The sequence below is a fragment of the Dasypus novemcinctus genome, chromosome 2, assembly GCF_030445035.2.
Source record: "Dasypus novemcinctus isolate mDasNov1 chromosome 2, mDasNov1.1.hap2, whole genome shotgun sequence".
NCBI lineage: Eukaryota > Metazoa > Chordata > Mammalia > Cingulata > Dasypodidae > Dasypus > Dasypus novemcinctus.
In genome coordinates this window covers 7,307,948-7,380,036 of record NC_080674.1, presented here as the reverse complement: position 1 = coordinate 7,380,036, position 72,089 = coordinate 7,307,948, and the positions used below count along the sequence as shown (strand labels likewise).

The 72,089-nt window shown below is 40.7% G+C and overlaps 2 pseudogenes; both read right to left on the bottom strand.

Annotated features, from left to right (window-relative positions):
• Nucleotides 1-2,218, bottom strand: part of LOC139439879 (ferritin heavy chain pseudogene) — a 22,557-nt pseudogene extending 20,339 nt beyond the window's left edge.
• A 40,266-nt stretch (nucleotides 2,219-42,484) lies between these two features.
• On the bottom strand, nucleotides 42,485-49,488 carry LOC101444125 (hydroxymethylglutaryl-CoA synthase, cytoplasmic pseudogene; annotated as a pseudogene).
• Between the last annotated feature and the right edge of the window lie 22,601 nt (nucleotides 49,489-72,089).

The following is a 72,089-nucleotide window of genomic DNA, read 5'->3' as shown; positions in this document are numbered from 1 at the left end:
CCCAGCGCGGGACATGACACCCGGGGATGAGCCTCCCTGGCAACGAGGGACCACTATCAACTACCAACTGATGATGCAACTGGAAAATGACCTTATACGGAAGGTTCAATGCGGATCAGCAGAATATCCATGTCTACATAAAATACCATGACTTTAAAATGCTGTTTGACCTAAAGTAAGGGGGAAATGGAAAGGAGAAATGAGTTTATATGGCTACGAGTTTCTAAAAAGAGTCTGGAGGCTGGCAGAAGGTTTGCCCTCATGCACAACTGAGCAGAGTCAGAGAGACAGATAAAGCAGATACAACCCCCAGATATTGGTTCCTTTGAGGGCTAAAGAGACCCATGGGAGTTATGGTCATGGCCGATGGGTTAACTACCAGGGCAGATGGCCCCTCTTTGGAAATGTGTTTATGTGTGATGAATCTGGACTCAGATGGGATCTCCCTTCATAAGACTTTCATGCTAATAGTGCTGGAGTTGCAGTTAATGTTGGGGTTTAAGATATATTTAGGGGATTTGAATCTCTGGACTGACAATGTGATAGCCAGATCCTGAGCCTCAACAGACTCCAGCACCTACAATCTGATTTATTGGACTTACCACACTCAGCTAAGATGAGTTGAAGAAGGACAACCACCACACCATGGAGCCTAGAGTGATTACAACTGAAAATGGGAGGATTGCATCCAGCATCCAGGTGGAATCTGACCCTCCTCTTGACATAGAGGTGCAATGGACACAACCAATCCAATGTCCACATAGAAGAGGTGGCATTGGATTGGGAAAAGTGGACATAATGGACAAAGGGTATGGGGAAAGGCAGGAAGAGATGAGAGGTGGAGGCGTCTTCGGGACATGGAGCTGCCCTGGATGGTGCTTCAGAGGTAATCACCGGACATTGTAAATCCTCACAGGGCCCACTTGATGGAATAGAGGAGAGTATGGGCCATGATGTGACACCAAATGTATATGAGGTGCAGAGGTGCTCCAAAGATGTACTTACCAAATCCAATGGATGTGTCATGATGATGGGAACGAGTGTTGTTGGGGGGGGGGGAGAGGGGGGGTGGGGGGGTGGGGTTGAATGGGACCTCACATATATATTTTTAATGTAATATTATTACAAAGTCAATAAAAAAATAAAAAAAATAAAAAAATAAATAAATAAATAAAAATTTGCTAATACCGGTTAGTTTCCTTTCATAGTGTAGGTCAGAGGAAATAGAATTCCACAGCCTCTGTGGCCCCTCCTGCCCTGGAAATGTGTGCTATACCCCTTCTAGACTTCCTTACCTGCTATGAGCATCTTCTGTGGGGCCCTTTATCAACCGCTCTCTGGAAGATGAAGATTTCCCAAGCTTGGATGACAGTGCGACATTATGGTTAATGCGACTAGCTGATTATATGAGCTATCAGGTTTACTAAGGCAATTCTGAGCTTTGTTGCTTTCCTCCCAGCTTCACTTCCTTCTATTGCATTTGGGATTGTTGCTCTCCCTGTGTGGGGTGAAATTGGAATGATAAATGATTCTTACTAACCATGTTGATTTGCTTGAGCTTCCATTTCATCCAGGGGATTATAAAGAAAAAACAGAGGTTAACTAAAGCCGGCTGACATGCCAATGATCCTTTGTGTGTGCTGATAAAAACCCCTGCCACAGTCCAGTCTGGGAGGAAGAACTTAACAAAGAGCTCAAGCTGGCACCAGCAATGTCTGCTGATCTTCACCAAGTGGCCACAATCTTTACATCAGCATCCTGGTGCTAATTAATAAACTGGGACACCCTGCCAGGACACCACAACCCCCACCTGTAGTTCACATAGCTCACGTGTCCATCCTTTCTCACCTCTCCCCAGTTCCCCCCACACCTTCCCTTTGTTTCAAGCAACCCTATGAGCTGCTCCCCCAGCTCGACCTCTTGGGCAGAAACCTCTCTTGGCACTCCTCCTACATTATTGCAAACTTTAACTCAATGAACTAGCTCTGCATCCCCACCCCCCTTTTTTTTTTTAAGTCTGTTTATTTTATTTTCAGCACAAGAGTGGTATCCTAGGTAAGCCACATATGAGAGATGGAAGGGCCATCCCAGCCAAGAGTCCCCATCCCCTCTGTGCCAGGGTCTTCCCTGAGCAGATACCTGCCTCTTTGGAGGGGCCTCCGGGATGCTGGAATTCCTGATCATCTCCCTGTAGGCTGCCAGCCCCTGTTTTCATCATCTTTCCACAAATGTAGCTAACTAACAGGGCTGCTGTGGGAAGAAAGGACTAGAAACAACAGGAAACTCAGCTAAATAAATATTTTGAGTTCTTTCTACAGTTTCCAAGTTTCCCAGCACGCAGGTGGGAGGGAGCACACACGGGCAGCATGACACCCTCCCCCTCCCCACACCGAGCTGGTACCCCTGGGCCCCTGTGGGTTGCAGACCCTCCCCCTGGCCTGGGTGCCTCTGACACCCCACACTGTGGGGTGGCGGGCGCTAGAGACTGTCACTTCATTATTAACGAAACGGCATACTCAGGGTGACAATCTTGACCTTCTCCAGGGAGAGCTGACAAACCAAGTGGGCACTGCTGTGCCCTGCGGGCCTCATGCGTCCTTTCTCTTCCTCCAGGAAACTGTGTTCTCTCATGACATCCAGCTTCCTGATCCCTACCAGAGCATCTGGCAGAATGATAAGTAGGTTAAAAAAGAAGGGGAAAAAAAGAATTCAGAGGTTGCAGGCATATAGAAATTGCTATGCTAACCCATCACTTTATAGGAACCCTCTGTCCAATTCCCTTTTAGGGAGAACAGTTCTCTTTCAGCAGCTGGGATTTAGCACAGACATTTAAGGAGAGCTCCGCATAGGCTTTGGAGAAGAGGTGAGGGATAAAGCTAACCAGGGAACTCTGGGCTGGCTGCCAAAAGATTGGCCCACTCATCCCTTCAGACGTTCAGTTCTTCTACCAGCATCTTTTCCACCAGCAGGATGGGCTCCATAATTTGCAGGTCCAGTGCAAAATGGAAATGCACAGTGCTTTGCTTCAAAATTATTAAAAGCTCCAAGAAGTCATTAAACCAAGCATGGCCCTTCTGACTGTGGTCCTGTGTGACTGCACAGATGGCTCGTCCACGAAGCTGACATGCCAGTGATCCTTTGTGGGGCTGATAAAAACCCCTGCCCCAGTATGGGAGGAAAAACTTAACAAAGAGCTCAAGCTGGCACCAGCAAAGTCTACTGATCTTTGCTGGTGAGTCAGCATTGCCGGAGGAACTTGCAGGAACAGAGCAAAGCTCTCTTCTGACCCAATGATGGTTTACCAGCCCTTTTGTTGCAGGCATGCTTGCTATAAAACTCCAGTGTTCCCTTGTGTTTTCTCAGTTTTCAGCCCTTGATTGTTGTCTAATGCATCTCATCTCCAGTTTGGGCAAAGAGAACCTTGATGCTCACCTTGTGATACCAAAGTCCTTCCAAGGTGCCTCCGTGAAGGAGGATTCTCCTCAAATGCCTGTACCCTGCGGCAGGATGAGCGTTAGAGGTCACCAGCCTCCAGGAAACCTCTTGAACTGAACGCACTCTGGAGAGCAGCCCTTCTGTCTTTGAGGTTTGGATAAAACACCACCGCTGGCTCCTTTGAGTCTTCTCCCTGAGGACGCTGTTGACACTGTTAACAAGGACAGTCCAACCCCTTCCTCTGCGCTAAAAATATACAATTCCCTGCTTCTAGTGCCTCTGCAAGAGAGCAAATGCAAAACCTCCCCCCAACTATCCCTCAGGGCAGAGAAGAGAGAGATGGGACCACTCTCTGCGATATGGGGGTGGAGAGCAGCTTCAGGAAAACTGACATTCGTAGTTGAGCCTCCATGGTGTATCTGTAAGTGTCAGGTGAATTTTGTATTATATGACATGCTATTTCTCATAGAAATAATATTTAAGAAAACCAGGTAACTTCCTTATTTATCTGCAGGTAGAGTTGATGAAGTTTTCCCATTTCCCAGACTTTATGAACAACTGTGTCTACCTTTTGAAATTAGAGGATTAAGTGCCTTCCTTGCCTTCTATAAGTAATATGGCCTGTGCATACCTTTGAACTTATTCTATATCCAAGTATGCCTAGTTCCCGGAAAGCCAATTAAGTGATTTAGGCTCTATAGGCTTTGGATATTCAGGGAGGATGCAGACTATGTGTTAATTCAAGCTAATCTGGAATGTGGGGTATGTGTTCATTCAAGACCTATCTGATAAACAAAACTCAAAAAAACTAACAAAGAAAGTCCTTTTGCATAAAAGCACCATTTGACCTCCCCACTCCTACATCCTCTGTATAAAAGGGACCAAAAATCCTACTCAGGGCTCAGGTTTTTGGACCGAGCCTGGCTGGTTGTTAATAAATCTTCCTTCTCAGATTCTCCCATCCTGGCCTTCAATACCAGGAACAGCCAACTTCTCTCTGCTACAACATTACCAGGAAAAATACTTCCTGAGTGGCAGGCAGGGATTCACATATCAGTCAAGTACAGTTTAGTGTGAATAAGCTTATTGGGTCTTTTCCAAAGAGGTGTTTAAGGGTAGAAGGGAGTGGAGTTCAGTTATGGGAACGCCTGTGGACAGGGATACAGAGCAGGATGGGTGGGCACCTCCATATCAAACAGCCTCTCATCTTTCTAGTTCTGGCAAGAGCTTGCCAGGACCAGAGTAATCTTAACATTCACTTGGAAGGATTTTAACCAGGAAGAATCAATTATGGTCCATTCGCCTGCCCTCCATTCCACCGTCTACACAGCAGGGCTGTGGAGTCACTTACTGCTAAGCAAGATAACAGTGTCGCTTATTTATCCATGTCATCTGGCCATTTTTCCATTCTGAGATTTTGTTTTCTTCCACCAGGTATAGATAGGCTCTTGCATTTCTGCATATTCAATCAATACCATATGTGATTCTTCAACCTTAAGTTGATTTCAAAGGAGAATTTCATTTGGGATAAAGAGAGTTTACTTCTAAAAGGTTCTTAACCTTTTTCTTCCATGGACCCCTTTGCCAGTCAGGTGAAATGAATACTACTGAAATTTATTTATTGCATACATTCATAAGTGCAGGAAATGCTAGATTTCAGTTACAGGTCAGAGAAAATAAAGATAATAAGTTGATTGATTCTTTTTTTCAATTCAAGCTCACTGACCCCTGAAATCTTTCCCTGGACCCCAAGGGGTTAAGAAGTCCTGTTTTAGAAGTATACAAAATCTTACAGCTCTAGGCTAGATTCAGAGGGGAGAGGGAAATATATACAGTGATAGTATCAGAAGCTCTCTAGCAGGAAGGTAGCTCTCCCAACCAGAAAAATATTAATGATAACAGTGAGAGGTAGAAATGACACAAATAAGTTTTCTCAGCACCATGCTCGCTTTACTTGCCCACTGCTCTCAGGGAATTCAAGGCCAGTAGATCCTCCCTCCTGGTGGGAGGAAGGAGCTGAGTCCCTGCCCCTCCTGCCTACCGCAGCGCTGAGGCCAGTTCTGACTCCGTGAGGTGGCATTTGGTGCCCGTCCCTCCACAGCTGTGTTAAGGCTCCATTTCCCACCCCACCTCCAGTCCCTTTGTCTCCACGTTTAAAAGCAAAATGATGCCAACCCCTTAAACCATAGGGTGGTTATGAGGCTAAAAATTCAAACTGCAATATTTTATGTTTAAATATTATTTTAAACACCCACATTGGGGTGCTATGCAAAACCTAGCTATCCATCTCTTATCTCTTTCCCCCTGAATTTGCCTTACGATTCAGTTTTCCATTGCTGCTCCATCTTGCTTTTTTGAGACTGTCTAAATTCTCTAAGGAATTTATCCTGAATAAGGATGTGTGGATAACAAAAGTACTCACCTTTGTTTTCATATCATTAGCTGTGTTTTCATGCAAAATAAACTCTTACAAGAGAAAGGGGCTGAGTTAATCAGGTGATTATCAATGTTTGTTACCTTGTAAGTTTATTGGATTGGGTGAAATCCCTAGAGAAAAGAAATGAGCATAGCAAGAGTAATTCATTCATAGTTGGGGAGTGTAATCACAGGAAGCCTTTCACTTATGCAATATTTTTAAAATGCATACTTTTGGAGCTTCTGTTAGTGTAAAGTTTTCTATTTAAAAACAATGGCACATAAAATAAGAAGTAGGCATATTTGGGATAAGAATGAAAAATGCCCTGTCTATAAGGAGAAATTATGAAAAATAAATAAAGCTTAGTGTTTGGGAATGGACACTGCATAACAGTGTCATGGGGCTTTGCTTTCTTTCTTTCATTCTCTGCTTTCCCACAATTTCAGTGATTGCCTCTGAAAGTGCTATATGACCTCAGGTTTTTACGTGCCTTTGTCAAAATAATAGCCATTATTTGAAAGACATTCACAGGAAGATGTGAGGACTCATGAAAATATGTTCTCCATCTCCCTGCTTCTCAGAAAAAAAAAAGGTTGTATCAAAAGAAAGCCCCATTACCTTGTATTCTGAGAGGGAATATATCCTGAAATAGAACATTTTCTCCTTGAGTGAACTGAAGGTTTTAGGGTTAATTGAACAGAAGTTTCTAATTTTTAATGTCCTGTAACTCTGAGTTATTTTTGTGTTTGAGAGGAAGCAGTTCAGATTTTCATAGTTAAGTGCCTAAATGTTCTCCTCTGGTAACTAGAAGTAAACATTATTCGCATCCATGATCAATGCTATAAAATCTATAAATCATCCTGAGCATTAAACATACTTTTTTTAAGTAATAAATTGTTTTTAATGTTACATTAAAAAAATATAAGAGGCCCCATATACCCCCTACCCCTCTCACCCCCACTCCTCCCACATCAACAACCTCTTTCATCATCGTGGCACATTCATCACATTTGTTGAATACATTTTGGAGGACTGTTGCACCACATGGATAATGGTTTACATTGTAGTCTACACTCTCCCCCAGGCCACCCAGTGGGCCATGGCAGGACATACAATGTCCAGCATCTGTCCCTGCAGCACCACCCAGGACAACTCCAAGTCCTGAAAATGCCGCCACATCATATCTCTTCTTCCCTCTCCCTACCCTCAGCAGTTACCGTGGCCATTTTCTCCACATCAATGCTACAATTTCTTCCATTAGTAATCACAATAATTCCATAGTAGAATATCAGTAAGTCCACTCTAATCCACACTCTATTCCTCCAGCCTCTGGACTCTGGGATGGTTATGTCCACTCCACCTCTATATCAAGAGGGGGCTTAGATTCCATGTGGATGATGGATGTAATTCACTGCTTGCAATTGTAGGCACTCTTGGCTCCCTGGTGTGGTGGTTGACCTTCTTCACCTCACTATTAGCTGGCTGGGGTAAGTCCAATAAACCAGAGGGTAGGAGTTGCAAGTCTGCTGAGGCTCAGGGCCTGGCTGTCACATGGATAGTCCAGAGATTCAGGACTCCTGAGTATACACTAACCCCAGTGCCAACCACAGGTCCAGCAGATGCTACAAAATCTAGAAATCATCCTGAGCATTAAACATACTTATTTTACATCTCTGAAAATTACTATTTCTTATAATATAATTCTATTTTATATATGAAAACCCAATGTCAAGGTGAACCCTGAAGTCACACATTCCGTCTCTCTCTCCATTATGATTTGTTGTGTTGAAAATAAAATTAAGACTTTAAAAAGGGGTGTAGAGTAAGTTTATTGAGCTCAAGTTGCATTAATGTAGGAGCGGCACCAAAGGACGTTTCTGCTCAAAGGGGTGAGCTGGGGGAGCAGCTCACATGGCTGCTAGAGACAAAGGGAAGGTGTGGGGAATGGGGAGGGGTGAGGGGGACATGAATTAAGGTTAGTGTGTGAGCTCCATGAGCTATGTGGATGATGTGATCTCCTCGACTATGGGGGCTGTGGATTGTCCAGTTCCTTAATTAGCAAGCGTCACATTGGTGTAAGTTTGTGGCCATCTGGTGAAGATCAGCATATCTTGCTGTTGTCAGCCTGATTTCTTTGTTACAGAACTTCCTCCTGGGCAAGAGAGAGGTCTTTTGTTTTTTTTTTAAAGATTTATTTATTTATTTCTCTGCTCCCCCCCGCCCCCCCCCCGCCAGTCCCAGTTGTCTGTTCTCTGTGTCTATTTGCTGCGTCTTCTTCTTTGTCCGCTTCTGTTGTTTTCAGCGGCCAGGAAGTCTGTATTTCTTTTTGTTGCATCATCTTGGTGTGTCAGTTCTCCGTGTGTGTGGCGCCATTCTGGGCAGACTTCACTTCCTTTCGCACTGGGTGGCTCTCCTTATGGGGTGCACTCCTTGCACGTGGGGCTCCCCTATGTGGGGGACACCCCTGCATGGCACGGCACTCCTTGCGCGCATCAGCACTGCGCATGGGCCAGCTCCACACGGGTCAAGAGAGGCCCAGGGTTTGAACCACAGACTTCCCATGTGGTAGGTGGACACCCTAACCACTGGGCCAAGTCTGCCACCCAAGCAGAGGTCTTTATCAGCACCGCAAAGGGTCATTAGTATGTCAGTCTGCTTCAGTTCACCTCTGTTTCTTCTTTGTAATCCCCTGGATAAAATGGAAGCTCAAAAAAAATTAAGATTGTTAGTAAAATCATTTATCATTCAAATTCTACATGGTATAACATTTATTACATAACATTATATTATGTTATAGTATTCATTACATAACAATCTTCACTGACTCTTCTTGAAAGTATTTTTCCTTGCCTCTCTCATGTCTTGATTATTCTAGTTATTTAATTAGCACTTTTTCTGTATGTTTTGAACCCAATTATAATTCCTATCAGCTATGAAAGCATTTCACATATTTTTTTATTTGGTGGCTTTTCACAAATACAAAAGAATTTGGTATGATTAGGGCTTGTGGAATCTTGCCATCAGCATCTGACGTTAACAGACTGAGTCCATACTGAACTCACTCTTCACTGTTAAAATGTGTTTTCCTGTTCATTTACTTCCTGAATACAGCTCCATTAAAGTGATAAATTCAAATTAGTCATGCTGTCTTTCCCAAATTCACATCCCTGCTCCCCATCTACCAGAACTTATTAGCAAAGCGGTCTGGCCAATTATCAAGTGCCCAGTTAACAATAATCCATTTATTCAATTCCTTCCCATTTTTCCAGATATCCTGTGTAGGTGTTAAAAAGGTACCAGCACTTACAATAAGTTTTAGAAGGATACTCAAAACACAATAAAAATAGAAGTTAAGATAATGTTACCGGATTTTGTCTAGGTTCTTGACTATGCTGCAGAAATGAATTTCAAGAGCACGTCTGGTAAGTTAGGCCAGTGATTTATTCAGGTAGGGAGAGATGAGACATGGGAGAAAATAACAGACCATGGATCCCAGAAAGAGAGGAAGGGGCTGAAAAGTGATAAAGAGGGCTGATTTACAGACTACAATTCCCCATTAGAGGTTATAAATGCCCAGGTTTTACTTGCCTGGCAACCATGGCAAGGGAAAAATGGTGAGATCAGGGTGCAGAGGGCAGGAACAAGGGTCCAAAGGCAAGAGAGAAAATTTAGGCCTAGTGCCTTCTTTTTGAACTGTTAATTATTCCACCCCTTTGCTAATGGCATAGGAGGAGTTCCAGCTGTTTGCTGTTTTGATTGATTAACCCCTCCCATGAGGGCCCAATGATAAAGTCCGTTGGGGGAGTATCCAGGGCTTCTCCTGGCTTCTGTGAGGAAGTCTTGTTCTAGATGGCAGAATCTTGGGGAGAGTCTTCCAGCAAGTCATCTTGGGGGTTATTTGATGTCTACATGGATCACGTTCCAGATCCATCTTTTGATTCCCTATCTTACTTGCCTGCTTCATCAACACTATTAAAACTTGACTCACACACCTATTTTAGGGGAAACCATCCATAAATTGTGATGAAAGATATTTCAGAACTGCATCAAGGAAAAACTGTAGGATGAAATAGAAGATCCTCTTTACAGCAATATCAATGGATATTAGTTTAAGAAGTGGCCGGTAAAATCAGAGTGAAATTTAGAAGTCACTTTGCTTATGGACACAGCACATTCCAAGATTTCAAAAGAATAATGATTGGAAAGAACTTGGGTTTCCCAATAATTATAAGAGTTGATCAGGAAGAGGCAGGAGTTCTCAACACTGGCTGGATATTTGAATCAGCTGGTGACAGTTTTAAAAGAATATCCCTAAGGAAGATCATAGCCCCCGAGGCTTGGAGGAAGTCGTTCTAGGAAAGGCTGGCCTTCAGTATCTTCAAAGCGTTTCCTGGATGATTTGAATATGCAGAAAGAATTGAGATTTATATTTAGTTTACATTAGTTGAGGACTTGACTTTCCTTTTCTGTATTTTTTCTTGTTTTAATGTTGAGTGTCAAAAGGAATTGCCAATTGTGACTTGCATTCTTGGAGAGGGACCTCTGAGCCCCTCACCTTCTGTTCCTACCTGGCTTTTATCTAATAGTGTTTTGTTTTTATTTTAAGTGGGGAGTGTTCTTCCTTTCATGTATGTTGCAGGTAAATTACCTTGATTTTTTAATTAACTTTAAAATATTAATGACATAAATAATTTTAGTATTTGAAAACTAACTGAGCCAATTTTTCCGTCAATATTTGGTCATTAATGTGCTTTGAAAACTCCCCACCATCATATCAATACATAGAAACCTGAGTTTTCTTCTAGAACTTTTAGGACTTAATCTTTTACATTTAAATCTTTAATCAATATCCGGTGCTTATTTCCTCATCCCACACTAGCTCCAGATTTCACATTTGTTTTTTTCACATATTGTATTTGTTAACTTATTAATTTGAACTAATTTCAAAATTGCAGGACAGTTACAAAGTTAATATAAACCCCATACAGAGAATTCCAACATACTCTACCCTACCCCACCCCCACGTCCCAATACTCAGATCCACCAGTTTTAACATTTGGCCACATTTGCCTTATCATTCTGTCAAGTTCATCTATTTATCAATCCATTTTCTGAAAACTTGCATGAAGGATATATACACCATGCTCCTTGAACATTTAATACTGTCATGTACATTTCTTACAAAAAAGGATATTAACTAACCTTAAGAGTACAGTTACCTTGTTCAAGAAATTTAACATTAACATAAAGCTTACAATACATATTCTCATTTTTTCATATGCACCAGTAATGTCAATTTGAGCCTTTTCTTCTCTCTTGCTAGATTCCATCCAGGATCATGTTTTGCCCTTAACTGCAATTTCTCTTTAGTTGCTCCTACTCTTTTGTAACTGTGGGAAAATATATGCAATACAAAATTTTCCATCTCAATCACTTCCACACATACCATTTAATGGGATTAATCACATTCACAATATTGCAGTATTCTTACCACTGTCCTTTACTAAAACTTTCCCATCTCCTGAAACAGATTGCATTAAACCTCCATTCCTCAAAACCCCTAACCCTGGCGACCTATACTTTAATTTTTATCTCTATGGGCTTGCACATGCTCTGATCATTTCTTTGTATTTACCATGGAGCTTGAATTTAACATCTAAATCTATAATAATCTTGTTTACTTTGATACCAACTTAACTTCACTAGTGTACACAAACTATGCTCCCATACCTCTCCATTCTCCACCTTTATGCAGTTCTTATCATAAATTACATTTTATGCATCTGCCTTTTAGATAATGTAGGAAGTGAAAAGCAGAGTTATGAACCAAAAATATAATAGTACTGGCATTTGTATTTACACTTGTCAGTACCCTTATCAGAGACCTTTATTTCTTTTTGCAGCCTCCATCTATTGCCATTGTCTTTCCTGTGAACCTGCAGAACCCTTTAGCATTTCTTATAGGGATGGTCTAGTGGTGGTGAACTCCCTCAGTTTTCGATTATCTGAAAAGTCTTAATGTATCCCTCATTTTGGAAACAGTTTTGCCAGATATACAATACTTGATTAGCAATTCTTTGCTTTCAGCACTTTAAGTATGCCGTCCCTCTGCCTTTTTGCCTCTGTGGTTTCTGATGAGAAATCAGTATTTAATCTTTTTTTTTTTTAATCAGTATCCCAAATCTTTTTTTTTTTATTTTTTTATTCATTTTTTTAAAATATTACATTCAAAAAATATGAGGTCCCATTCAACTCCACCGCCCCCACCCCACCACTCCCCCCACAGCAACACTCTCTCCCATCATCATGACACATCCATTGCATTTGGTAAGTACATCTCTGGGCATCGCTGCACCTCATGGTCAATGGTCCACATCATAGCCCATACTCTCCCACGTTCCATCCAGTGGGCCCTGGGAGGATCTACAATGTCCGGTAATTGTCCCTGAAGCCCCACCCAGGACAACTCCAAGTCCCGAAAACGCCTCCACATCTCATCTCTTCCTCCCATTCCCCACACCCAGCAGCCACCATGGCCACTTTTCCCACACCAATGCCACATTTTCTCTGTGGACCTTGGATTGGTTGTGTCCATTGCACATCTATGTCAAGAGGAGGCTTAGATTCCACATGGATACTGGATGCAATCCTCCTGCTTTCAGTTGTAGACACTCTAGGCTCCATGGTGTGGTGGTTGACATTCTTCAACTCCGTGTTAGCTGAGTGGGGTAAGTCCAATAAATCAGAGTGTAGGAGTTGAAGTCTGTTGAGGCTCAGGGCCTGGCTATCATATTGTCGGTCCAGAGATTCAAATCCCCTAGATATATCTTAAACTCCAGCACCAACTACAATTCCAGTAGAGTAACATGAAAGTCTTGTGAAAAGAGATCCCATCTGTGTCCAGCTCCATCACGCAGAAACCCATCTGTGTCCAGCTCCAAAGAAGGGCCAACTGCAATGGCAGTGAACCCCATCTGCCATGACCATAGAACCTGTGGATCTCTTTAGCCCTCAAAAGAACCAATACCTGGGATTGTATCTACTTTATCTGAGTATTTAATCTTATTGAAGCTCTCTTGTATGTGACACATTGCTTCTTTCTTGTGGCTTTCAGAATTCTCTATCATTGGCATTTAACAGTTTGATTATAATATTCTGTGTCACGGGTTTACTCGGGTTTACCCTGTTTGGAATTCACTGAGTGTCTTGGATGTGAATATTCCTGTCTTTCATTAAATTTGGAGAACTTTCAACTATTATTTCTTGAATATTCTTTCTGGCTCTTTCTCTCTTTATTCTCCTTTGGGGCTCCCATGATTCATATATTGTATGATTGACGGTGCCCCACAGGTTCCTCCACTCTGTTCACTTCCCTTCATTCTTTCATACTTCTGCTCCTCAGCCTAAATGATTTCAGTCGTCTTATCTTCATCTTCTCTGATTTATTCTTCTGCCAGCTCCAGTCTGCTGTTGAACCCCTCTAGAGTATTTTTAATTTCTATTACTCTGGTCTTCAGTGCTGTTTGATTCCTTTTCTTAATTTCCATTTCTTGATATTCTCTTTGTGTCCATCTATCATTTTCCTGATTTCCTTTAGCTCTTCAAGAATATTCAGGACCAGGTTTTGAAGTGTTCGTCTGCTGTACAACAGCTGTGGTCCTTCTCACTGACAATTTCTAATGTGTCACTCTTCTCCTTTGCCAAGGCCATTGCTCCTGTTCCTTTCTATCTTTTGTTGGAAACTGGGCATTTTGATATTTTAATACGGTTTTCTGCTGGAAGTTAGACTCTGTTCCTTAAGCTTTGTATCCAGCTAATGTTATGACAGAGCTTTCCTTGAATGCTGAGAGCTAACAAAAAAAGGAAAAAGAGAAAATCTTCTCCTAGTCTCACAGATTGTAGGGCCTCCCTGATCCATTCTGTCATGTCTTCTCTTGAGCATGTGTTTGTGACCCTGGGAATTCCCTGATTGCACAGTTCTGGATGTCCCCTCTTCCCTAGAACACAGTTTCCTCATGACCCTAGGCGCTGCACTGCATACCCTACATCCAGCAGCTCCTTGCCCCAGTAAGCACTTGACTGTCCCTCCTCAGTGAGCTGCCTTCTACACACAAGGCAAGTTCTGGAACAGCGAGTCCCTCAGGCCATGACCACATATATCAGATCAGACATACATGCTCCCAGTATGTGCACAAGGGTTCCTCTGCTCGCTCCAGTACCAGGACCAGGGAACTGCACTGGGAGCGTGGTCCAGCTCCATGCCAAGCAGTGAAGGGTGGTGTGGGGGCTAGCCAGCGCACCATGGGATTCTACTGCTTCTTTCTTTCTTTTTAAATATGTATATAATTTTATGTTTAAAGAAGCTTTACATTACATACATATTACATCAAAATATAGGGGTATTACCAATGCCCCATCCCTCCCCCTCCCACACTTTCCCCCTTTAACAACATCCTTCATTAGTGAGGTAGACTAGTTACAATTGATAAATACCTATTGAAGCATTGTACTAGCCAAGGACTATAGTTTTCATTATAGTTTATACGTTGCCCTGCACAATTTTATAAGTTTTGACAGAATGTGTAATGGCCTGTGTCCATCATTGCAAGGTTGTACAGGGCAATTCCAATGTCCCAAAAATGCCCCCATGTTGCACTTCTTCTTCCCTCTCCCTCCCCTCAGAGCCTCTGGTGGCCACTGCCTTTTTATCAATGATACAAGTTCTTCGAGGGCCAGAATAATCATAATTCTCCTTATAGTTGCTTTCCTCTCTTATGTTTGTTCATTCCTCAATCTTGAGGGTTTGGGGATGGTGATACCCACCCTGTCTGTACTTGAGAGAGGGCTTAGATCCCATAGGGCAGATGGATGGAACTATATTGCCTGCAGTTGCAGACACTCTCTGCTTCCTGGGATGGGCATTGTCCATCATCATCTTTTTTGGACAATGGACAACACTGATCTACTGCTCCTAAGATGACTTTTCCTTGATTCAGCACTCACCCTGTTATTGATGTCCTTTAACTGTTTTCTGGAGTTTTGAGAAAGATGTTTCAGCCAGTTCTCACTGGTTGTTCAAAGATTCAGTGGGAGGGGTGGAGCCCTGAACCTTTTCACTCAGCCACCATGATTCTAATCGTACTGTTTTAACCTGCACTTCTAAAGCATTGAGACAGAGAAATGAGACAGGCTCCCTTCCTTAATGGAGAATTTCACTTCATCAGGGGTGATGTCTGTGGAAGCAACCTGCTGGAATACAAGATTGAATAAAGAGGTGCTACATAGACATAAAAGACCTACTCCAGGAGCATCTGGGGTTCTTCACTGCAGATCAGAGGAGTCTCCCAAACAGAGAAGACATTCTGGCAGAGATTAGGAAAGGGGCGGACTTGTACCATCTTCTTCATCAAGTACACTGTATTTGCAGAAGTATAAAACTTCAAAAGGCATTACTTAGGGGAGACAAAAGTAGTTCTGCTTTCAGTTGTGGAGTTTCTAGATTGCTGAGAGTGGCTGGGGAAGTAGGTACAAGGGTGAGATAAAGAGAGCCATGAGGGCAGGTTAGAAAGGATCTGAAATGCATAACTAATAATTCTCTCTTTATTATATTGTCAGTGGAAAACTGTTGAAAGATTGCATGCAGGAGACAATCCACTTCTTATTTTAGGAAGTGGAAGGAGGAGTATAAAAACCGGCTTTAATGTTACAAGACTACACATTAATAGCACCAGCATCATTAATTCTTTTAAATTTACATATAACATTCCTTAAATACAAATGGCATTCAAGAATACAACAAATTTCCTACCTAAAATGAGATGTGATCTCATGAAAGAAAGATATGCATGACAAGTGACAATACAGTGTTGCTGCAGTCAATGCCCCAGAGTGACACAGACAGATGGACACAGGAGTCGGGAGAATGAGGGATTATTGCATCAGGATGGTGAAGGAAGAGCTCAGGAAATTAGGGACACCTCACTCATGGGATACATTGTTTCAAAGAGAGTGAGAGATTAGATAGATTAGATGGATGATTGCTAGATAGATAGGTAGATGACAGATAGATAGAAATAGATATGTAGATACATAGATACAAAGATAGCTACAGTTAATACATATTAAAAAATCACATTTATGCCTGATAAAATATATTATATATTATATATATGATGAAGGATAGCATAGAAGATGGATAGACCAGGCAAAAATAACGTTGTAGAGGAAAGAAATCTCATGACACATTTGGGAAATACCAATTTCTAAGTCAGTGGGAGAGCAGGCTGTATGTCAGGGAATGATGTGGACTGAATAAATCAATGAAACAAGGTTGTATATGGCCTTTACAGCCCAACTAGGGAGACCACATCATTCAAGAGACATGTCCAGAGCCATCCTCCCCTCTTTTCAGACAGACTCCTCCAGGTCACAAATAGAGAGGTCAGAGTTTGGTCTTATGACTCTCCAAGTTGTCCCTCTGCACTTTCTAATCATATCCAAAAGCCTCTTCATCCCACTCCTCCCCCACTTTAACCCTCCTGTATTAGTCAGCCAAAGGGGTGCTGATGCAAAATACCAGAAATTGGTCAGTTTTTATAGAGTATTTATTTGGGGTAGGAACTTACAGATACCAGGCCATAAAGCATAAGTTTCTTCCCTCACCAAAGTCTCTTTGGAGCAAGACGGCTGCCAACATTCATTTGCGAGGGATCAGGCTTTCTGGGTTCCTATGTTCCCGGGGTTTCCTTTTCTCTGGGTTCAAGGTTCCTTCCTTCCTGGTGCTGGCTTCTCTTTCCTCTGTGTGCTGACTTCCCAGGGCTCCAGCTTAAGTCTTCAGCATCAAACTCCAACATCAGAAAAACCCTCAACTCTGTTCTTTGCCATGCCTTTTATCTGTGAGTCCTCACTCACCAACGGGTGGGAACTCAACACCCTAATCATAACTCAATCATGCCCAGGTACAGATCAGATCACAAGCATAACCCAATATTTCTTTTTGAAATTCATCCATAATATTAAACTGCTATGCCCCCATACTTGCACCTTGCTCCTTGCCCCCTTCCCAGCTTCTGCTCTCATGATGAAGGATGCTGCACAAGAAGCTGAACCACTGCTCAGGTAAAACTGGAAAGGCCTCACCTGTTTGACCTGTACTTTCTTTTTGCCCCCTAACACAACCCCATCCAAGGTTTTACATGTGGGTCAGGCTTCTGGAAACATGCATTCTCCTCTAGAGTTTTCTAAGTTATGTTGGAGAGTTGAAACAAAATATGTAACACTCTCTAATGGTTCTGATTATGTACATGAAATACTTAAGAAAATTATATTATGAATAGGGTCAGATAAACGGACATTAGAGGCAAAAACATTTCTGTGCTTCATTAACACTGGTAAAATATTGATACTAGTAAATGTGAAATTTATGTTTATATAATGTAATACCCAGAACAACCATGAAAAAAGATACAAACAGTTCCACTCTAAAGCAATATACATAAATGAAAATTATATTTTTAACTATGCTCAAATAACTCTCAACAAGGCAGGGGGAATAGAGAATGAAACAATGATCAAACAGAAAAAAAAAAGTGTCAGATCTAAACCTTAACCTATTAATAATTACATTAAATATAAATGGTCTAAGTATAATAATTAAAGACAGAGATAGACACTCTAGGCCCTCTACAAGAAACTTATTTCAAATATAATAAAACAGGTATATTGAAAGTAAAAGAATGGAAAAAGATTCTTGTAAACCTTAATTAAGAGAAAGCAGGGGTAGTTATACAGATGTTAGATAAAGCAGAGTTCAGAACAAAGAAAATTTCAAAGAACAGAGAGACATTATATAATGATAAAAAAGTCAATCCACCCAAGAAAACCTAGCAATCCTAAATGTGTATGCACCAAACAGAGAATTGAAAAATATGTGAAGCAAAAACTAATAGAACTAAAATGAAAAATAGATAAATTAATATTATACTTGGAGGATTCAACATACCTTTCTCAATAATTGATAGAAAAATTATACAGAAAACCAGCAAGCATATAGAAATATTCAATAGCACCATCAACCATCAGGATCTAATCAATATTTATAGACCATTCCCCCTAATAACACGTTCTTTTCAAGTACCTATGGAACATATGCCAAAATATGCCATATCCTAGACCATAAAATAAACTTCAACAAATGTAAAAGAATTTAAATCATACAGTTGGTATTTTCAACCAAAATGAAATCAAACTAGAAACAAACAACTGAAAGATAACAGGAAAATCTCCAAACAATTATCATCAGTTAAACTACAGCCCACAAGTCAGGAAGACTCAAGGGAAATCAAAAACATTGAACTGAATATAAATGAAAATGCAGCACATCAAAACTCCTGAATGCAGCTAAGACAGTACTGAAAAGAAGATTACAGCCCTAAAATGCTTCCATTGGAAAAGAAATCTCAAATCAATACCTAAGTTCCTGCTTCGAAAGGCTAGAAAAATAGTAAAATAAAGTCAATGTAAACTAAAGGAAGGAAATAATGAAAATAAAAGGAAAAATCAATGCAATTTAAAACAGAAACACCATAAATAAAATCAATGAACAAAAAGATAGTTCTTTGAAAAGGTCAATAAAAATGATAAATCTTTAGTAAGAGTGACAAAGAAAAACACAAATTAGTAATATTGGGAATGAAAATAACTTCGGACCTTACAAATACTAGAAAGCTAAAAAAGGGATTAATACAAAACATTCTACATCAATAATTAGAAAACTTAGATGAAATGGTACAATTCTTCAAAAAGGACAAACTACAACAACACACCCCAAATGAAATAGATAATTTGAATAGCCCTGTCACTATTAAAGAAATTGAATTGATCATTTAAAATCTGTAGTAAAAGAGAGCTCTGGGACTTGATGTTTTCAATGGAGAATTTGACCAAATGTTTAAAGAAGAATAAAGACCAATTCTACACAATCACTTCCAGATAATATAAGAGGAGGTAAAACTTCCTAACTCATTCTATGACATCAAAATTACCTTGAAACCAAAACCAAAGACAGTACAAAAAATTAAAGCTACAGATCAATGCCCCCCATAAATAGAGTAGCAAAACTTATTAACAAAATATTAGATGATAGAATTCAGCAATATATAAAAGAATATATATAAAAAGAACTATGCAGAATAAGCAAGTAAGGTTTATTCCAGGTACTCAAGTCTGGTTCAATACTCAAAAAATCTGTCAAGAAGCAGAAGTCCTCCAGAACCAGGAGGGGTTAATAAGTTCACCAGGAGCCCTGAGGCTAGCCCAGGTCAGACACAAAGGGCTGAGTCTAACCACCCCAGTTTTCCTACTTATAACTTTAAGGACCTAAACTGGGTTACCATTATGTTCTGTAGCAACCTGCATTCTCTACCAACAGTTACCCGTGTCAGTCAGTAGAGACATTCACAAATATACATTAAGTCAGTGATGTATATTTTTGTGGCACACAGAAAAAGGTTCAACTTCTTGTCCCCTTTTAAAGGTGGGTGTGATATGTGACTTTCTTAGGCCACTGAACTGTGAAGGGAAGTGAAATATATTACTACTACAGGACAGAAGATTTAAGAGCCAGTATGTGACTTGCCACATTCCCTTTTACCTGCTGTGGCAACTGTGGAAACAGGCACTGAGATGATGTTTGTGTCAGGTTGAACCTTGAGTAACTACAAAATGTAAAGCATCCCTGCCAACCCATGCTGGGCAAGTGGTATGAATGAGAAATAGAACTTAATTATGTTTAGCCACTGGGATTATGACATTTTTTGTTACTGCAGCAAAACATACACTATAACCCAACTTCTGAAAACTTAAAAATGTTTTGTGCTTGACTGAGTGATTTTGAGCAATGTGTGATGATGGATGGTTCTGAAATAGTAAATGTGTTTTATTTATGAAAACAAGTTAGATTTTTTGTGTGTGTTTTTTAAGTGTGACAGCTACAAAACATATTTATAACTTCACTTGGAAATTTCTGGTCTTTGGACAAAGTGACAAATTGATTTCAAAGTGTTCTCAAGTTTCCCAGTTCTGAGTCTGAGAACTGAAAATATTAGGTTCTTTAAGAAACAGGTCTCTAAAGTGACATTAGACAAAGGGACAGTGTAAATTATGTTTGCAATTCAGTGGTCAATGAGTTAGAATTCAAGGGCTGGAAAATTTATAGAGAAAGTCCATAAAAATATAGTCAATTTTCCCCTATAGGATTATATTTTATTAAGTTTAACATGAAGTGTTTGAGATTTGTTATTAGCCAATGCTTGTGGCAATGAACTAGGTAGATGGCATTCACTTGAGATCACAGGCAAAAAAGTACATGAAAAATTAAAGTAGCAGGTTTGTTTAGCATGACTGCTTTTTAATGAGGATGTATTACTAATGGAGATGATTGTTCTACAACAGGTACTTCCACCTGAGACTCATAAAGTCCAGAGATATATCAGAGCCATCAAATAGATAGGTAAATGAAGACAGAAAAATTAAGAATTATTCCCAAAGAAGTAGTTCTGAAAACCTTGGAAACCTAAATTGCTGAATCTTAGGAAGTTCAATGAAAGTTTCACTCTTTATGAATGGGAAACCAGAGGCTCTCCTTAAAGAGTCTTCTGGCCGCTGTCAACCTGAACTGATTTGAATTTGAAATTGCAAATGTTCTCTGTCTAGACAAGTCTTTTGAACAAAGCTCTACTCACCGCTCCTGTCATTTCTAATACCTTTACTTACATTTCTGCCTCTGGTTCATGTATTATAAAGCAGGACTGTGAAATACCAATCAGTCCTTAGCTGAACTTTAGAATACCAGCATTGACAGCAGTAAACACAGTCTACCTTTGTTCTCATTCTTAGGCTAAAGATGCTAAAATGCTGTTACATGGCAGAGTCGAAGCTGGATCTACAAGTTATCTGGTAACTGGAAATGCATATTTCATTTTTATTAGACTTAACAATGTATACTTGCTTTGGAGAAATATATGGTAAAGGATATAAATATTTTTTATATTCATGGGAAAGTATGCAGGAACATGCTATACAAAAATAAGAGTCATGGAAGCTGTGAAGTTTGAAGAAATAGAGGATAGGAAAGTCAGATGAGCACAATTGGGAGATAGAGGCAAGAGATTAATGGCTGAAGTAAAAACAGTGTTTCTTGTCCCAAGGAGAGCTGGTTGTGCCATCTCCACCTTTTTTGGGAATTGCTGAGATATACCCACTGTGATGGTGTTCAATCATTGATATCTAGGTGGAAACCCAAAAGGAAACTGCAGAATATTCTGAGGAAGGTGTGGCAGTTTGAAGTGTTTTGTGAATACCAGAAGAGATCCTGTTGTTAAAACCAGTCCGTTTCTGTGGGTGTGAACGCTGTTGATTGCATTGGATTCAGTTAAGGGAGCTTTGATTGGATCACTTTTGATTTGATTACTTTAGGGCCTTTGATTGGACTGCATCAGTGAGGTGTGACCCAGGCTAAGTCTCTGCCTCTTGCTGCGTATTATATAGACTGAAGCCTGGAAGCAGAAACATGGAGAAAGGATGCTGCCACTTTGACCCTACCACCTGAGAGAGAGGATCGCCTGTAGTCACAGAAAGACAAAGAGGCCACAAGAGGTTGAGAAAGGTCCTGGAAGATGAGGCTGGAATCAACGGAGTGCAGAGGCATGGAAAGAGGACTCCAAAGCCTGGGCCCACAGAGCAGCTCAGTGCTGACGAGACAAGCCCTGCCATGTGCTTGATCACCCACAGCTGAGCCCAGGGAGAAAACGGCCTGGAGGAGAAGGCAGACACCCAGATGGAGAGCCACCATCTTGCCTCGCCATGTGGCAGGAGCCCAGGATCTGCCAGCAGCCGACCTTTGGTGAGAAAGCAACTCTGATGATGCCTTGCTTTGGACATTTTCACAGCTTTGGAACTGTAAGCTTTTTCCCTACTAAATTCTCCACCAAAAAAAACACACCCATTTCTGGTATTTTTTCATTGAGGGGGCCTTAGCAGACTAAAGTAGAAGGTTATGTCACATGTTTCTTACAGACTTCCAAACCTTCCTGAGCTTTGGTGTTTAGTTCCGTCCATATCAGGCATGTGTCAATAGCATTTTGATTCTTGATGCCCAACCAGGCCATCAGTGTGTTAGGACTAAGGATGGAAAAATTAACAAGATAGAAAGAAATGAGCTATCAAGCCATGAAAAGGCATGGAAGAACCTTAAATCCATATTGCTCAGTGAAATAAGCCCGTTGGAAAAGGCTACATACTATATAATTCCAGCTATAGGACATTCTGGAAAAAGAGAAACTATATGAACCATAACGATACCAATGGTTTCCAGGGGTTCGGAGGTTCAGGGGAGGGATGAATAGGTGAAGCATTCTGAGGGCATTGAACTATTCCATGTGATACCATCATGGTGGATACATGACACTGTACATTTGCCAAAACCCATAGAACTGTATAACGCAAAGAGTGAACCCTAATGTAAACTATGGATTTTAAGGATCCCCAAATAGCCAAAACAATTTTGAAAAAATAAATAAAGTCAGAGGGCTCACATTCTCCAATTTAAAAACTTACTACAAAGCTACACTAATTAAACATTGAGGAACTGGCAATAAGGGTAGCCATATAGGCCAGAAGAATAGACTTGAGAGCCCAAAAATAGACCCAAACATCTATGGCAATTGATTTTGTACAAGGGTATCAAGTACCTATAACAGGGAAAGAAAAGTCTCTTCAACAAATGTTGCTGGTAAAACTGGAAATCCAAATGCAAAAGAATGAAGCTGACCCCTACCTCACTATATATACAAAAATTAACTGAAAATGGCCCACAGACCTAAATATAAGAACTAATACCACAAAACTGTACAAGATAACATAGGGACAAATCTTCATGGCCTTGAATTCAGCCATGGATTCTTATATATGACACCAAAAGCACAAACAAAAGAAACAGTAGACAAATTCAACTTCCTCAAAATTAAAAACTTTCATGCATCAAATATCATTATCATGAGTGTGAAAATGTAACTTACCAAATAGAAGAATATAGTTGTAAATCATATATCTGAAAAGGGCTTGATATCCAGAATATATAATGAATCTTTACAAATCAATGACAAAAATATAAACAGTCTGATTTTAAAATGGGTAAAGGACATGAAAGGATATTTTCCCAAAGAATATATATAAATGCCAATAAGAATATGAAAAGATGCTCAACATTATTCACCATTATAGAATACAAAGCAAAATCACAATGATATACTACTTCACAACCACAAGAATGCTATTAATAAAATTTAAAAAAACAGAAAGTAACAAGCATTCGTAAGGATTTAGAGAAATTAGAACCCTCAAGCATTCAAGCATTATGAGTGGGAATGTAAAATTAGTGCAGTCACAATGGAAGGCAATATGGCTACTTGTCCAAAAGTTATAGAATTTCCTTATAATCAACAATTCCACTCCTATATATATACCAAGGGAAGTAAAAATAGATACTTGTATATCATTGTTCAAAGAGGAATTATTCACAATAGCAAAAAAGTAGAAACAATAGAAGTAGCCAACTGATAAATGGATAGACAAAATGTGGTACATAAAATGGAGTATTTTTTGGCCACAGGAAGAATGAAGCTCTAAATCATGTTGCAATATGGATGAACCTTGAAAACACTATGCTGAATGAAATAAGCAAGTCACATAAGGACAAAGTGATGGCTAATTTCATATGTCTACTTGGTTATGGTGTCTAGTCAGTTGAGCAAACACTGGCCTTATTGTTACTGTGAGGGTATTTCATGGATTTAAATCATCGGTCAGTTGATTGTATCTATGGCTGATTGCATCTACAATCAACAAAGGAAATTGCCTTCAATAATGAAAGGAAATGCCTCATCCAATCAGCTGGAGCCTTGAAGAGAGAGCTGAGGAATCCAGCAGTCAGAAAGAAGAATTTCTGTCTCTACTTCAGCCAGTTCCTCCTAGAGAATTCAATGTCACCTTCATCAAATTTCCACCTTGCAGACTCCTTAAGAAATTTTGACTTGCCAATTCCCATGATTGTGTTAGCCAATTCCTGTAATAAATATCTTAATATTACATATATATAATATATATATATTACTTCCTGTCACTTCTGTTTCTCTGGAGAACCCTAATACAGGCAAATACTATATTATTTCATTTATATTAAATATCTGGAAATAGCAAATTCATAGAGACAAGGTAGATTAGAAGTTACCAAGTGACTGAGGGGAGGGTGAAATTAGATGTTTTGCTTGGTGGGTATAGAGTATCTTTAAATTTTGGAAGTGTTTTTAAAAATTAATTTTAAAAAAATCCACAAGACATGGACCTTCCTTTCAGCTTACTATTAAAAGACAAATCTGTTTGGCCCTAAAAGCCGCTCTTTCCACCCTTTCGTAGCTTGATACTAAGCTTGATGGCTTAGAATGTGGCCATTTGTTCAACGTAAGAACAAGCCACTGTGACCCCTTTCTGACAAGTCCACCCTTCTGACCAAGGAGCATTATTCATTGGTTATAGCCACACAGGCATTCCCTGATCCCAACCTTGCACAGGGGGCAAAGCACCTGCAAAATCTGGGTGCTGGTAGGTTGGCCATGGGGTTTAGAGACCAAGATCTGGGGTAAGAATTCAGGGGTGTGCTCCAATTTTCTTTGCTCAAAAGGCTTACCCCAGTAAACCCCAGATCATATCTGCACCATGAGTTGGTGGTATTTGACCGTAATCCCTTTGCACAATCCAGGAGAGGCACGGACAAGCGAACAACTGACACTGATGGTGTTAAATGGAAGTAAAAGCAACACTCTCTAGCACCTCATTGAAAAGGGCCTTAATTCCACTAGTCAGGTGGTGACAGCTGTAGGATCTGAGAAGAAAATGTATCAAGATTTGAGGGCAGGTCAAAAACACAAACTTTATAAGAGAACTGAACTTAAAATATTCCCATATCTGCAGATGGAACATGAATTGGTGAAAAGGGCAGGTAAAGCACATTAAATTAAAAATGGATGTAATGCTCCTTTCTTATATTAATATTCTGCTCGTGCTGAACTCCTAGAATCTAGGGTAACTCATCTTTCTGAACAAGACCCAGGGGAAGAAAGGGGACATAAGTGTTCACCACAAATTTCTGGAAAAGAGCAACTGTCAACCTAGAATTCTATATCCTGCTATCTTTTAAACATGAAGGTGAACTGATGACATCTTAGACTAACCAAAGCAAAGACAATCCATTGCCAGCAACCTGTACCAAAAAACAGCTAAAGAAATTTCTTCAGGTTGAGGGAAAATGACACTTTAAGGAAACACACAGCAACATAAAGGAAGTTAGACAAGTGGAAATGGTAGGTAAGTAAATATGACAGACTTTTAAATGTTTATTTTAAGTAGATATATATATTATTTTTAAAATAAATATTTTCCAAAGAAGTTTCATCTCAAGAGCTCATACAAATTATTGAGGGCACCAAAGATCTTTTGTTTATGTGAACTGTATCAACTAATATAAAAATTAAAGCTGAGAAATTTTATAAATATATATATATAGCTCATTTTAAAATAGCAAAAAGAATCCCACCATTATGGGTTAATGAAAATAACTTATTCTTAAAGAAACATCAATATATTTTCTAAAATGAAAAATTCATGAAAAGAATAGCACTATTTTATATTTTGCAAATTTCTTTAATGGTACACAGTGAGAGTCTCATATCTGATTTTGTTGTCATTCTGCTACAATAATACATGTTACGTAGCCTCTGAAAATGCAAATAATACTCATAAAAGAATAAAAGTGAAAAGGACAAATAAGGTGTTAGAATTATTGTGAAAATAGTTTCATTCTCATGGACAAGTTCAAGAGCCAGGGGCTTCAAGGGTCCCCGGACCACAATTTTAGAAAGACTGATTTGAAGGATAAATAATAACAATGCACTATGGAGTATATACCATGTTTAGAAGGACAAACTAGAACAAAATATGGGGATGTGTCTTAATTTTTCAGGGCTTATGCTGGCTCGAAGCTATATGGACTCCAGAAAAGTATGTTCTTAAAGTTCATCCATCCCTGTGGGTATGCACCCACTGTAGGGAGGATCTTTTGGCACGCAGGATCTTAACTTGAGTGTGACCCACCTACTGCTGGAGTCCTTCATACACAGGAATAGAAGGGAAAATTCTTCAAGAAACAGAAGGGAAGGTCCTGGAAACAATTCAAATTGTCTGCTGAGTACAATTCAAAAGAAAAATAGTAAGTCAGGGGAAAACAGCAGGGCATTAAAATGATCTAAGTACAAGAGACATAGATTAAATGTAAAAACAGAGAAAGTTTGAGGAAAAAGATATACCATTGCAAACATTAATTATAAAAGTGTGCAATAAAATACTTTTCAAGACCAGCTGTATTTCCAAATATAAAGAGGGACACAAGAAAAGAGTTGTCTTATCAAGAAGACAAAAATTCTATATGTATATACATGTTTAATACAAGTCATGTATTTGAAACAAGAACTAGCACTAGTAAGAGGAGAGAATAATCTACCATTATAGTTGAAAACTTTGACACTCATATCTCAATAATGCATTGTAAATTGAACCAAAAAAGTCAGTAAGATAGAGAACATTTGAATGGCACTATGAACCAATTTGACTTAATTTACATTTGTAGACTTTATCCCAAAAGAGCGCAGTACATATTATTTTCAAGTGAAAAGAAACATTCGCCAAGCTAATACTTATACTTACCATGAAACACCTTTCAGTAATTTTTTTTCATTTTAAAAACAATTATTGAAGTATATCATTCATACAAGAACAATTAACAATAAGTGTATAGTGAAAATGGTGAACTTATAAAACAAACATGCAGAATATCACACAGGGCTTCCATACATCACCCTACCACAAAAACCTGCATTGTTGTGAAACATTTGTAACAAATTATAGAAGAATATTGTTGCCAGGTTTTTTCCAGGTTCTTGGATATGTTACAAAAAAGAATTTAAGAACATGCCAGTTTATTAAGAAAATGAGAGAAGAGAAAGGAAATAACAGATTATGGGTCCCAGATATACTTGCGGGCTGATCCAGGCAGAGAGAGGAAAAAGGATGAAAAAGGATGTAAAGGGGTAAAAAGATGATTTACAGATTGCGAGTCCCCATTACAGATTACAAATCCCCAGGTGTACTTGCCTGCTGGTCTAGACAGAATGAGACAGAGCAAAAACAGGGCTGATTTAGTCTCTGTGCTTGCTTTTTAAACATTACCCCACTGCTTGTTGATGTCCAGGGGAGGGGTCCCAGCTGTTTGCTGCTTTGATTGGTTACCCTATGCATAAAGGCCCCTTAAGAACATACAGAAAAAAGAAAAAAGAATATCCAGGGCTTTTCCTTGATCCCGGATGAAATCCCATTCCAAATGGGGAATTCTCATGAGGTTCTTCCAGCAGCCATCTTGTGGGGTCCTTCTCTCAGGAGGTTACCCATGACCATGTGTTTCACAGTCATGGATTTCTGCCCAGTCCCAGATTCTTCTTTTCATTCCCTAAACTCAGCTGCCTCAATTTCCCCCTCAGAGGATTTACACCTTTATTGTTAAAAGGGTGCTGAAGGACAATGGTCATTCTTCTGTAGTTACTTCCTGCTGGTTGGGGGCAGTAGACCCTACCTGATGAGGTGTAAAACCCTCCTCCTAGCCTATCAAGGTTGAGGGAAGACAAATCTGACACTGTGCGTGGAGGTGGATGAAATCCCCATGTAGTTGACAAGGTGCTGATTCTAGAAGAAACTGAATTAGAATCTTGAAGACATAGGGTCCTACTAAAACAGTCCTGGACCACAAGAGTAGAAAAGGTCAGGTGCCTGCAGAGGCTGCATCTTCCCAAAGTTGGTAGAAAACAGCATTCTTGAAGTTTTTTATGCTGTTGGTTAACTTTAGGGAGAGATTGTAATTGACAGTGGGGGTTGGTATAAACTGCCAATCTCAGTTCCTATGGTGGAGGAGAGGAATGAGAAGAGGCATTGCTCTTGTAGTTACTGGATAGGGAGAAACCACAGGAAATGAAAACAGTCATGCTTCTTAAGGGGTGTCTGGCTTGCCCTCCTCTAGCAATGGGATAGAATTGGAGGGACCAGCTGGTTTGACACAGACACTACTTAGTTTTGCCTCTGGAAGAGGTATTTCAGGCCATCTAAAGACTGGCACTCGTATGTCCCAGCAGGTGCTTCTGGTGAGCTGGCACTTCCTTGGGCAGCTGGCTTCACTTGAGATAAGTGCACCCAGTTGGCAATTCCTTTAACTTTAAAGCTGTGAGAGTGATCAGAACTACAGAATAAGGTTCCTTCTATTTTGGCTCTAATTGCAAGTGAGGCTTGCCCTCCTGCCAGATTTTAATCAGAACCTGGTTTCCAGGTCCTAGGTGAGGAAAGGTTACCCATAGACCATCCTGAAGGGGCTAAGCTGACGCGGGTCCTAGCCACCTCGTTTGCTGTTTCCCTTCTGGTAGGAAATGCTTAGCCCTGGCAGGATGGCATGTGGGTCTGCCAGTCCTACACAGGATATGAGTGGGACACATTCTGGACTACGGCTAGGAGGGAGACATGGGTTAAGCACGTTCATTAACCACTTAGAAAGTGAAGTTTACCAGGACTTTGAACATGTTCAATATCCCTCTGCATGTGATCCAGAAGCCATTATCATAATTATTAGGCATATAGTTACGTACTTAATACTAATTAATGCACTAACCAATGCATAAGTTTCTCTTTGAGCTGTATTTAATAGATCTAAGCTCGAAGTTTGCAGTACCACACTCATTCTCTCTCCAGGAGAGCAGACCATAATGCCAACTGTGCTTAAATTCTAGTTACATCACTGTGGTAATCACTACTCCACTTGGTATGCCCTTCACACAGTCAGCATGCTGTAGCACCGTTGACTCTGGAGAGAAGCTAGGAAGGTAGGCTCCAGTATTTCACCAGCCTGGCGCAAAGTGCCCTTTGGCACTATATAACAGTGTCAGTCTGGAGGCAATGTTTACTGTACATCTGACCATATCCAGCCATCACTGGCTGCTGCAGGAATCTGAAATTGTAACATAGTCTCCATCCACTTCAGGAGCACAACCAGAGATGTAGTATCTACCTTCACTCTTTTAGAGGCCAGAGACCAACCCAGAAGATAACTCAAATGGAGAGGCAAAATGCAATGTTTCGAAAGCTTAGTTTGAATGTACAAGAGAATTTGACAATACTGAAGTCTACCTCTATTGATTTTTATACACTTTTTAGACACTTCCAATGCAGTTAATAATATATCAAATGAACTTAACTTTTTAGGACTTCGCATTTTTATTTCTACACCTTAACCATGATAATGTTAATTAGCAGGTATTTTCCTTTAGCAGTACAAGAAAAACTACTTTTTCCATTTTATGAAAACTGAAGATTCCCAATGGACTCAAGATTATCTTTTTCCACCACCACTTGAGTATGCAGAATGAGGTGGCAGGTTTCCCTGCTATGAAATTACTTTTTGTGATTAATATCAATTTAGGTTTCTAATTAGTAATGTCTTCCTGGAATTAGCCATTTAAATGCTTTGGGTTAGAGGAAAACTCCTTATAATTAACCATAACCACATAGACTGGTTACTTTACCTTAAAATAAGTTTGCTAAATTACAATTAGCAACCAATGAAATTTTACTTTATCCATTTAAAAGAGGGCAGATCTACATTTTTAACTTAATTTCACCAGACATGAACTTACAACTTTCATCACCTTAAAAATGAAGATATATAATGTTAATTTATATACTTAGTATTTTATAAACCTAGGGAAATAACACCCAAGCTAAATTAAATTTAAACTCTGAAAAATCTTAAAAGCATACTGACTGCTAGGCTCTGGAATAATTTTTATTGTTCATTTTAAAAGATCTTTCCATAGCTTTCAAAGACTTAGTTATTGAAATTTGGTAATAGGATTATTAACCACCCTTATTTTAAGGCTGTTAAAAGGTTTGAATTGGGAATTACAGGACAAACTCATTCTTAATTCCCCAGTCTAGAAGATAAAAGTTTTAATCTGTCCCACCTCACCTTCCCCCACAGCTCTTGCAAAGAGAAGACCCTTGGGGTAGGGCAAGTTAAAAATCTTAGGAAAAACTTTTTTTCCTTACAATAGTTTATATATTTAGATTTCTATATGACATTTTATCTTGCTCAGCCTACTTTGGGATCTAGGAATATTCCTTCATACGCATAACAGCATATTTAATTTTTAACAATTTGCATATAGCTTTTTTAATAATTTTCACTTGTTAATTTGATATTACCATCCCAATGTATGAAGATATACACTGAGCAAATAGACATGAATAGAGTTAGACACTGAAACACACAACTCACTGTTATAATTTCCATTTTCTTACAAAGTAAGTTTAGCTGTAAGATAACATTCAAGAAATTTCTATGAAGGCTATTTTTTTTTTAAAGATTTATTTATTTATTTAATTCCCGCCCCCCCCCCCCCCAGTTGTCTGTTCTCTGTGTCTATTTGCTGCATCTTGTTTCTTTGTCCGCTTCTGTTGTCGTCAGCGGCTCGGGAAGTGTGGGCAGCGCCATTCCTGGGCAGGCTGCAATTTCTTTCGCGCTGGGCGGCTCTCCTTACGGGGCACACTCCTTGCGCGTGGGGCTCCCCTACACGGGGGACACCCCTGCGTGGCAGGGCACTCCTTGAGCGCATCAGCACTGCGCATGGGCCAGCTCCACACGGGTCAAGGAGGCCCGGGGTTTGAACCGCGGACCTCCCATGTGGTAGACGGACGCCCTAACCACTGGGCCAAGTCCGTTTCCCAAGGCTATTTTTAATTACTCTAATTTGCACTGTGACCATGCAGTTTTGAACAGACTAATTAGGGAACTAATAGATCTGAAACCTGACAAGAAGTTCACATGTCATTCAGTACCCCCAAGATGGCTGCCAGAAGACCCTCCCCAAGATTATGATACTCAAAAGACTTCCTCCAGAAGCCAGGAGAAGCCCCGGATATTCCCCCAAGGGAATTTATCATTTATCATTGGGCCCTCCAGGGGTATTGATGGATGGGGTAATCAATCAAAACAGCAATCAGCTGGGACTCCTCTCATGTCATTAGCAAAGGGGTGGGATAATTCATGGTTTAAAAAGCAAGTGCAAAGTCTCTGTCCCTATCTCTTGCCTTTGCCCTGCCCTGGTGTCTGTCCTGATGCTGGTCCATGTGTCTGCTCCTGCCCTCTGTACCTGCTGTCACCATTTTCCCCTGCATGCTGACCATGCAAGTAAACCTGGGCATTTATAATCTATAATGGGTAATTGTAGCCTGTAAATCAGCCTGCTTTACCACTTTTCAGCCCTTTCCTCTCTACCTGGGGCCCATGATCTGTTACATTCTCCCATTTCTCTTCCCTCCCTACCTTAATAAATTATTGACCAAACTAGCCCAACATGCTCGTTCAGGTCTTGCACCTGGCTTTTTTTTTTTTTTTTTAAGATTTATTTTTTTATTTATTTAATTCCCCTCCCCTCCCCCGGTTGTCTGTTTTCTGTGTCTTTTTGCTGCGTCTTGTTTCTTTGTCCGCTTCTGTTGTCGTCAGCGGCACGGGAAGTGTGGGCAGCGCCATTCCTCGGCAGGCTGCTCCCTCCTTCGCGCTGGGCGGCTCTCCTTATGGGTGCACTCCTTGTGTGTGGGGCTCCCCTACGCAGGGGACACTACTGTGTGGCACGGCACTCCTTGCGCGCATCAGCACTGCCCATGGGCCAGCTCCACATGGGTCAAGGAGGCCCGGGGCTTGAACCGCAGGCCTCCCATGTGGTAGACGGACGCCCTAACCACTGGGCCAAAGTCCGTTTCCCTGCACCTGGCTTTTGAGCTGTTAATTATCCCACCCCTTTTGCTAATGGCAGTGAAGGAGTTCCAGCTGCTTACTGTTTTGATTGCTTATTTCCCCCATCAATCTCCCAGGAGGGCCCAATGATAAAGTCCTTATGGAATATCCAGGCTTCTCCTGGCTTCCGGGAGAAATCTTCTTCTGAGTGGCAGAATCTTGGGGAGGATCTTCCAGTAGCTATTTGGGGTTGCTGATATCCACGTGGACTTCTTGACAGGTTCCAGATCCATCTACTCATTCCCTATCTTACTAGCCTGCTTCAGTAGGAAATAGGAAGGTTAAATGTGGAGTGGAAGTGAATTATGAATACAGCCCCTGGTCTGTGACTCCCTAGAGAAGGGACCATGGGCTGCCCCATGACACCCACCTTGGCCCTGCCCGCTGCCACTCTCCCACTCTGTCGCAGACCAGGTAGCCGTAGTCATGGCTGCTGCCACCAAGGGGTGAGAGCAAGAGAAGACAGTAGCAGCCAGCACCAGAAGCAAGGCCCGTGGCTGCTAACAAGGCTGGGGCTTTAGAGAGGAAACTGGAAAGGGCGGCTCTGCTGTGCCCTGAGCTCAGCCCAGGACACTGCTTTGTGCCCCCTCCTGGCTGGGGCCGGGTCCAATAAACTTGGGCGCATGACATAGAGGAGTCCCATGCCCTGGTCCCTTCCCTTGGACCAGGATAATGTCCTGTGGGGGCCCATAGGGAAACCCATCTAAAACAGAAAACCAAAAGAGGGCATGAAATAGGCTGAATTCATAGTTTAGACTCACCAATACCTCTTTCTCCTGGCTGGCACTCACCAAAAGTATCATCAAATTATTACTACTAACTATAGTCTATATCTTACATTTGGTGTATTTTCCCCCAATCAAGACTATTATTTGTTTGTTCATAAACCATACAATTTATCTAAAGTGTACAATAAATGGCATTTGGTATAATCACTGAGTTGTGTATTTATCATTTAATCAATATTAGAACATTTCCATTATGTCAAAAAAAAAACCCATATGTTAGTGCTGCTAATTACAAATCTAATGATGTGCTTTCACCATTTCTATGCATTTCCAAACATTTATAAACAACTACCAATTCTGCACAAATTAAACCTCAGGTTTTCATTCTCTAACCACGTTCTATTGTCTGAGGACATATTCTAGCTATTAATTCCATGAGTTTGCTCATTATATTTAATTCGTAATAGTAAAATCATGCAATATTTGTCCTTTTATGCCTGGCTTGCTTCGCTCAACATCATGTTCTCCAATTTCATCCATGTTGTCTTATGCTTCATCATCATTTCTTCTTACAACTGAATCATACTCCATCATGTGTATATACCACAGTTTGTTTATCCATTCTTCAGTTGACCAACATCTGGGTTGTTTCCATCTTTTGGTAACTATGAATAATGGTAGCTATGAACATTTGTGCAAGGATGTCTGTTTGTGTCACTGCCCTCAGTTCTTCTGAGTATACACCTAGTAGCAATATTTCCAGGTCACATGGTAAATCTATGCCTAACTTCCTTAGGAACCACCAGACTTCCACAGTGGTGTACCATTCTATGTTCCCATCAACAGTGAATAAACCTTCCTATTTGTAGTTTTCTGTTTTGTTAATAGTGGCCATTCTAGTAGATGTGAATTGTAGCATTGATGTGCATTCTCCTAATAGCCAGTGATGTTGAATATGTTTTCATGTCTTTTTTTACCATTTGTATTTCTTCTTTAGAAGAATGTCTATTCAGGTCTTTTGCCCAATTTTTAATTGGATTATTTGTCTTTTTATTATTGAGTTGTAGAATCTCTTTATATATCATGGATACTAGACCCTTGTCAGATGTGTGATTTCCAAATATTTTCTCCCATCAAGTATGCTGCCTTTTTACCCTCTTCATAAAGTCCTTTAAAGTGCAGAAGTGTTTAATTCTGAGGAGGTCCCATTTATCTATTTTTTCTTCTGTTACCTGTGCTTTGAGTATACGGTTTAAGAGACCCTACGTGATACAAGTTCTTATATATAGTTCCCTATGTTATCTTCTAGGAGTTTTATGGTTCTGGCTTTTATGTTTAGGCCTTTGGTCCATTTTGAGTTGATTCTTGTGTAGGGAAGGAGATAGGGGTCCTCTTTCATTCTTTGACAATTGATATCCAGTTCTCCCAGCACCACTTGTTAAAGAGACTATTCTGACCCAGAAAGGTGAACTTGGTAGGCTTATCAAAAATCAATTGACCACAGAGGTGAGAATCTATTTCTGTACTCTCAATTCAATCCCATTGATCAATGTGTCTATCTTTATGCCAGTACCATACAGTACTGACCACTGTAACTTCATAATATACTTCAAGGTCAGGAAGTGGGAGCCCTCCAACTTCATTCTTCTTTTTTTAGTATAGATTTAGCTATTCAGGAACACTTTCCTTTGCAAATAAATTTGGTAATTGACTTTTCTATTTCTGTAAAGGAGGCTGTTGGAATTTTCATTGGTATTGCATTGAATCTATAAATCAGTTTGGGTAGAATTGACATCTTCACAACGTTTAGTCTTCTAATCCATGAACACAAAATGTCTTTCCATTTGCGTAGGTCTTCTTTGGCTTTGATTAGCAGTATTTTGTAGGTTTCTGAATACAGATCCTTTACATTCCTGGTTAATTCAATTCCTAGATATGAGTCTTTGGCTCCCTTGGACTTGGCCTGAACAGCTTTCCAGGCAGTGCCTGCCAGTCCTGTAGATATTTTCCTGGGAGACAAGTGATCCCTCTGCCTCTCTAATCCGCCATCTTCCCAGAAGTCCTCAATAAATTTTAAAGGATTGAAATTATATAATGTAAGTTCTATGACCACAACAGAATTAAGTAAGAAATCAGAAAACTATCTGGAAATTCCCCCAAATATTTGTATATTAACATAATTCTAAATAATACATGTGTCAAAGAAGAAATCACAAGGAAAATTAAAAATATTTTAAAATACATGATAATTAAATTATTACATATTAACTTTATGGGTGAAGCTAAAGCAGTACTTAGAAGGAAATGGATAATTTTAAATGCATATATAAGGAAAAGGAAAGAAGTAAATGATAAATGTAAGATAGGAACAACTGCTGAGAACCAGCTCAGCAATAGGTTTGCATGAAGGGAAGGTGACACAGAACTTAAGAAATAAAGGACAGAAAGAAAGACACAAGAGAGAAAATAAATGATGGGACCAGGGGACTCACAGCTTCTGGAACTGAGAGCTTCGACCCTAGTTTCCACATCGTACTTATTAGAAATTACAAAGCAGTAGTTATCTATGCTTACTTTCAAGGCTGCTTGTTATTAAAGCTGCAGCACCTGCAATACTAGGGAACAGGCCACACAAAGTTCAAATGCCTCCTCACGCAAACAATTTTTGCACTGATCAGAGAGCGTTCGGTCTAGTCAAGGCCGGTGGTCCTAAGCCCACACTTTTTATCTGCGTTATGGAAATGTTTCAACTTCAAGCCAGTTTCTCACGTTCAAACTCAAGCTATTTTCCCACATTTCCCCCTTTTTGTTTTTACAAAGTAATGCATAAATCTTGGGAGGTTTCTTGTTGTTAATCCCTGGAGGGTTGGTTGCAGCATCTGAGGACTAAACACATATACAACAGAAAGGAACAGATCGTTAATACACCTCCTAGAAGGCCCCTCCCCAACGCTTCATCCATATCACAGGGTTCAGGGAGCTTAATCCATCCACAGCTCCTGTCACAGTTTGTGAGGCAGAAAGTAATTGCAAATGAGCATGTTGAACGCTCGTTACTTGGGCTTGTAATTGAGAAATACCTAAGCTTAAACTGTTTTTATGGCCACCCAAAAGACGTTTCATTGATTTCTAAGGAATATCACTATTATATACACAGGGAGTCACACAAAAAGCAGATATATTCCCAATCACATTGTAGGTGTAAGCACATATTTACAGTTTGTAATTCTTCTCCCAAGCTCAAGAGTGCATTTTATACATAATCTGTAACTGCAGTAGATTTTACAACATACAACAAGACTTCCAACTAGGCAGACATTTAATGAATAGACTTGCATTTTTCATGGGCTTAAGATTCGCAACCAGTAAGGCTATATAGGCTGGTACTCGATCAAAAATGACCTCATTTTTCCCCAGTTTGCATAGTTTGAGGCATAGGCAGTGACAAATTATCGTTACTCTCCCATCTTGGGCTATGGGGCAGCTGGAAGTTTATCTTATAATTTCAATGCCTTCATTGGTCTTGCTGTTAGCATCTTTATCGGACCTGGGGCCACAACTCAGTGTTGAATTTAAACTTAGTTCATTGTTGTGAGGATTCATTTTCTAGTCAAAAAATAGTAGCTGTCTTGTTATAAGAGTCCTGAGGCAGTGTCTATAGCAGTGAAAGCATACTCATCCCTCCCAAGAGCAGGAGGGGTCCAATGTCACAGTCATTGGAGTGAGCATGAAGGACACTCACAGGTGAAGTCCATGAGCTGTTGGCAAGTAACAGGCAGCCGGAACTGCTGGGCTAGGCACCACAAGGTCTGGTACTCGTGATGATCGCCTTTCTGGTGGAGCCACTCTGCTTCTTCTCAGGTCTCAATGGTATGGCTCTGGATCTTCACGAAGGCATCTGCCTCAACAGTCCTAAGAGAGATATTAGAGGAGTGGGCAGGGACATGACAGACAGTTACCTGTCACTGCTGGCAGGCGTCCCAAATGTTCTTCCACAGATCTCTCCCCTATAGAGCCTGATTCACAACAGTCCATTGTTTCTGTCTTGCTTTTAGTATTTGCAGTCCACCCCTAGATAGGGATGGCTGCCTTCAGAGTAATGAGACACTATTGGGCTTAGCCTTTCACTTTCAGCAGGGCTTCTTATGCTGCACACAATTACTTTTTTCAGAATAAGCATGGAAACAAAACAGAACTCTGATGTTGTCATGTTTTCCTCTTCTTTCAGCAGCTTAATTCTATCAGCCCCCACTAGCCCACAGCCACATTATCATATAGGCAGCAGGGGGGTTGCACAGTTGCTGCCAGAGTATTTTCTTTATCTTAGTTAACACTTCACAGAGAGTTTTCTTAACAAGCATGATTTCACTAACAAGGGCCTTACTCAGCACTTTTGCCTGTGCAGGATGTTGTATTTGTGAGTTAACCTTTCCTTGCACAAGCAGCTCAACACGATTTCCCTCCGTTCTAGCCTGCAAGATGCCCTGTTGTAAAGCTGGCAACTTTGGCTGAGTGTCTCTGGGTATGGGGGGGGCGGGGAGGAGGTGTTGGTGGAGGGGAAAGTCACTTTCTAAAGTCAATTAATGAAGGAGCTGAAGACAAAACTTTAGATTTAGTATCAAAACAGATTTAATAGTAATCCAAGTGAGTCAAATAGTAACAGGGAGCAGAACACCTTGTACATGTAAATTTTTTTTTTTTTTTTTTACTTTTTTTCCTACTCTTTCCTAATCTCCTAATTCTAAACTTCCTATTGCTGGGAACTATGAGAAATATTTTTCTATGATCTGTAGGAGTTCTAAAATACAAGGATCACTGGCCTTGACTCCTCCTGCTTTGAGGAGTTGTTTCGAGACAGACATACAGGTGAACTGTCTCCATTTCCCATCGTAACCCTGCTAAAATACCCAAGAGTGTCCTCTTCACCGAGGACTTGGAAGGCCTTCTAAACCACTCAGGGCTCTGTGCCATGACAACACCTTTAGTTTTGCTCAAAGTGATCCTTCTTCCCCTCGAGTCCCTGTTCAGGCATCAGTTGCTGAGAACCAGCTCAGCAATAGGTTTGCATGAAGGGAAGGTGATGCAGAACTTAAGAAACAAAGGACAGAGAGAAAGACACAAGAGAGAAAATAAAGATGGGACCAGGGGACTCACAGCTTCTGGAACTGAGAGCCTCAACCTAGTTTCCATATCATATTTATTAGGAATTACAAAGCAGTAGTTATCTATGTTTACTTTCAAGGCTGCTTGTTATTAAAGCTGCAACACCTGCAATACTAGGGAATAGGCTACACAAAGTTCAAATGCCTCCTCACGCAAACAATTTTTGTGCTTATCAGAGAGTGTTTAGTCTAGTCAAGGCCCGTGTTCCTAAGCCCACACTTTTTATCTGCGTTATGGAAATGTTTCAACTTCAAGCCAGTTTCTCACATTCAAATTCAAGCTATTTTCCCACAAACATCAAAAGTTTTTAAAAAGCAGAGAAAAATCAATGAAATCAAAAGCTATATCTGGGAAGCAGACTTGGCCCAGTGGTTAGGGCATCTGTCTACCACACGGGAGGTCCATGGTTCAAACCCCAGGCCTCCTTGACTCATGTGGAGCTGGCCCATGCGCAGTGCTGATGCGCGCAAGGAGTGCCGTGCCACGCAGGGGTGTCCCCCGCATAGGGGAGCCCCACGTGCAAGGAGTGCACCCCATAAGGAAAGCCACCCAGCACAAAAGAAAGTGCAGCCTGCCCAGAAATGGCACCACACACACAGAGAGCTGAAACAACAAGATGATAAAACAAAAAGAAACACAGATTCCTGTGCTGCTGACAACAACAGAAGCAGACAAAGAAGAACACACAGTAAATAGACACAGAGAACAAACAACTGGGGTGGGGGGAGGGGAGAGAAATGAATTAATTAATTAATTAAAGTTATATTTGTGAATATATTAATAAAATTCATAAATCTAGTTAAACTGATGAAAGAAAAGAAAGAATGCAAATATTACCAATATCAGAAATGAAAGAGGGACATCACTGAGATTTAGTAGTCATTAAAAGGATAAAAAGGGAATGTTATAAATTCATGCCAATAAATTAGAAAACTTAGATTAATGATTAAATTCCTTGAAAGATACAAATGAACAAAATAGACTCAAGAATATGAGTATCTTCGTGTCTATTATGAAGTAGTATTTAAAATTAAAATCCTTCCCATAGAAAAAAGCATCAGGGAGTGGGTGTAACTCATTGGTTTGAGCACCTGCTTCCCATGTCTGAGATCCCAGGTTCTATTCTTGGTACCTTCTTTAAAAAAATGCCTAACTGATTAACTCTATCAAATAGTTAAAAAAGAATTAACAGCAATTTTCTACTACTTTCTTTCAAAAAATAGAGGGTAGGTCAATTTGTAAATGCTTTCATGAGACTGACATTATCTCCATAGAAAATTGAGACAGAGCATTACAAATTTAAAAAAAACTAAAAACCAATATCCCATTAGAACACAGGTGCAGAATACATTTAAAAAACAGTAACAAGTCAAATCCTGCAATACATAAAAATGCTAGTACATCACGACCATATTAGCTTCCTAGGGCAGCCCTAACAAATCACCACAAACTGCATGACTTACGAGATAAATATATTCTCTGCGAGTTTGGAAGATGAGAAGTCTGCAATCAAAGTGTTGATAGGGCCACACTCTGAAAGCTCTAGGGGGCCCTTCCTTGCTTCTTAAGCTTCAGGTACCCCAGGTGTTCCTTGGCTTGGGGCTCTATAACTCCAGTCCTTGCCTGTGTTCTCATCACTTTCTCTTCTGCATTCTGCTTCTCAAATCTCCTTCTGCTTTTCTCTAAGAAGGACCCTTACTGGATTTAAGGAGAGCCTATATAATCAAGGATGATCTCCTCTCAAAATCCTTAATTTAATTATGTTTGCAAAGACCCTTTCTCCAATAAGGTCACAGTCACAGGTTCTGGGTGGACATATCTTTGGGAGTATCACCATTCAACCCACTGCTGTCTGCCCTCTGCCTCCCAAATTCACATCCACCCCATGTACAAAATTTACCCCATCCCAATGTCCCCAAAAGTCTCAACCCATTACAGCATCAACTCTAATACCGAAATCTCATCCAAATACCATCAGCTCAAATGTCCCAAATCTCATTATCCAAACGATCTGAATCAGGAATGGGTGAGATTCCAGGTGGGATCCAACCTGGTACCAAGTTCCTCTCCATTTGTGGACCTGTAAAACTAGAAAACAAATTATCTGCTACCAAAACCCAAGGATAGAACAGGCATAGATAGGTATTCCCATTCCAAAAAAGAGAAACTGGAAGGAATAAAGGTGACAGTATATACTCAAGAAAGAATGAATATATTCTTCCTAAGTTTAGAAACAGAACAAGTATGTCCACTCTCACCATTTCAATCCAACATTGAACTGAAATGCCTAGCCATTGTAAGGACAGAAAAATAAAGAAAGGTAATAGGGAACATGAAAGTATAAGGCTGTCTTATTTTTAAATGACATGAATATGCACATAGAATATCATAAGTAATCTACAAAAAAGCTACTATAACTAAGGGATATAGTTAGGAAGGTATCAGGATTCAGACTCAATATACAAAGACCAATAATATTTCTATTTGTAAGCACCTAACAATAAAAAATGAAGTTAAAGCAATACCATTTTCAACGGGAAAAAATGAAATTCATAAGAATAAAATTAACAAAAATACTCAAGACCTATAAGTTAAAAACCAAAATTATTGCTGAGAGAAATGTAAAAAGACTTATGAAAATAAAGAGGTATATTATGTTATGAATTGGAAGATTCCATATTATGAGGATGGCATTTCTCCCCAAATTGATCTTCTTTTTTTTATTTCTCCAAAACTTTATTTCAAGGTTATTCACCTCACTGTTAATCAGGTGTCCAGGTAATGTTCTGTGCCGGTATGACTAGGGCTGCACAATGCTGGCAATGGACTTTGACAAAACCCATTTCCTGACATCCAAAAGTTAAGTTTTTTTTTTTAAAAACATTTTTTTAAAACTCCCAGTACTTGCAAAAGTATTACATGCACCATTTTCCCACCAATTTTTAAATCTGAACTTATATTATTAATCAGTGGATGTTAAAATGAAGTCATTCTAACAAATTACGACTACGCAAATCAAAATACTACTAGTTAATATTAGACAAGGGTATTTTACAAACACTACATTACATATTACCTTGCAATCTGAAACATTACATTTCATATTTGTGTAAGTGTATTTTAGATTACTGAAACTTCACAGAATTTAACAAGTTTAAAAAGTTTAGTTCTGTACATTAGTTCCAACTACCTCTATTTTACAATCTATAAGGCTTGTGTCATAGTTCAGCACCAAAAAAGATCTACAGACGTGCCTAACTAGTTTTATTCATCCCATGTGAGGGTTTTTGCTTGTTGTTTTAAGGTGAAACTCTGACAGAATGCTTTATATGTTCTGCTTCCAGATCCTGAATTGTAATAGTCTTTTTGGCAAGGCCAACCATATAAAAACTTAGGTTGTACCTTATTTTCATTGAATAGATACCAAAAAGAAAAAGAAGAGAAAAGAACACTTACACCATGAATTAAGTCTGTCAGTCTTTAAGTTGAATTTATAACACTGAAGCATCAAAAGTAACCAAATAACGCCCTGCCCTTCTCCTACCTTTTTGCTTTAAATAAAAAAAGGCAGCCAGAAAAAAGGTTTCATTTATCCTTCAAGATAAGCGGCTAAGAGGGATGCGACAACAAACTTTCTCATACAGAATCCTAACAATATCTCAATGTTGTTCATCAAAGGCCACCTAGCCCTGGTTCAGGAGCAGTTCTAGAGCTATGTCCCAACTCCCAAATGTACCATGTTTTCTATAACAGAACACTCTTCAATGCTAGCGACTCTACTCACAGAATTCATCACATAACTTGGAGTTACTGCTGGGCTGGATTTAAATCAGCATTCCAATTTCTAGAACGTATTACTATCCTCTTTTCTCCTCCTTCAAGATTTACAAATTTTAGAAAAAAGAGCACGTTTGGTCTTGCCACTTTCAAACAGGATTTATGCACATCACTTTTTTTTTTTTAATTCCCCCCTCCCCCGGTTGTCTGTTCTCTGTGTCTATTTGCTGCGTCTTGTTTCTTTGTCCGTTTCTGTTGTCGGGAAGTGTGGGCGGCGCCATTCCTGGGCAGGCTGCACTTTCTTTCACGCTGGGTGGCTCTCATGGGCACAATCCTTGTGCGTGGGGCTCCCCTACGCAGAGGACACCCCTGCGTGGCAGGGCATTCCTTGCGCACATTAGCACTGCACATGGGCCAGCTCCACACGGGTCAGGGAGGCCCGGGGTTTGAACCGCAGACCTCCCATGTGGTAGACAGACGCCCTAACCACTGGGCCAAGTCTGTTTCCCATGCACATCACATTTCAACATCACATTACCCAAGCTAGGAACTTTTTTCAAAAACCACGGGTACTTTCAGCAATTTTGTTTGTTTTTCAAAGCACTACAAAATTATCACTTATTTAAAAAAATTAAAATTGGAGACTGGTACCTCTGTTTTCTTCTGCCAGAAGCACATGATTCCTTAAACCACATTTAAATATTAAACTTCATACATACGAATAGCTGGAGAGGTATAAAGTTTTACAGAGCCCTTAACATCATCAAGTACATTTAGCATTAGCTAAACCACAATAGGAAGCATGTTAGCAAACTGAGCAAAAAAGACTTTCCAAAGAACACAGTAATTTTCCAGGCTCTACGTCAGTCACACAAAAATTTAGGCAACATGTAATCCTTTAAAATTGTCCCAAGACATCCTATTTCCCCAGCCTTACCCATATCACCACCCACCCCAACTTATACCGAAGTCTTTACACCTCACAGTAGCATCTTAATGCTCCCCACTGCTAATGACAGCTGCTTCAGGTTCAGCTGCCGTTGCAAGGAGTCTTGGCACTTTCTTAGCTGGACTTGGAATATGCTCAGTTGCTGTGTCTGAATGCACAAGTCCTGCTCCTTCATCCAAAGTGTCGTCATTTGGAGAGAGGTGCCAAGCATAAGTTCTTCTGTGCTTTTCATCCACCCTAATCAGGTACCATGTTCCTTCAAAGAGTGAATCTACTGAACCCTCGGGAATATACTTGACCAAGTAATGAGTGTCCTCTCTGAGCTTCATATTTTCGGCAAAGATATCTGGTGCCACACAGTTTCTTGAGTCAAGCCTTGATTTAAGATCACACAAACTTGCTGTTATTTTATCAAGAGCAGATCCTGGTATAGCATCTTGTGTAACTTTAAGGGAGTACAGGGTGGCAGCCAAACCAGACGATAAGAGAACACTCCAATCCTCTTCCCTGCCAACTGCTGAGGTGAGTACAGTGCTAGAACAGAATCAAGGGAACCATAATCTGAAGATGTATACATATTTCCATTTTGATTTGATACAAGCAATGATGCCTTTGTTTTTTGATTAAAGAGGCCAGAACTAGCCTCCATAAATGCTTTTTCCACATCTCTATCAAAGTAGGTATCTTCTAATTTAACATCCCCAAAGGCTTCCAGGCCGTTATAGATACTATTTTTATCTCTTTCTGGTCATTAAGGAAGTCATTCAGCAACATCCGAGCTAGAGATTTCTGAACCAGTTTACAATATGGTGAGTGAAAGATCACAAAGCCAAAATCATTCAAGGTAAAACCTTTATCATTTCCCTCTTTCTGCCACTGGGCATGGATCTTTTTGCGGCAGACCGAATAGCGGCGGTCTAATGCACTGAGGTAGCACTGTATGGAGAGTTTTCCATCTACTATAGGATATTCAGAGAGCATATCAGGCTTGCAAAAGTCATAGGCATGCTGCATGTGTGTCCCACGAAGCCCTCAGTCAAAAATTAAGGGAGCATTCAGCCCAATTAGCAGAGCAACAGCTCCAGCTCCACCTGTTGGTCTAGCATCTCCTGTGGCATATACAGCAATATCTCCTGCAACTACCAGGGCATACCTTCCATACCAAGAGCTGGACTCAGTCCAGTTAACAGCATTGAAGACAGCTGCTGCGCCTCCATAGCATGCGTTCGTTGTATCTATTCCTTCGATATCTGTGTTCCCAGACTCTTCAAATAGCTGCATCAAATTAGTCTTCACTGACTTTGATTTGTCGATGATTGTCTCTGTTCCAACTTCGAGTTGCCTGATGCAATCATAAGGAAGGCTATTTCTCTCCATAAGATTTTGAATAACAGTCAGGCAAACAGAGTTGATATCTTCTCTATCTGTGCAGAAGCCCATCTTGGCCTGGCCCAAGCCAATGGTATATTTTCCAGCATCTACACCATCATATTTTTCCAACTCCGCTTAATCAACATATTGAGAAAGAAAATAGATCTCAAGGGCAACAATTCCCACATCTTTTGGCCAGCATGCTTCTGCATTCAAAGGAAGTGATCCAGGCTTGGTGAAAGAGCCAAACGTGACCAGGCAGTGGCTGAGGAAAGAGAGCGAGCCGCCTAAGAACCGTACTCCAATTGATCTTTATATCCAGGCAATACCCATCAAAATCCCAGCAATTTCTGTAGAAATTGACAATCTAGATCAAAAATTTATATGGAAATGCAAAGAACTTAGCATAACCAAAACAATTTAGAGAAAAGTATAACAAATTAGAAGACTTAAAGTAGCTGTCTTCAAGATGTATGATAAAGCTGGAATAGTCAAGTCTGTGGACTGTGTTATATTATTGTAAATATACACATACAGATCAATGGAGCAGAACAGAGAGTCATGAAAAATAACATACACATATTAAAGAAACATCCAACAAAGTTACCAAGGTATTTCAATGATGAATAGGTGATAATATTTTCAACAAATAGTGCTGGAACAATAGGATGCCATATGGAGAAATGAACCTTGACATTTATGTCACAATATTCACATAAATTAACTCAGTGTTAAACTGTTACTAACATGAAGTAATCTTCTAATGTAATTGAACAGTTAAGCATTTGGGGTGCTATGTGGTGGTGGTGTTTAGAAAGTCTTTCCATTTAGAAAGTCTCTGGAGTTGTACTATTAACCCCAAAGGTACACTGTCTTATATATTGCACTGGTTAGAGGGTGATAGAAATAAATATAATACTGAAGTAACCTATACTCACTTCCTTGTTATCGATTAAATGACATGCCTTTACACACACAGCTTTCTTGAGTAAAATTGAATAGGCTGCAAAGCAACCTACTTGCCAAACAAGAGAGGACACCGAGGATACATGATTATGAAAATGATCACCAAAAAGTGATCTGTGAGGTCATGGAAGGATTAGATGGGCTCACATGCAGCTTCATTCTAGTCTTGGGGCTGTGGAAATTGTCAGCCTTTCCACTCATGCATTTGGAATGCAGACTAGAATGCAGTTTGAGAATATTCAGGAAGCAGATGTGGCTTAACTGAAAGAGCATCCGTCTACCATATGGAGGGTCCATGGTTCAATACCCAGGACCTCCTGACCTGTGTGGTGAGCTGGCCACACACAGTGCTCCTGCCATGCAGGGGTGCCCTCATGTAGGGAGCTGCACATGCAAGGAGTGTGCCCCGCAAGGAGAGACAATGGGGGAGAAGGGGAGAGAAATAAATAAAAAATAATAAATCTTTAAATAAAAAAAAAAAAGAATATTCTGAATATCATAAGGGAGCTCCAATTTTGCCCTGGGCCTAGCATATGTCTTGAATGCGTTAAATCCTTTATACACATTTAAAGGAATGGATGATGAATGTTCCAAGCCAAAAGCTTATTCAAAATCATAGTATATTCTAGTTTCTGCACTAATTGATAGAGAAGTTATAAAATGAATGCAGGAAGAGGATGTGGCTCAACTGATAGCATGTCCATCTACCATATAGGAGGTCCAGGGTTTGAACCCAGGGCCTCCTGACCCCATGTGGTGAGCTGACCCATGCACAGTGCTGCCGCACAATGAGTGTCATGCCATGCAGGGGTGCCCCCATGTAGGGGAAACCCGCACACAAGGAGAGCTGCACAGCACACCCAGGAGTGGTACTGCACACACAGAGAGCTGATGCAACAAGATGATGCAACAAAAAGAGACACAGGTTCCCAGTGCCACCAAGAACGCAAGCAGACATAGAAGAAGACACAATGAATGAACACAAGAGAGCAGACAATGGGGGAGAGGGGAGGAAGGGGAGAGTAATAAATAAAATAAAATCTTTTTTTTAAAAAAATGAATGATTCCTTAACCATAATAGAAACAGTGGAAATTAGGGGGTAATCAGGAAATTACAGAAGCTGAGATGTCAAATAGAACATAAGTCCCCAAAAGGGATAAAAACCAAATGTCCTAGAATTGATTCAAAAGAGAGACAGAGATATCAGATAAAGTTATGTGGAGAGGCTGGTATTTGAGATACTTTTAAAAGCAGCTATGAAAACATACTGGATAACATTAGTACCTGGGAGGAACACGTCCTTTATTTCTATTATTGTTATTTTTCAGAGCTTCCATTTTCACAGAGATTGTAAATTTAAAGCCCTGACTATTGAGAACTCTGAGTTAATGGATTCTGAATGAGGCTTTAGTACCTAAAGTACTTTCTACCCTAGGACAGGATGATGGACATATTAATAGCACATGCACAGAATTTGAAGCTGAGGACTCAAGACAAGCAAATTGCTTTAAATATTCGTTAAGTTAACCTACAGTAAAAAATGGCATTTGTAATAACAATCTTAAGTAGAGCTGTGCATATTTGAAATCAAATCTTTAGCTATTACCTTGACCCAAGATGGGGAAAGCTCTGATAAATACAATGGTAATGAAGATTAAACATCGGCAAAAAAAGAACAAAAACCTGATGGGCAATTAAATCAGATTTGTGAAAAAAGACAGCTGGATATTCTCGTAGAGACTGAAAGAAATCTGGAAATAATGAAATGAATTTCAGTAACAATCAAGAGCTGAACACATCCTAAATCAAACAGAAAAACTTAAACTCTGTGCCTTAGGAGCGTCAAAAGAAGCAAAGTCTCCAATATAACCAAAGTTGTAGCCTTATTGAAAGAGAAACTGCTCAAGAAGATCTCAAATGGGGGAAGTATGAGTGAGCGTCTCAATAGCCATCAGTCACAGCCTAAAGGCACTTGCAGGGAAGTGGATGTGGCTCAGTGATTGCGCTTCCATCTACCATATGGGAGGATCCAGATTTGATCCTGGGCCTCCTGGTAAAGGCATGCCCATGTGGTGAGCCAGGCCCACACAGCAAGCCATGCAGTAAGATGATGATGCAACAAAAAGAGAGCCGAAGGGGAGAGTCAAGGCGAGATGCAACAGAAACCAGGAACTGAGGTGCCGCAAGTGACAGGGAACCTCTCTCCACATCAGAGGTCCCCAAGATCAAATCCCGGTGAATCCTAGGGGAGAAAAATAAGAGAAGACAAAAAGAGAGAGAGACACAGAAGATCACACAGCGAATGGACACAGACAGCAAAAAAACAGCAGGGTGGGTGGAAGGGGGGAGGGGGAGAAAAAATTAAAAAGCTATGAAAAAATAAAGGCACTTGCAGGATTTCTCAGTGGGAAGTTACAATGAGTGGTTGACATTTATATTTCTTACTGCATAGGAGGGTCTTACATAATGCGGCATAGATCTACATTGGCTAGTGTGATATGCTTATCCATTTCCCATAGGCTGTCTGGTATAGACCAAAACTGGCCTATTACTGAGTGTCCACGTATTTGCTCAAACTGCAATTTTATTGGGAATGTTCTGGTTTGGTTTGGTTTCCAGAAGGTCCCATCTCTGTAATCAGTTATTTTATGTTTGGGAAGTCCTGTCATTTCCCAGAAAGGAGTTGCTCTCAGCAATGCCCAATGCAGGTGGCTATTTTAAAGTTCCAACTTTTGGATCTCATTAGTTCCAACTAATGATCTCATTGGAAATGTGACCAAAACTCTTGGGTCATCACCATTGATTTCTTTCATTTTTTTTTCTTTTTTGGCCAGGCAGCTGCAATAAGCTTAGCCAGTCGTTTGCTTTTTTTCTTTTTATGTTTCACGCTTTCCTTTCTTGATGGCAGCAAGGTTTACCTGCTGTTCAATTACATGTAAGTCCCTTGGAGTGCGTTATTGGTTACCTACTCAGTTGAGTGGACTATAAATACAGCCATCTTTCCAAGTCTGCTTTTTTTCTTTTTATGTTTCACGCTTTCCTTTCTTGATGGCAGCAAGGTTTACCTGCTGTTCAATTACATGTAAGTCCCTTGGAGTGTGTTATTGGTTACCTACTCAGTTGAGTGGACTATAAATACAGCCATCTTTCCAAGTCTGGATGTCTATTATTTTATATTTTATCCTCAGCTTCATTTCTGCCTCATTTTCTTTTTGATTAGTTATCTTAAGAGCAACCATTTATCTTAAAGGTGGCAAGGAGTTTGAAACACATTTTGTACAAGACATGAAAATATAACGACTGATCATTAACAATTAAAGTCATACCAGTTGTCCCCATATTTCATTAAACCAACAACTTAGGTCAGAAATAAGTCTGTCCCTTGAAAGGTTTGAACCTGACTGATATCATAAAACACCTCAACTAGATTCTTTAACATAATGGGTTATTTATCACTATGCCAGACTTATTAATATAAATACAACATTGTTATATATTAGGGCACAAGTACCTCCTCCTTGGATAGCCAGGATCTAGTTTTTAGTGATGAAGCCAGGAGGGTGGGAGAAAAATGGAAAATGTTAGTTTGGCAAGTTGTAGCTAGATATTGAAGGAAACTGTAAGAACTGAAAATATAGTGGTTGACAATAGATGGATTCCACAGCAACTTTCACCTCACCCCTGGGAGTGACACTAGTGGAAAGTCACTCTGGAAACAGGGGGATCCCTGAATGGGTCAGAGTGCTAATCCTTGAAAAGTGTTCCCCAGAATATGTTAACTTTTCTTACCTGAAAACCATGAACACTTAGCCCTGTTTTGTATCCATGTAAAACTGGAATTCTTCAAGGGGACGGTCAAGGAATTCACATAAACACAGAAAAAATATGCAGCCTGTGTTAGCAAGGACAGTCATTGAGCTCATCATCTTGTTTCTCCAGCAAAAACATTTCCTGTGAAATAAGAAAAATCCTCATTGCTAAGCTGCTTTCCGTTCCTTCTCACTCTCCCTATTTTCTCACTCCACTTAAATTGCTCCCTAATCTGGAGTTGGAATTGCTATACTCCTGTTTGACTTTTCATCTGCTGATCCCCTAACTTAGACATCCAGGAGAATCATCTCTTCCCCTTCTAGGCACCCCCTGCTGAAAGGTCCACTGTGCCTGGGAAACCCGTGACAGAAATCAAGGTAATATCTCCAATAGCTCTACAAACATCTCTTTGATGCATACGCCCTTTCTGGGGCAGAAATTCCCTTCCATCAAAGTCTTCCAAGGCTCCCAGCCTATGAAACTTTCACACGCAGGGATCTCAGTACAGGTGGAACAGTAGAAAAGGAAAAAATCCACTTCATACATTAGAGAAGGTGTATTTTCCCTTTCTTCCCTTGGAGTCTTTTGCAACTTCACTGGTTGATTTCACATCAACAGTAGGTCTTGAACTTAATGAGGTATATTAGTTTTCTACTGCTGCATGACAATTTACTGCAAACTTAGTGTCTTACAATCAGACCTATTTATTGACTACAATTCTGCAAGCCAGAAGTCCAGGCAGCTCAGTGGGGGTCCCTGCTTAGGGTCTCATAAGGCCTAAAACAAGATGTCAGCTGGTCTGGGCTCCTACTTGGTGGCTCTGGGGGAGCAGCCACCTCCAGGCTCATTCCGGTTGCTGACCAAGTTCAGATCCATGCACTTACAGGCATGAGGTCCCCATTTCCCTGCTGCTTTGGGCCAAGGGTCTCTCCCAGCCACTCAAGACTGCCTGTATTCCTTGGCTTATGGCCCCTTCCATTTTCAAAGCCAGCAGCACTGCGTCAAATTCTTCCAGTGCTTAGAATATCTCTAGATTCCCCTACTGCCTTCTTCACCTCCCTTTAAGTACATATGTGATTACGTTGGACCTACCCAGATAATTCAGGGTATTTCCCCATTTTCAGGTCAATTCATTAGAAACCTCAATTACATCTACAAAGTTCCTTTGTCATGTGACATATTCATGTCCATGATATCTCATGCTCACAAGCTCCTGGGTTCAAGGCAGGGAACCTTGGGAGAGAAGGGGAGTTCTAAAATTCTGCCTATAACATAAAGCCGTTAGTGAAATACATAGTGTCATTTTTAACACATTTCACATGTTACTATTGCCATAAGATTTTTCATCTTAATTACTGGGCTTATTTTGGACATTGCTTTTCAAAGAGAAGAACTGGATTTGTGGGGATGACTTTTACTTTTATTAAGTGATCTGGAATTTTTTTTTTCACTTTTTAAATCACTGACTACTATACGCCATTTTTAATCAATGACTTACCGTGATTACCATTACTAATTTGCAAAACAATTGTGTTCCAAATTTTAGAAAGCCCTAACTACAAATGCACTTTGTATTTGTATCTCACTGCTTTTCAATTTAAGTTTTAAGTTATAATATATTAGATCATGTTAACGTTTATTTAAAATCTTTCAAAATATCCTGACATAAGATAAAGCCAAATGTCATCAAATAACACACATGTCAATTTATGATATGGCCTCATTCTACAGATCTCATTTCATTGTTTGCCTTTTTTTGCTCTATATCTAGTAAAAATGTCACAGAATGCTATAATCAAGTTTAAATACTTTAAAAGTATTGTACTTTTAAAGTATTGAAATTATAATAGTATACTATTTGAGAAAATAAAATTAGATCAGAAATCAGTAAGATGTATATGTAAAATATATCCCAGATATTGAGAAATTTAACAACACAGGTTGAAATAACCCATAGGTTAAAGAAGAAATTATAAAGGAAATTAGAATTTTTTAACTGAATGAAAGTAAAAACACAACATGCCACCATCTGTGGGATATAGCTAAAACCATGCTTGCAGGACTATTTACAGCATTAAAAGTACATGCTAAGGGTAGTGGATTTGGCCCAATGGATAGGGCATCCACCTACCACATGGGAGGTCCAGGGTTCAAACCCCGGGCCTCCTGACCCATATGATGAGCTGGCCCACACGCAGTGCTGATGCACGCAAGGAGTGCCCTGCCATGCAGGTGTGTCCCCCACATAGGGGGGCTCCACACGCAAGGAGTGCACCCCGTAAAGAGAGCCACCCAGCATGAAAAAAGTGCAGCCTGCCCAGGAATGGCACCACATACACAGAGAGCTGACACAGCAAGATGATGCAACAAAATGAAACACAGAGTCTGGGTGCCCCTGGCAAGAATACAAGTGGACACAGAAGAACACACAGTGAATGGACACAGAAAACAGGCAACTAGGGTGGAGGGGGGTGGGGAAGGGAAGAGAAATAAATTTTTAAACATTTTAAAAAATTAAATCTAAAAAAAAAGGACATGTTAAAATGGAGAAATGCTTAAAATTATCTGCCTTAATAATTTAGAAAGAAACAATACAAAAATATGGAGGGGAAAAATAAAAAGTAAATACATAAATTAATGAAGTGGAAAAACAAGAGAAAAGTGAATGAAAACAAAAGCTGATTCTTTGAAACTATAAAAAAATCGATTAACCTTTAACTAGAATGAGAAGAAAAAAAGAAGATGCAAATTAGTAATAACAAGGGTGAAACATAAGCTATCATTATAGATTATAAGAATATTAGCAGGCTAATAAGGGAATTGGGGGAAGAATTTTATGTCAATCCATTTCACAATATAGTCAAAATGGACAAAATCCTTGATACAAATTTTAAAAACTGACAAAAGAGAAAGTGAAAATCGTAACAGTCCTCCATCTGTTGAAGGATGCAGGATGCAGGTCCCAGCCATCGCAGAACCCACCACCCTGGCCCCCTTTCTAGGTTCATACATGGTCACCCTGCCCCCTGCCCTCCAAAGATCAATTCTGCTGCCTCAACTCTAATTACTAATCTCAGTTCTGTTAAAATGCAGGATCATGTCTCTCAATGGGCCTGCAGCAAAAACTACCACCGGTTCCCACCATGAAGGAAGGAAACACAAGAACCTCCAACATTTCGAAGTCAGTCTTTCATTCTCAGGTAGGAGCTGGAGATGCCGATGCTTTGTTCTTTTCTGTTTAAGCCCTCACACCACCAAAAAGAATTAAATAAAGGAAACAAGCTTGTTTTTCTTTTCATTAACACATCCTGTCACACACACACACACACACACACACACACAGAGAAATGTACATACACGTTTTAGTCATTGCCACCCAGCATCTCCTCCTTCATTTTGTCTTAACCAACCCTGATTTTATTGGCTGTCCTGCTCCCCTTGCAGCCCAAGGGACTTAGCAGAAGCTAACACCACTCACTCCTTCATTTGCTTATTTTTAGTGTGTTCCAGACACCAATATGCTTTTTTAAAAAAGGGGGATCTTAACCAGTGGTTAAGATTTCAGGGGGTCCGTAAGCTTGAATTGAAAAAAATCAACTTATTGTCTTTATTTTCTCTGACCACTGATAAAACTATCAGCCTCTGCATTCTGAGAAGGGGTCCATGGTTTTCACCTGACTGGCAAAGGGATCCATAGAACAAAAAAAAAAAAGATTAAAGACTCCTGCTTTAAGATATTATTGTAACTATATCATATATACATCTCTCGTGGCAGCTGGGACCCCTGAGTAACATAAGCCAATCAGATTACTCCCATCTCTGCCACCTGTGTCTGGTTCTGGAGAGGAAACGGCACGGTTGGGCCAATTAAGGAACAGGAGAGGTTTGCCGCTGACGTCACAGGAGGCTCCCGTCCTGTCCTGGGAGAATGCCTGGAACCTCCCTCTCCGTCCACAGGCGTGGAGGGGAAGCCTGGAGCCCCGGCTCCCAGCGGTCCTCACCCGCAGGGACCAGCCCTGGGAGGAGCTGGGCTTGGACCAGGGACTGGAGAGAGAAAACCAGGGACTCCATGGGGCTGCACAACTGGCCCCCAGCAGCAAGGCCAGCGGGGCTGGGGACCTCCAGGGCGATGGCCCGGGGGCTTCCTCACTGAGCAGGGTGGCTCGCGGGGGCTTCTCCTTCCTGCAGCTGGAAACGCCCTGAGTATTTCACAGACTTTCCAACTTTAAAAAGTGGACAACACACACGGATAAAGGGAAGCTCCAGGAGGACTAAATCTAAGATCAGTAGGTGACCCAGTCCCAGAGACCAGCTTTGCTTTTAATTATAGGGAAATTAGTTATTTCCCCTTTCTGTGCTTTGGCTGTTTCTCATTCTTAACTTTCAAGTAGATAAGAAAAATTATTTCAAGGAACCCAGTGACTATGTAAATGAATGGCAATACTTACACAAAGTCAATTATAATTAAATTTCTCATGCTTCCAGCTTGTCTGATTCATTATGAGAAGGTAAGTTTTCAGAAGACTTTGAATTAATGCTAGAATATTCTTCCAGTCTCCACTTTCTACCCTTGAAGCACTATTAACAGCCAGTGGCTATTATTTAAAATCTTTTCCATTTGGAAGTCTGCCAGACAAAACCCTTCTACAAGTGAGAGGAAATGAAATAATGAGGTATCTGCACAGGCTCCTTCCGTATTGCATACCAGAAAAAAAATTCTAAATGAATGTGTTTATAATCTGTCTTCACAATATATTGATTCCGTTCTGGTCAGGTTTCCAAAGAAATTATTCTACTAATAAATATTTTCCTGACGTCAGAGTGAAATCTCTACATCTATGAAAGGAACACCTTGTAGATGCTTATATATAAAGTTGTTTTTCTTGGCCTGGTTGAAGCAATTGGCTCAGGTGCAGTCAGTCAAATGTGACCCTCCCCCACTCCTACTCCAAGACTTCACATCCCCCAGCAAGCAGGTGGTGGGGCCACTTGCAGATCATGGTCATCAGAATGGTTTCCAGACCAACTTGTTGCCACAGCTGAACTTCTGATCTGCTCACCCAAATCCAGATTTTTTTCTCTGAGCTCCTGATGAGAATGCAGTACACTTCGTTTTTAATTAAGATGGCTGGAATCTATTTCTTCTGCTAATAGCCAGAACTGTGATTTCCAAGGACACTCAGGCTTCCCCCTTCCTCAGACTCTCAGAGAATCATTATCTTGTTGGTAGGGTTCCAGTCCTTTCCTCCATACCGTATGGTAGTGAAGACAGGGAGAAAAAGTAGCTTGTATTCCTGTGTCCAAGGAGAACCACTGCGAGCTAAGGCAGACCCCAGCACGTCTCACTGGTAGGATAATGGCTTTGAGTCCCACCTTGTCCACCTGTGCCTGCCCTGGTGACCTCTCACCTGGATACTTCATTTGTGTCCTAGAAAGTGGTGACGGGATCAGGCCTGGGAGCCACCAGATTAAGTGGGACACACAACTTTCGTCCTTGCTAGTTTGGTCATCTGCAGCAGGTACCTTAACTTGTCTGACTCTTGTTTCTTGAAAACATATATTAATATGTTACTAAACCTACATGCTTATTGAAAAGATGAAGGATGCTCAGGCCAGTAGCTGGCACATCCAGGTGTTCCATGAACGGCAGCTGCTATTGTGATCATCATCACTATGGTCAGCATTATCATCAAGGTGTCCTCCTCTGATCTCTCCTGCTCTAAAATGGCTGCACACTAATGTCAGAGATCCAGAAATTGCATCAATTCTCTGCAGAACAGTACAATGGCAGAAGCACTCATATTGGAGATGGGCTGGGCTGCTTTGAATTTTGAATCTGCCAACTTTCAGCAGTGTGAAAATTCAAACATCCATGGAGTTGAAAAAGATGGCAAGCATGTGTGATCTTGGAGCCTCAGTCTCCTTTTTCTTCTATAAAATGAAGATAAACTTACCTCTCAAGCTTTGTGGAAGCTAAATTAAATTAGATAGTATAAAAGCCAGCACCATGACTGGCTCGAAGAAGGCGTGCAGTTGTCATTAGTTTCCTCCTCTCCCTCTCCCCTTTCCATCTCCTCTGTTCTCCTCTAAATCCTAAAAATAATAACATCCACTCAGTCTACCCCTCAAGCTCCTGCGCCACAGGCACCAGTGTAAACCCTTAAGTCTCACCTTCAACTTTTCCCCTAATAAGTCCCCAGCACCATCTCTGTACCGTCTTCCCATCCCTGGGCCTTCCTGCCGGGCTGTGCCTCTGTCCTCACTACTCTCTCTTCTCCCTCCTCTCTGCTCTCCCCACCACCTGGCCCAGTTCCCAGCCAACTCCGTCATGAAGGCACAGACTGGCTCTCTGTGCCACTCTTCCTCGTGGGCCGTTCCCCCACCAGCTCATACTGTTTACTCAGGCATCTGCTTTCCCTCTTCACTAGACACTGTTCTGTGAGGGCCCTGTGTAATTCTCTCTCTCACAGTGGCCACAGAAACTGTGGGGTCCCTCTTTCCACTAGTTGATGTTTTCACTCCTCATCCACTGGCCGAGAGGGGATTGCACTAATTAATTTCTCTCTCTCATTGCATTGACAGCCAAACAGGACATTCTTTATTAAACATGAAAGAATTGAGAAGACAATGTCTTTTTTTTTTTAAGATTTATTTATTTATTTATTTCTCTCCCCTCCCCCCCACCCCAGTTGTCTGTTCTCTGTGTCTATTTGCTGCGTCTTCTTTGTCTGCCTCTGTTGTTGTCAGCGGCGTGGGAATCTGTGTTTCTTTTTGTTGCGTCATCTTGTTGTGTCAGCTCTCCGTGTGTGCAGCACCATTCCTGGGTAGGCTGCACTTTCTTTTGTGCTGGACAGCTCTCCTTATGGGGCACACTCCTTGTACGTGGGGCTCCCCTACCCAGGGACACCCCTGCGTGGCAGGGCACTCCTTGCGTGCATCAGCGCTGCGCGTGGGCCAGCTTCACACGGGTCAGGGAGGCCCGGGGTTTGAACCCTGGACCTCCCATATGGTAGACGGACGCCCTAACCACTGTGGTAGACAAACGCCGACAATGTCTTTTTGAATTTGGGCTTGTGTATTCATGAACTTCAAAATGAAATTTTCAGATCTAAATTGTTAATCGTCATCCATTTTGTTATTTTCAACACATACATTATCTTATAAAGAAATGAGAGAACCTGGATTGTTTGGGCCATCTTCCAGCATTTTTATAGACATATTCATCATCTTATTGTGACAGGGGAGGTTGAGTAGCATGTGGTTAAGGAGACAAATCCCGGCTCTGACCGTGGCTAGCATGTGATCCTGGCAAAAGAAGAAACCACCCCTCCTGCCAGCTGGACACTATTGGGGTGTGAGATAGATTAGTAGGGGATAGTTACCCTTCCTAGGCTTAGGGCCGAGTTTCTCCTTTTTCTAGATGAGGGAGACTGATTAAACCCCGTTATGGTCTTCATTATTCTTCTCTTAAGCCTCCTCTAGCTGCAAATGAATCAGAACTAGCTGGTCGATGTCTGACTCCTATAGTTCAGGCCCACTTGACCAGGACCCATGGGAGGTTGGGATGAGGTGGCCTCTAAGGTCAAATCAGCTATAAGGATATTACCTTACCATGACAGTGTAGAGTAGATCTCCCACCAGAATGACTACAACTAAGTTAGCCTGCCACATTCTTTGGATGTGGACAGAAGACATGAGACTCCCAGGTCAGAGACAAAGGACTTTATCCCCCATAGTAAAAGCAGCAGCAGGATTATTAGCACCTACTGCATGACATGGAAGGCCAGGTGGAAGCTGTAGCTGCAATGGTGCACAGCCCAGGTAAGGAAACCTGAGCTTAGGGTAGTTATCAATAAGCAAGCCTTCGTCTATTCAGGGAGATCAGGTGCAGTGAAAACCCGCCGTGCATTCCTGTGCTGCATTATCCCACTTTTCAGAAGTGCAGGCTGCATAAACCTTCCTGAGAAGTGGCCCAGACCTTGCGAGTTGGACACACAGTAATATGTGCAGGAGAGAAAGAGCACTATGGAGGACGGCTTCCCAACACCATCCACCAGGTAAAACGTGACTTCAGCCACCACATGCTCAGTTTATCCTTTGGCAAAATATTTATTGGCCAGCACAAGTACAATCTTAACTGAAGAGATTCATTTTTTTTTTCATTGTTGGAAAGGAACAAAAGAAGTCACTCAATGAATTTAAAACCATAGGAAATAGGAAACAGAATGGACCAATTTGAAGATATTCATTTCAAAATGTATCACAGAGCAAATACATTTCATTCCGAAAGTTGTGGGAGAATATTACTATGGGAAAATTCATTGTTTAGTTAAAAATTATCATTCATAAAGCCTGCATTTGTTGGCAGAAAAGTCTTCCAAACCAAGAATATAATGACTTGCAATATCCAAATTAAGTCCTGGTTTAGTAAATTACAGTCAAAGCCTAGATTTCAGTTAGATATCATGCGTCAAAGTGGTCTCCAGATCAAAATTGACAAGTAGTTATTTCATCCATTTACTGTTTTTATTAATCATTTAAAACTGAATTCTTGATTTAAATGCATTTCAGTTGCACAGATGGTGGGACATTTCTCACCTGAGGAAAAATTAAAACTACAAAATTAGATATTATGGCTTGCCTTTTTAATAGATTTTCAGAATACTGTGATGTCATAGAGGTGACCTATATAGCTTCATATAAATTCTGAACATGATACTGTCAGTTTTGTTACACTGGAGCTTATATTCTTAAATATTAATAAGGCATATGTTATCAGACAACATGAAGAGCAGATAAAGGTAAGTCAAGGTTGGCAGATCTGTGACATGGCAAGTGTGAAACTCTTCCCTCTAAAGCAGGCAAAAATCTCATCTCTCTTGGGGAGAAGAGAACAGTACCCTGGCATTGCCATGATAAGGAGGAAGCCACTGCATATAATTGAGTACTTAGCAGGGGCTCTCTTCTGAGAACTTGACATAAATGTGTCACAAGCTTCAGGACACCCCTATGAAGTCCAGACCAATCCTACTGCATCTTCCTATCTCAGGTGAGGAAAATTCCACTCCTCCCATTGCTCAGGTAAAAATCCTAGTGTCATTCATTTTTGCTCACACACACACCACATCCAGTTTATCAGCATATCTTTTCTGTTGAGAAATGATAAAAGATAACTAACCAGAATTTGGTCATTTCTCATCATATCCCTTGTCACCCCCCAAGGTCTTAGCACCATCAAGTCTAGCCAGGAATCATCGCTATAGCTTCCTGACTGGTCTCTGCTCCTTCACTGTCTATTCTCACCGAATGGAGGGTTCTCTTTAAAACCTAAGTCAGACCCTGTACCTCCTCCAGTGACTTCCCCTCACTCTGAGTTAAAAGAGAGACCCATCTCCCTGCCACACGGACCTGACCTTGGCCCTTCAACCTCCTCCAAGATCTCTCTCCTTTGCTCTGCCCACAGACAAATATCTATTGGTCCTAGAACCACCAGGCACTCTGCACCCTTTAGGGTCTTAGTTCCCTCAAGTCCTTCAGGTCTTTACTCAAAATTCACCTTCTCAGTGTGGCATTCCTTGGGAAAAGGTCAATCTGTTTCTGAATTTTTGTGCCTCCTTCCCTGATTGCTGTCAAACTTATTCGTTAATCCAGACACTCCTTGGGGCCAGTGGTAGTGTAGAGTCCTGTCTGTCCTGGTCTTGAACAACTTCCATGGTACCTACTATGGAACCAGGACCTGCCGCAAGGGATTCACATAAATTATATCCCTTAACCTCCCTGACATCCCTGTGAGGTGGGAATCCTGTTTACTTCCACTTCACAGAGGAAGACATGGAGACATGTCTTGGGGACATGGACGTTAAACAGCTTGCCCACCATGATGCAGTTCACAAGAAGCAGAACCAAAACTTCAAGCCCAGCTGCTCTGACTCCAGCCTCTGTCCCTAACCAGGTATCAGAGGCCAACATGGTACAGACCCAGCACCTGGGTCTCAGTGTCACAGCAGTATTGCTGTGCAGAGCGAACAAGTCCACCACTGCTCACCTGAGGGCATTTCCTTCCATCTTCAGAGTTCATTGTGTGGCAAGTCACCAAAGGGCCCATGCTATTTCAGAAACAGGAAACTTTGGAACAATTGGACAGGTTGGGGGATGGTGAAATATCTTTGGTCAGGTTTAATGTATGAAGCATTCCAAATCAACATGACCTTCATACAAAGGATTAAATTATATGGAGCCATAGACATTTCTGACTCTCTAATGTGTCAGTTATGCTTATATCCCATTGCTGAGACATCCTTGCCAGACTAGGAGGCATCAAACCTCAAGGGAGTCTGGGAAATCTAGTTGATCTTGGCACCTGGCTACAGTTCCATTACCAAAGAAGGAGATGGATTTTGGTGGATGCCTGCCAGTTCTATCACAGACTCAGGTGAAAGAAAATGATTCAAGTAAAGACTAAACTCAGAGTTATACAGATCTACCTATTCTATCAAACTGGTGCAGGTTTCCACACCATTGAGCTACCTGCCCAGGTAAGATCTGGATTATGAAGGACCAGAGGAGAACTGTGCTCCCTGCAGGCAAGCTCACTCCCAAGAGAAAAAAAAAAAGACAATGCAGGAGCTTACCCAACAGCAAATGACTCATTCCTCCTGCTTTCATTTGCTAATAGCTGCCATGGCAATATTCTAGAGATGGGTTGGTCTTTAAAATGGAGATGTATAAACTTATAAGCTTGCAGTTCTGAGGCCATGAAAATGTCAGAATCAAGGCTTCATCAGGTGATGCTTTTCTCCTGAAGGTCAACTGCTGGCAGAAGTGGCAGGGCACAATGGCAAAATCTGCTGTCTCTCCCTTCTCCTCCAGGCCTTGTAGCTTGCAGCTTCTGGCTTCCTCTGGTTTTCTCTCTGCTCCTGTGCCTTTCTCTCTCATGAGATCTGTTGATTTCAGCTTCTGGGGCTTCCTTTCTCAGCTTCTGGGAGTTTTTCTCTGTCTCTCTGTATTCATCCAGTTTATAAAGGACTCCAGTAAAAGGATTAAGACCCACCCTGGTTCATGCCCTACTGAAGTCACCTACTCAAAGGCCCTTGACCTAATCAAAATGTCCTTAATTGAAGTGACTTAATCAAAAGGTCCACCTACAATAGGTTCACACCAACAGGAATGGATTAGCTCTAAGGACATGATCTTTCCTGGAGTCTACAAAAGCCTCAAACACTCCTAAATTACCAGTTTAAGAATTTCATAAGTCCTGGGGAAGATAAAAGGGGGGAAGAGTCACAGTGTTACCCTAACTGGGCTCTTTCTACATAGGAAGAAACATGAGGAGAGGGAAAAACTGATCATTCCAGGTTCAACCCAACTGCCCATGTACTTCTGGAAGATATTTGACCCATCATGTATAATTAATCTCTACTCCCTCTGACTTTCTTACATTTGTGGACTCTCTGATCAAACTTGCTTTCTTTTCTTTATATAATGGACATCTGTGTATATATACAAGTTCCCTGAGTAGCATGTACACACATGAGGAAAAGGTCCTTTTCTCTTAGCATTTTTTAGTACTCTCAGTAGCTAACACTTTTGCCTTCATATACAGTAAAATTTTCATGATGAACAAATAAACTAATGAAATGTGAAATATATACTGAACAAAGCAGATTGATGGGGATTTATGACAAAAGTTGAGTTTCCTGTTCCTTATGGCACCTTATGAACTTTGTACACAGTGTATTAAGTGCTACTAGATATAATATCCTGGTGAAAAATCTACTCATGTATCAAATCCTGAATGACATGAGACTAGTTTGGAATCTAACAAAGCATGTTCATTGCTGAGATTGAATATTCAGCCTTATCATTCAATTTAGTCCTGGATATCTAAAATGATGAACTAATTACTCAACAGCCAGCAAACCAAATATCACGAATTGCTCACAATTTTATAAAGTAAATTTGTATAGTTTTTCCTCTTGATTATCTCATTTTGCCCAATGTTTAAAAAACAATGAATAATTAATATACCTGAACATCTTCCATTAAAAGGATAAAGCTTACTAAATGCTTTTAAGAAGAAAGAAATTGTAGATATGGCATTTATAAATTTCAACTTTCAGAAATATCATTCATTTTGTTAGGATAAGAACATTTTGATTTAAGAAGTAAAAGGAATATTGTCTCTTCCAATTAGGGAAAGTCAGTCTTTGTAATCATGAATTAGCTGCCATCATTTTAGAACAAAGGCATATGAGAATGTGAAACTAATTGAAATCCATGACTTGGTTTCTTCCCTGTGCAACATAATTTTTAAAAAAGAAATAAATTCACACTTCTTGGTAATACCAACACGTTGTTTTACTAAGTATCCTGTAACTCCCTACTTTATGTCTGGGGAAAGACTCTTCTAGACTTCCCTTGAAACTATCTCAACACCTAATGCCCATCTCCAGAATTTTACATATTTATTGACTACCAGTTTATGCATCTTTATAAGACCTCAATGGCAGGGACCATCCCATTCAATCAGAACATGAAGCATGGCCTTTGGAAGATGGTAGATCTTTGAAGACTGATTAGGTAGAATGAGTCACTGATTAGGTAGAATGAATACCCCCAAAACAGACATGTTCTTAACTTAATCCACATTTCTGTGGGTGTGAACCCATTTGTAACTAGTATCCTGTGAGGATATATCATCAGTTAAGGTGTAGACACATTTGTAAATAGGAAATTCTAAAATCCTATTTAGGAATGGCCAACTCAATCAGTGTGGACTTTAATCTGTATTCTTCTTATAAAGAAAAGCCAGAATTTAGAGAAAGACACAGGAAGAAACCAAAGCCATTGCATTGTGATGCAGGCAGAGATGCAAGCCAAGGAACCCCAAGGATTGTAGCAAGCCATCACCAGAATACTACACAGACTTAGGGGAGAAAGTCTTGATTTTGCACTTCTAGCCTCCCAAAACAGGAGCCAATAAATTCCTGATAAGTCAAAGCATGTGGTTATGTGTCATGGAAAACTATGACAACTGATATTCCTTTAACTAAATAATGGTCCCTTGTGGTCTTTATGCTCCTCAGCCCAACAATCTAGGCCCTTCACAAACGGGTCCCTAGTTCTTCTGCTAGCCTTACTTCCCACCACTGTATAGATGCACAAAGATCCTGTAGAATTGTGATTTCTGGGCTGATGATCTCCCACTTTCCAGTTTCCTCTAGTCCAAATGGAGCAGCCATGTTACTTCCATCATGAGGTCTCACTCATAGCTAGACCCAGCCTCCCCCTCTGCCAACCATCCTCAGCCTCTGTGGTTTTTTGTTATCAAATTCCCTGTTACAATGTGTGTCATGGTTACAGATGAGTATGTCTTTTCTTCTCAACTCAATGTCAATGTCATGTATCATTGACAACCCTAACCCAGTACTTGTTACATAGGTGACAGACTAGAACTATTTCTTGAATTGGGTCAGTTTTCTCAATGAGATGGTATATTTTATAATAAGACAAAAATGAGAGTGATCTTCCTCACATCAGTGTCCTCAGTATTTAGAAGGCCACACAAAGATAATTTATAGACTACAAATAGTATCTCTTTAAATTTCTATGGGAAAAATACTTGGATAAAGATCCATCTTACTCTTTGTTTGAGAGTTCAATAGAGCACCAGAAAGCATCAGTATCAAATTAATGCTTGAAACAATAAATTAGTATGAAAGTGAAAATGGCTCAAATTTCAAGAATGTGGTTTAAGCATTTTAAAATAAATTTAATTTTTAAGTACTGGTTAATATAATTAAAGACTGTAAAATTTTCTGGAAATTCTATAATTTATCTAAAATGATATCAACCCTTGAGGATGTCATTTTATCAAGGTCACAAAATAAAATGTGATGAAACAAATATTGAGGAGCCCCAAGGCTGAGGAAAACAGAATTCTAAATGCCCCCCAAAGTAATTGCACAGAGAGAATAAAAATGAGGAAAATAACCACAGTCCACTTTGAACTACCACCCCCCCCCCCCAAAAAAAAAGTCCTGTTTAGTCTGCTAAACCAGAAATGGGTTGACTTTTTATATTGGGAATTTATTGGGTTAAAAGCTTACAGCTCTGAGGCTGTGAAAATGTCCAAAGCAAGCCATCATTAGAGATGCTGCCTCACCAAAGGTCAACTACTGAGGATCCTGGATTCCTTCTACATGGAAAGACACAATGGCAGTTCTCTGGTCTGGGTCTCCACTCCAGGTTTCTATTCTAGGCTTTCTCTCTGAGCTCAGCTGTGACTGATCAGACATATGGCTTGGCTCTCTCCACTCCTCCAGACCTCCTCTCTTTGAACCTGCCAGGAACCTCTTCCCAAATCTCTGTGCTCTGCAGACTCCAGCCTCAAGTCTCTGAGATCCCTCTCAGTCTCCAAGAGTTTCTCTTTCTCTGCCATCTTGTTTTTCTCCGTGCGTGTCTTTGTTTTCAGTTGTCCATTTATAAAGGACTCCAGCAAAAGGACAAAGACCCACCCTAAGTCATGCCTTACTGAGGCAATCCAATCAAAGTCCCTCCCAATGGATCCAATCCAATCAGAGGGTCCCACACCCACAGGAATGGATTAGCTCCAAGAATATGATCTTTTCTGGGATTTGAAAAAAGCTTCAAACTGTCACACTTACTTATATCAACTTTAGAAAGCACACCTGAAAACTGTTAATTTCAAAACAATGAGATCACCTCCAGGCAATTTAGTCAGTCCTTCAGAGGACAACAATTAACCCTATAGAAAGTTGGAAACAAATGAACACAAGCAAACAGAAGGGGCTCTCTGGTTGTCTTACCTCCAGCTTGTTTCATATCTCCTCAAAATTAATGATCCCTCTTTCAAGAAAAATAAAAATATGAATTATCAGCACTTAATATGCAGAAATCTTGGTAGGTATTGCCAAGCTATCTAATGGCCTTGTGTGTACAGACATTTATGTGCTATGAAATTTCTTTGTTAGACTGCCAATGAATTTTATTGACATAGAAGAGATAGAAGCATAAAGGATTATTCTCAAAGGCCAAATTCTGAATTGCTCAGTGGAACAAGTCTGGACTTTAGACTACGTCATGGACACCTAGCTTCAAGTCCAACCATTGGATTTACCATTTGAGTGACCAGAGGCATTTTCTGTATGGTCTCTGAGCCTCCATTGTTCTCATGTCTACAAAAAGGAGAATTTTCTCTCTGTGTTCTTGGGGGGATTGGATTTGATACTGCATTCAGAAGGTTTGGGAGAGGAATCATTACTGCTCTTTTGATGTTTCATAGGTTTCTAGGATGTCAGAATTTGTCGAGGAAACTTTGGAGGTAGATATTGCTATGGTGATTCTTATTTATCTCTTTGTAGGATGATTAGAATATTATTTAGGAAGTAGAGGCAAAAAATAAAATTTCATATGTATTTAATTAATAATAATTGGTTCTGGACGGGAAGACAAAAGAGGTGCCACTGTCTGTGTAACTTAGAAAAAGTTACTTCATCTCTGACCTCAGGTTCTTCATCTGTAAAATGGGAAAATTTATCCCCATTTTTTCATGAGATTCAAAACCAAAAAGTAAAAGCAGTTTGCAGTTTGTCTATAGAGAAATTAGGCTCTAACCTAAAGGAATCATCATATTGTCATGGAAAACTTACTGTTGAAGACTCTGAATCATGTATTCATTCAACTAATACTTAGAGAAGTGTAAGCTGTGCCCTGTGCTGTATGGGCAAAAGGCATTTGGTTCCTGCCTTCAAACATCTCTGAGTCAATCACAGAAGACAGATATTAAATTTATAAGAAAACGGATAAATGCATAACCACAGATTGTTATAAATGGAAATAGGCAGGTATGAAAAAGAAAAACTGAGGGGGGGGGGCTGATTTAGATTGGGGTCAGGGCAGCCCTCCAAAAGGTGGAATTGATTTAAGTGGGGCAGGATGGGTCAGTGGAGGCAGGGAGGTTGCCAGGAAGACACGACCAGAGGCCGCCCTGGCTGGACTTCAGAGAGTGAGGGGGAGTCAGAAGTTGGAGCTGGAGAGGGGCTGGGCCCCAGTCATGCAGGGTCTCTGAGGCCACGTGGGGGAGGACTTAATTTAACCCACGAGCAGTGGGAATCCATGGAGGGGCTTCCACAGGTGAACAGCAGGATCTGGTTATGCCATGGGCGGTTCACCCCTGCTGCCCTGCCCAGAATGCCCAGGTGGAGAGAAGGTGAAAGCAGGTGGTGCCTCGAGGACCGCATCCCAGCCCCCGGGTGAGAGGGAGGATCGCATCCCAGTCCCGGGGTGAGAGGGAGGACCGCATCCCAGCCTGGGTGAGAGGGAGGACCGCATCCCAGCCCCGGGGTGAGAGGGAGGACCGCATCCCAGCCTGGGGTGAGAGGGAGGACCGCATCCCAGCCTGGGTGAGAGGGAGGACCACATCCCAGCCTGGGGTGAGAGGGAGGACCGCATCCCAGCCTGGGTGAGAGGGAGGACCGCATCCCAGCCCCGGGGTGAGAGGGAGGACCGCATCCCAGCCTGGGGTGAGAGGGAGGACCGCATCCCAGCCTGGGTGAGAGGGAGGACCGCATCCCAGCCCCGGGGTGAGAGGGAGGACCGCATCCCAGCCTGGGGTGAGAGGGAGGACCGCATCCCAGCCTGGGTGAGAGGGAGGACCGCATCCCAGCCCCGGGGTGAGAGGGAGGACCACATCCCAGCCCCGGGGTGAGAGGGAGGACCGCATCCCAGCCTGGGGTGAGAGGGAGGACCGCATCCCAGCCTGGGTGAGAGGGAGGACCGTTTCCCAGCCCTGGGATGAGGGGCAGTGGGAAGAGCATCTGGGAGACTAGACCCAGCGGGGGTGGGAGGGAGGTGGGTAGAGTCAGGAGCTCTCGGGCAAGTGGAAGGGCCGGGTGGGTTTGCTCACGTGGTGGCAGGCAGCATCACCGCAGGCAGAGGAAGAAAACGGTAGAAGCAGCAGGAAATCACACGAATCTTTTTGCACAAAATCTTTTTCTAGAATAACAGTTATGGAAAATTATTTGCAAGTCTGATGTGAAATGTTTCACTCATTTTTCCTTTGACTCATAGGAGCAGTAATGTAATCCAAGCAATTTCACAACAAGAAGTAAAGCAAGGTGCTGGTTAGGCTTTCTCTCGTGTTAATTGGATCTGATAAAGCCCTGCGATTATACTTCATCAGCTGTATCATAAATTCTTATTTTCCTCTGGTACTTTTCGAAAGTTTCTCTACACATGCCTTTCATAGCAGTATTTATATTTTAATTTCTACAATTTTTCAATTACATCATAATAATTTTAACCAAACTTCTAATTCTGTTTTATATCTTATGTGTTTTTTTCTTTCCTTTTTCTTTCATTTGTCTTTACAGGAAGGACATTATTGCTTTTTTTATAAAAAGCAGCAGGTTTTCCTAACCTCAACTTCACTACAATAAAAATAGTATTTTTACCATTTTGCCAAGGATGGCAGTTATGAAAGGAAACTTTATGCTTTAAACACATCAATAAAACCATACAGAGTTTTCCAATAAAACAGCCAGCCAACAGAATTTGGAGTTACTAGGCTTTCAGGTTTTGATCATCACCACATTTCTACTTGTCATCTCCTTTTCATTATTAATACCCCTAAATTATTTCTCCTTCAGTTTATATGCTCCCATAATACTCTGTTCTCAAGAGCTGGCAAGCAGGGAGCATGCCTGCTCTCTCACAAGTGGTACCCAAGCCATCTGTAACTCCTCATCCTCTAAGTGATTTTCTCACAGTAAATATTTCCATAAATTCCTGTCTTTTAAATGCATGAAGTGATTTTGTATTCTTTCATCTACCACATGCATATAAATTTATACTTCCTACTGCTGCATCCATGACAGTAGTGCCACTATTTTTTGCTAGTACTAAAGATGCTATTTATGCCAAATACATGTGAAATAGATGAATATTAACGCCACCAATAATGTTATATAACTGTATCAAGCCTTTTCTCTAGACTTGAAATGTAGTTACAGCAATGAGTAATTAAGAAGTAACTGTTCCAAGGAGACAAGTGATTTTCTGCTACCCTGCATCCAGAAATCTAAAGAATCCCTGCAAGGGTAAATGCTTCCAACTTCACAAGAGCTCAATCCATGATTTAATTGGTACACCAATTCCTCCCTAAAGTGCTCTATCCAGAGATGGATAGTTTGAGCGTCTCTCCCAAGTTTTCAGACTGGTCAAAGGCAAATGAACTTTAAGCCACAATGCTTAGGGCCAACGGTGCCAAAATAGTTTATCTCCTTGCTGAGTCCCCAAATTCATTTAACTTTGAGTACAGGAAAAAAAAAAAAATGGACCTTTTAGTAGCCTTGGTTCTATGGAAAATATAAAATTATCCAGGGGATAAATTTGATTTTGTGTTCTCACATGGAAATTTCTGTCATCTATGCTAAATATGCAATGATAAGGAGAAAGGACATCAAAATCCCTTTTCTATAACTAGAAAGTTTGCATAAGCTCCATCTCAGTACCTCATGTTGATTTTGATCCACACAACAATTCTGTGGGGGAAGAAAGGGGAGTTATTGGCTTTGTGTCACAGATGAATAAAATAAAGTAAAAGGGTAAGTGATTCCACAAAGACGCCAAAGCTTGCATTTAGCAGTGTCAGAAGGCAGCCAGGGCTCTCAGTACTGGTCTCTTTCTGCTCCTCAGTGCTCTTTACTGGATAAACCCACTGTCCTTCCAGGCCAGGAGAAAGAATAGGTTCTGTGGGCTGAGGGATAATGTACACAAAAATAATGCATTCATTTAAGTCATCTTATTACTTGTCCCTATTGTTCGACTTCATATTGACTTGAATGTGTTTTTTAAAAAGCTACCTTTGTGTTTTCTCAATTTTGGTAATTGTGGACTAGCCTATTGCAAACCAACACTCCACCAAGAACAACTAGAGAAATGGGGGAAAATAAAAAGAAATTTCTGGAGGTTGTCAGAAGGATTGCCCTTATGCACACCTGAGCAGAGTCTCAGAGACAGATAAAGTAGATACACCCCAGGTATTGGTTCCTTTGAGGGCTAAAGAGACCCATGGGTTCTATGGTCATGGCAGATGGGGTTCACTGCCATGTGAGTTGGCCCTTCTTTGGAGCTGGTGTTTCTGCGTGATGGAACTGGACTCAGATGGGATCTCTTTTCACAAGACTTTCATGCTACTTTACTGGAATTGTAGTTGGTGCTGGGGTTTAAGATATATCTAGGGGATTTGATTCTCTGGACTGACAATATGATAGCCAGACCTACAATATGATTTATTGGACTTATCACACTCAGCTAAGATAGAGTTGAAGAAGGACAACCACCACACCATGGAGCCTAGAGTGATTACAACTGAAAGTGGGAGGATTGCATCCAACATCCATGTGGAATCTGAGCCTCCTCTTGACATAGAGGTGCAATGGACACAACCAATCCAATGTCCACATAGAAGAGGTGGCATTGGATTGGGAAAGTGGACATGGTGGCTGATGGGTATGGGGAAAGGCAGGAAGAGATGAGAGGTGGAGGCGTCTTTGGGACATGGAGCTGCCCTGGATGGTGCTTCAGAGGCAATCACTGGACATTGTAAATCCTCACAGGGCCCACTGGAGGGAATGGAGGAGAGTATGGGCCATGATGTGGACCATTGACTATGAGGTGCAGAGGTGCGCAAAGATGTACTTACCAAATCCAATGGATGTGTCATGATGATGGGAACGAGTGTTGCTGGGGGGGGGGGGGGGTTGAATGGGACCTCACATATATATTTTTAATGTAATATTATCACAAAATCAATAAAAAAAAAAAAAAAGAAAAAAAAATATGATAGCCAGGCCCTGAGCCTCAACAGACTTCAGCTCCTACACTCTGATTTATTGGACTTACCCCACTCAGCTAACACGGAGTTGAAGAATGTCAACCACCACACCATGGAGCCTAGAGTGTCTACAACTGAAAGCAGGAGGATTGCATCCAGTATCCATGTGGAATCTAAGCCCCCTCTTGACATAGAGGTGCAATGGACACAACCAATCCAAGGTCCACAGAGAAAATGTGGCATTGGTGTGGGAAAAGTGGCCATGGTGGCTGCTGGGTGCGGGGAATGGGAGGAAGAGATGAGATGTGGAGGCGTTTTCGGGACTTGGAGTTGTCCTGGGTGGGGCTTCAGGGACAATTACTGGACATTGTAGATCCTCCCAGGGCCCACTGGATGGAACGTGGGAGAGTATGGGCTATGATGTGGACCATTGACCATGAGGTGCAGCGATGCCCAGAGATGTACTTACCAAATGCAATGGATGTGTCATGATGATGGGAGAGAGTGTTGCTGTGGGGGGGAGTGGTGGGGTGGGGGCAGTGGGGTTGAATGGGACCTCATATTTTTTTAATGTAATATTTTTTAAAAATGAATAATAAAAAAAAAAAAAGAAATTTCATTTTGGTGTTTTCAAAATGAAGGCAGTGAGGACTCAAGGACCTGAGATAAAGGAAATGCAGAGAAATAAGCCTAACATTTAGAACCACTTTTCACTATGAGGCATTTGACAATTAATAAGCCAGAATCCAGAAGCTCAGAGGCAGTTATCACAGTAAAACTGAGAGAGGAAGCCCCTGATTTTGTCCATCCCTCACACCTGGAAAGTTATGGGTCCCACAAGAATGATTCTTGGTAATTATCCCGGACTTTCACTTGGGACTCTTGAGGGGCTACACCTTAGGAATAAGATCAAACAGAAATAGACTACCCTCACAAACAGTGAAGGTCAGTTTCTGATCAATAATTCCCTGATCTGATAAAGTTATCTTTTTGCAACATGAATGCCTGTCTAAGTAAACGTGAGGCCTCTCAAAGGAATGATAACACCATTAAGAGCCTCAAACTATCTCAAAACTTATACAGAATATATGTCTGGCATTAAAGCAGAAATTACTTAGCAAAGTAGGAGACAAAGCCAATCAAATAATAAATAAATACAAATGGCCAAGAATAGCCAAGACAAACTTGAAGAATAACAAAGTTATTCACAATCATTACTATCAGCCTGTGAATTTTTAAAAATAGGTTTTGATTTTTTGTGTGTAAATATTTTTATGATCCTTTTTTAAAGATACATAAATCACATAAAATGTTACAATAAAAAATATAAAAAGTTCCAATATACCCCACTCCCCACACGTCCCACTTCTTCCACATCAACAACTTCTTTGTTTTAAGTAAAGATTGAACTGTTCAGAAGACAAATTTCTCTAGACTGAAACAAACTAGGAAGAAAGAATGCTTCATCCCCTTCTGATCCATTTGAGTCTCTAAGCTGTAATGAACCCATTTTCCCATTCTCTGCAATGATTATTTCAAATATGTTCTTTTCTCCTGAAAGTATCACCTATTTTTTTTTTCAACAGAAACCTTTCTCTCTATTATCTCTAAGAGATGAATCATTGGTCTATCTTATATTTGTAGCACCAATTTTACAAAACCACCTTCATTTTTATTCTTGTATTTTTTTTACTTCCTTCCTGTCTAACAAGATGCAGATGCCCAGGTCTTGCTTAAGTTCAACTCCTCCCCAGATGCCCTCGGATCCACTGCCTCCTCCCAATTCTCAGTAACCTTTACCTATCAGTTACCTTCTTGAGATTGTATAGCCAACCTCACCTTCTCTACTCATCAGCATTAAACATGCTCAAGAATCATCTCTTGAAAAAAAATCCCTTAATTGTATAGAACCCCCCTCTTTTTACCTACATGACTCTTTATTCTCCATCAAAAACTCCTGAAAACTTGTCTACTTTTGCTCTCTATCTCTACCCATTCCCAACCCACTCCTTACCTCACTCATACCTCTATTTTCCTCCACCATGTAGCTGAAATTGCTGTACGTAAGGTACACGATAATGTTCCTGTAGCTATATCTGACCATATAATTTTACTATGTTCCCCCAAATTTGACCCATCTTCTTCATTCTCAATGTTAATTCATAAATGAAACCATGCGCTAAACAGTTGCTCATGCCAGAAACCGAGCAAGGGTTGGCACTGGACTGGGAGTAGCCTTTCCAGGTTATCACCCACGCCTTATGGAATTTTATTGTGTTTATATGGGAGACAAATTGTGTGGGTTAAATGCCAAGCCAAGCCTTAAAGCTATAAAGAATATGTCCTAATTACTTCTCATAATTAGCTAGTTGATATTTCTACTAGAAGGGAGCTAGCTTCCACACTCCTTTGGCATTATCAGGATGTTGACATTCTCTTTTTTTCTTGGCCATGCATATGAGAGAGAAGCCTGTGATGCTAGATCTCTGTCTATGTGCTGGCCCTTTGTACTTTTGAATTCATATTTTCATCCTTTGCTCATTTTTCTATTATTTTATCATCTTCTTGATTTGTAAGCACTAAAATTGACTTTTAAAATTCATGGAAAGTTTTGTTAACAACTTGATTACATAATTGTACACATAAAGTAAATGTTTGATGGTCACCAACTTGTGGTAGGATATGCTCAAATTATGCATTATTCTTATTCTACATCTTGCTAGTGAGTTGTGCATCTAAAATATAACCAAATAAAAATAACTCAGGATAATACACTTTATCCCCATACAAAAAATCCAAAGCATGGCAGGAAAATGCAACAGCATAATTAATGAGATCGTGCCATGGGAGAACCACTTGTGCACTTGGTAGAAAGTCACAGGGCCAATGAATAGGGAATTTAATCCGACTGAAGGAAAACCTTGGGTGTTTTACAAGTTCATTCTATGACAGATACTATATTGCTTCTCAGTGAAGCTCAGTTATCAATTTTAGTCAATCTTCAAGGCAACAAGATTGTTATCTCACTTTAGGTGAGCTGTAGTGTTCACAGTCTCTCCAACTTCTGGACTCTGTCCCTTGGAAGTGGCTAGCTGTGCTCCTCATCCCAGGCCTGTGGGGACAATATTGGATGGGGGGTAGGCAGAAATGAGCAGAAAGGCTCTTTCATCAATTCCCATCATCCTACCAAAAGTTGGTGACCATCAAACAATTACTTTTTGTTTAGAATTATGTAATCGAGTTGTTTACAGAGGATAATTTGCAGAAATCTAGACTTAACAATGGATTATTTCTTTGCTCTCATCACCCTGAGCAGCCACAGATTTTCTCAGCTGCCTCCACACATCTTGCTCCACTCTTGGCCTGGAAGAGGCCATCAACCCTCACCATTTGCACAGTCATCTGACAGTTTTTCCAAAATTTGACTTTGGCTATATCACTTTCCTGTAACACACACCAAAGAATATGAAAAAAAGTAGGTTTAAGAGACCTCATTCAGTATCTGCCAGTTACTAGAGGAAGGAAATAGTAGTTTCTTTTCCAAAATTTTAAAAACAATAAAAACTTGGACTTTCAGGAAGATGGCAACAGAGTAGATAGTCAGGGCCAACTCTCTCAT